The sequence below is a fragment of the Solenopsis invicta genome, chromosome 6, assembly GCF_016802725.1.
Source record: "Solenopsis invicta isolate M01_SB chromosome 6, UNIL_Sinv_3.0, whole genome shotgun sequence".
Classification (NCBI taxonomy): Eukaryota; Metazoa; Arthropoda; class Insecta; order Hymenoptera; family Formicidae; genus Solenopsis; species Solenopsis invicta.
The window spans coordinates 10,709,236-10,780,394 of NC_052669.1; the positions used below are offsets into that span (position 1 = coordinate 10,709,236).

The 71,159-nt window shown below is 36.8% G+C and overlaps 7 protein-coding genes across 21 annotated transcripts in view; 3 read left to right on the forward strand and 4 right to left on the reverse strand.

Moving 5' to 3' along the window:
- LOC105196733 (dual specificity mitogen-activated protein kinase kinase 3) overlaps positions 1–1,071 on the reverse strand; it is a 3,201-nt gene extending 2,130 nt beyond the window's left edge. The window contains exons 1-2 of one of the 3 annotated variants that reach the window (XM_011162809.3): positions 688–1,071; positions 214–394 (exon numbers count right to left, since the gene is read on the reverse strand). In XM_011162809.3, the coding sequence (XP_011161111.1) occupies positions 214–278 (65 nt within the window). In that variant the 5' untranslated portion in view covers positions 279–394; positions 688–1,071. Of the gene's footprint in view, positions 1–213; positions 590–687 lie in introns of those variants that run through there. The other 2 variants (XM_011162811.3, XM_011162813.3) reach the window with 2 other exon arrangements.
- A 10,305-nt stretch (positions 1,072–11,376) lies between these two features.
- On the forward strand, positions 11,377–14,882 carry LOC105196429. Of its 5 annotated transcripts, none has more exons than XM_039450305.1 (10): positions 11,377–11,687; positions 11,803–11,963; positions 12,119–12,189; positions 12,299–12,435; positions 12,623–12,725; positions 12,830–12,885; positions 12,958–13,241; positions 13,397–13,665; positions 13,768–13,887; positions 14,011–14,882. In XM_039450305.1, the coding sequence occupies exons 2-10, from the start codon at positions 11,901–11,903 to the stop codon at positions 14,456–14,458; spliced, it is 1,551 nt and encodes a 516-aa protein (XP_039306239.1). In that variant the 5' UTR covers positions 11,377–11,687; positions 11,803–11,900; the 3' UTR covers positions 14,459–14,882. The 5 variants fall into 5 exon arrangements, with proteins under 5 accessions (XP_039306239.1, XP_039306238.1, XP_039306240.1 ...); XM_039450307.1 differs by having other exon boundaries at positions 11,381–11,851; positions 11,941–11,963; XM_039450304.1 differs by having other exon boundaries at positions 11,377–11,963.
- Positions 14,883–15,035: 153 nt separating this feature from the next.
- Positions 15,036–20,740, reverse strand: LOC105196428 (ferritin subunit). The gene is made up of 5 exons (XM_011162365.3): positions 20,202–20,740; positions 16,706–16,827; positions 15,970–16,131; positions 15,575–15,727; positions 15,036–15,493 (listed from the first exon to the last, which is right to left on the reverse strand). Exons 1-5 carry the CDS (start codon positions 20,272–20,274, stop codon positions 15,338–15,340), a joined length of 666 nt encoding a protein of 221 aa, XP_011160667.1. The 5' UTR covers positions 20,275–20,740; the 3' UTR covers positions 15,036–15,337.
- A 159-nt stretch (positions 20,741–20,899) lies between these two features.
- On the forward strand, positions 20,900–23,082 carry LOC105196426 (ferritin heavy polypeptide-like 17). Of its 2 annotated transcripts, none has more exons than XM_011162362.3 (4): positions 20,900–21,138; positions 21,962–22,063; positions 22,264–22,547; positions 22,631–23,082. In XM_011162362.3, the coding sequence occupies exons 2-4, from the start codon at positions 21,967–21,969 to the stop codon at positions 22,937–22,939; spliced, it is 690 nt and encodes a 229-aa protein (XP_011160664.1). In that variant the 5' UTR covers positions 20,900–21,138; positions 21,962–21,966; the 3' UTR covers positions 22,940–23,082. The 2 variants fall into 2 exon arrangements, with proteins under 2 accessions (XP_011160664.1, XP_011160666.1); XM_011162364.3 differs by lacking the exon at positions 20,900–21,138 and adding an exon at positions 21,296–21,468.
- Positions 23,062–32,655, reverse strand: LOC105196430 (1-phosphatidylinositol 4,5-bisphosphate phosphodiesterase gamma-1). 7 transcript variants are annotated; one of them, XM_039450300.1, is made up of 20 exons: positions 32,410–32,655; positions 31,045–31,239; positions 30,682–30,831; positions 30,461–30,599; positions 30,127–30,289; positions 29,621–29,934; positions 29,209–29,415; positions 28,716–29,136; positions 28,222–28,533; positions 27,915–28,096; positions 27,588–27,765; positions 27,421–27,486; positions 26,781–26,972; positions 26,420–26,641; positions 26,111–26,317; positions 25,469–25,850; positions 25,255–25,394; positions 25,041–25,148; positions 24,852–24,944; positions 23,062–24,759 (listed from the first exon to the last, which is right to left on the reverse strand). In XM_039450300.1, exons 2-19 carry the CDS (start codon positions 31,217–31,219, stop codon positions 24,930–24,932), a joined length of 3,573 nt encoding a protein of 1,190 aa, XP_039306234.1. In that variant the 5' UTR covers positions 31,220–31,239; positions 32,410–32,655; the 3' UTR covers positions 23,062–24,759; positions 24,852–24,929. The 7 variants fall into 7 exon arrangements, with proteins under 7 accessions (XP_039306234.1, XP_039306232.1, XP_039306231.1 ...); XM_039450298.1 differs by having other exon boundaries at positions 31,045–31,236; positions 32,253–32,655; XM_039450297.1 differs by having other exon boundaries at positions 32,253–32,655.
- A 3,254-nt stretch (positions 32,656–35,909) lies between these two features.
- LOC120358020 lies at positions 35,910–41,165 on the forward strand. The gene has a single exon (XM_039450425.1). The coding sequence runs from the start codon at positions 35,910–35,912 to the stop codon at positions 41,163–41,165; it is 5,256 nt and encodes a 1,751-aa protein (XP_039306359.1).
- Positions 41,166–50,370: 9,205 nt separating this feature from the next.
- On the reverse strand, positions 50,371–51,961 carry LOC120358056. 2 transcript variants are annotated; one of them, XM_039450613.1, is made up of 5 exons: positions 51,577–51,956; positions 51,169–51,416; positions 50,982–51,068; positions 50,784–50,882; positions 50,371–50,682 (listed from the first exon to the last, which is right to left on the reverse strand). In XM_039450613.1, the coding sequence occupies exons 1-5, from the start codon at positions 51,639–51,641 to the stop codon at positions 50,399–50,401; spliced, it is 783 nt and encodes a 260-aa protein (XP_039306547.1). In that variant the 5' UTR covers positions 51,642–51,956; the 3' UTR covers positions 50,371–50,398. The 2 variants fall into 2 exon arrangements, with proteins under 2 accessions (XP_039306547.1, XP_039306548.1); XM_039450614.1 differs by lacking the exon at positions 50,982–51,068 and having other exon boundaries at positions 50,374–50,682; positions 51,577–51,961.
- Between the last annotated feature and the right edge of the window lie 19,198 nt (positions 51,962–71,159).

The window sequence follows — 71,159 nt, forward strand, 5'->3', positions numbered from 1 at the left end:
GTAGAGAGAAAGAGAACAAATGTATATGTAATACTTTTATCACAAAACAGGATATGTTACATGGTAGTGAAATTTTAAAAACATTTCTTTAAATTTAGCTCATCTACATTTTTTCTTCAATTTTTTCACATATGATTTATGCATATACAAAAATCAATAGATATAATACTAATTACAAATTCTCAAGAGACTGTACGTTGATATTTTACATACACTGGTGCAGGCGTTTCGTCGGAGACTTGCAATTTCAGATTACGTTTTCCACGACGTAGAGCCATGACATGAACTACGATCGACGAAAAGTTGCGCAGTTTGCGCAAATTCGGCAATATTCCAGAGCAAGTTAATGAGAACTCATGATTAATGATGTTACAGAATGCAAGTCATATGTAATCTGGAAAAGCAAGAGGAAATGCTAAATTGTACAAAAGATATTTCGAAACGAACGAACGAACGAACGATCGGACAAACGGACGGACGTTTAGGTTTAGGTTTGGGTTGAGGTTATTCCGCGAAAGAGGCTCAAGTCGCGTCGTGGCGCGCGCGCGCGCACGCACGCACGCACATGCACGCACGCAGTGTGCATCGCGAAATATATCACATTCTACGTGTTCCCAACGCAACGAATCTATTCAGCGTCGTTATACTGTCTGAAAAATTAACTTTACGCCGTCTTGGTAAAATTACCGCATAAGAAATGGATCTTCAAATCTCCATATAGACCTGAATCTTCTTCGTTCTATTGCCCATGATGATATATGAAAGCCTAGACAAACTTAAATTGCATCGCTTGAAGTTAGTTGCGCGATGTTTTGCACAAGTCTCAACAACTGTCATCTATTGCATTTAAAACTTGTATGTTAATAAAAATTGCAATTATACGAGAGAGAGAGCATTTTTTCTAATACCCTTTTATTCAAGATTTCATCAAACATTCGGAAGCGATTTAAACAATTTTTAGGGACAGAATAACAATGTTCAAAGAGCGCGGAAAAATAAAAATTATCTTCTTGTAAAATTGAAAAATTGGGATAGATTAAACCTAGGAAATTTTTTCGTATATACTGTTTGTTTTCTGTTCCTGGGGGTCGATTGTGGCTGTATTCCGATATTAACTGCCAGTACTGAAAATGTATAGTATATGTGACGTGAACTATAAATTTTCAGTACTGCCAGTAAAAACGGAACACAGCCTGTGTATCATGTAACTAGAGTGAAAATTACAAAAGTGAGCGAATTCACTAGGTATTGACCAATAAAATAATAAATACTCTAGTAAATTTGTTCACTTTTGTCATTTTCACTCTAGTTACATGATACACAATCGACCCCCTGAACTCCCTAATAGCGTTTTCGATTGGGATGCACTGGTTGCACTCATAGCGTTTTTCATTGAGAAAACTAGTGCGCACTGAATGTGCACTTGCTGCAGGTAATTGGGTGTTTCCGTTGGCACCGTCATCGCGCGAACCGAAACGTCCAATTGCCAGCGGCGAGTGCACACTCAGTGCGCACTAGTTTTCCCAATGAAAAACGCTATCAGTGTCAGGTGCGTGTTCGATTGGCAGTGCCAATGCGCACTTGGCTAGTGTCATGTGTTCGTTTGAACGCACGACACTAGCATAGGCCTAGTTTACACCGAGCACTTGATACGCGTACTAACTCGTAACTTTCTATTAATTTATCTTACTGTCGACAATGCGTGTATACATAATACATATATTTAATTATCTTGATTCATATTGTACCAACTTAATATACTATTTCTTAAATTTATTGCCGAAATTAAGATAATTTAATAGAAAATTACTAGTTAGTACGCGTATCAAGTGCTCGGTGTAAACAAGGTCATAGTGCGCACTCAGTGCGCACTAAGTGGCACGAGATATTTTGACCGTGCCAGTTCAGTGCATTGGATGCATGCAAGCATCAGTGCATTATTGTAAGCAATAACGAACGAAGTTTCAAATTTGAAAAAATGAGCAATCCGGATTTAGATCTTTTTAATATTTTGGAGACATTTTTGAAATCTTCTTCTAGTTTAAGCGAGGAAGAAGAAATAATTGCAATCTTCCGAACTAGAAGAATGATTCCAAAAACTGTAAATTATGTAGCACGTGTGAAAAAAATGGATAATGACACCGTAAGTGTTATATCTTTTATACAAATACATTGATTTTATACCTTTTTTAAAATATAATTAATTACTTGATGTAATATAATAGCATTGTTTTAATGATTATATACTATTTAATTACATATAGTAAAAATCATTACTTACTGAGCACGAGATTACTTTTTCAAGGTTACTTTTTTCTTTTTTTGCGTAATTTATTATAATTAACTCAAGTGACACTTTCACTGAAAATTTGGGCGTGTTCTTTTGCATTTGCACCATTCAGTGCAACTCATGGAACTTGTCCAGTGTTGGCGTGAACTGAGTGCGCACTGGTGCGCACTGGTGCGCACTAACTTTTTCCCAATCAAAAACGCTATTACATAGTTATATATGCGTAAACGGCGTTGCAGTTGCAGATCGTCTTCTGCCAATGTGTATAGTGTTCGTGTTGTTGATTTGTTCTTGCTCTGTTTTTGAATTACGCTTTGTTATTAAAAAGCTCTTTCGCGACTTGGTTAGAGGGCGCATGAGTGAATGGACGGAGAAGCGTGAGCGTGTGATTTAACATAAAGCAATTAGTAGAATAAGCGTGAGGGGAAAGGTAGGGGAGTGAGTACGTGGAGAGGTGAATAGAAGGAGGAAGGGAAATTGGAGGGAGAGTGGAGAAGTATAGTTTAGAGGAGATACAGCGAATTGTAGGAAGGCTCAGAGTTGAGGTTATGGCACCGGGAAAGGCGGGAGCTGGAAATGAGGCCGGTAAGGTAGGAAGTAAGGACTTAAGACAAAGAAAGTTAGTGACGGAGGATAAATCGAGCGGTAAGAAGGTTACTTTTAAGATGACGGGGGCAGAGGAGGCGAAGAGCGATTGGAAAGAATTTAAAGGAGTATGGCTAAAGCTGCGAATTCATGCAGCGATAAATCGCTGGCGACTTGGAAGAAGTGGGGGAAAAGTAACGCTAGCGTCAAGTGTCTGTCGCTTTTCTCCCAGTACATATTCATGTGGCGACAAATCGCTAGCGACTAAAAATACAATAAATATAAAAAAAAGTATTAAAAAAGTATATAATAAAATAAGTATTGTTTTTATTAAAAATTATTGAAAAATACTTATTAATCTGTAATTATTAACTAATAATTTACTGAGTTGATTGCAAAAGGCGCAATAGGCGTTTAGTGTCAATAGGCGCAATCAACTCAGTAAATTATTAGTTAATAATTACAGAGTAATAAGTATTATTTTTAATAGAAATTGAAGAGTGAAGAAAAATGAAAGTGACAATACGTTCAAATAAGGTGTATTCTGCTGAATGCGCAAATATTTTGGGAACAGCAGTAGCAAGAGCAATTAAAAAGCGACGAATAGTGATTACAAGTGCTATAATGTTGGAATTGCAAAAAACACAAGAGAAACGGCATTACAAAAAGAAACAGTATTGGGTAGCTCCATACTTAAAAGACCGTCAGGATCATAGCTTTTTTCACGTATCCGTTCCTAAACTGGTATTTGAAGATTCCATACTGCTCACAATTGTGTCGACTTGTCGCTGAAGTTCAACCAAGTTGAACTTCTGACGATTTGTCGACGGATTCCAACGGATTCGGCACAAATATGTGTAGAAGGGGAAAGTCGCCAGCGATTTATCGCTGCATGAATTCGCACCTTAAGAGAGGTTAAAGAATTAAAGGAAGCGGTGAAGAAATTACGTGAGTCGGTGGAAAGAGCTAGAGTTAGAGAAAGGGAATGGGAAGAAAGGTTTAAGAATATGAAGGAAAGATTAGATAGCGTAGAGAGACAGACGGCAAATATAAAGGAGTCGATGAATGAAGGGGAGTTGAACGGTTCGAGGAGCGGGGAAGGGGAGGAGGGAAGTTCTAGGAGCGGAGGAAGCTGGAGGACGCGGGGAAGCGAATGTAGTAGGCTAAGCGAAAGAGAGGTTAGTAAAGTAAGGAAATGGGTGACTGAGAAGGAGAGAGAGGAAAGGCGGAATAACTTCGTAATTAAAGGTTTAGGAGATAAGATAAAAGAGGTGGAGGGGAACAAGGTAACATGGGTGGAAAAGTTTATAGAGAAAGAACTAGGAATAGAGTGTAAGATAAAGATGTGTAGAATTAACAAGGCAGTAGTAATAGCAAAGGTAGAGGGGGAGGATAAAAAGTGGGAAATTATGGCAAATAAGAGTAAGCTAAGAGGAGGAAAGATATATATAGAAAATGATTTATCGTGGGAAGAGAGAAAGATACAGGAGAGAATACATAAATGGAAAAGGGAGCAAAGAGGGAAGGGGGTGGAGGTGAAGGTAGGAACGGGGAGAGTCAAAATAGGAAATACTTGGAGAAGCTGGGGTGAGATAGAGGAAGAGATAGATAAAGATAGGGTAGCGAGAGAGGAAGGGGGGAGGGAATGGGAGAGGAAAAATAGTACAAATTTCGAGTAAGCCAAGAAGGGGAAGGGGGGAAAGCAGAGAGGAATAAAAGGGATATCAAAAGTTTTATGTTTTGGAACATAGCAGGAATATGGAGGCAAGATATGGAATTTTGGAAATTTGTAGGGGATATGGAGTATGTCTGTTTAATTGAAACTTGAGTAGAAGAAAAGAGGTGGGAGAAAATTAAGGGAAAGTTACCGACGACGCACAGGTGGATGTGTAGTTACGCAAAAAGGGTAAAAAAGAAAGGTAGAGCAATGGGGGGATTTATTGTAGGGATAAGGAAAGACTGGAAAAAAGATAATTTAAATTTAGAATGGGAGGAGGAGAATGGGGTAATTGTAATAAAAATCAAGGGGGAGGAAGGTGAGAAAGATTATTTAATAGTAGCAGTTTATGTCACAAGAAATTGGGAAACGATAAGAAGGATAATAGAAAAAGTGGTAGAAGAGAATAAAGAGGAGTATATAGTGGTAGGAGGGGATTTTAACGCAAGGATTGGTTTAGAAGGAGGTAATGACGAAGAAGGATGGAATGTCGTAAGGAAAAGTAAAGATAAGGTAATTAAAAGCAGGGGCAGAGAACTAGTAGATTTAGTGGGGGAAATAGGTGGGCATATTATGAATGGGACAATGATAGGAGATAAGGAAGGCGAATACACTTATATAGGAGAAAAGGGCAGCTCTACGATTGATTATGTAATTGCGAACGATTATTGTATGGAAATTGTAAATAGTTTTAAGGTTGTAGGGCGGCCGGACTCGGATCACATGCCTCTGGTGTTGGAAATACTGGAAGACAGAGGAAAAGAGATGTATGAAGGAGGAGAAGAGAGGAGAGAAGAAGAGGAATGGAGCTACAGATGGAAGGAGGAGGACATAGTTTTATATAAGGAAAGGACAGAAGGAGAAGACGCAGAGGAGATAAATGAAAACACAATAGAAGAAAAATGGAAGGCGTTAAAAGATTTGGTAAAAAATGCAATGATAAGAGTAAGAAGAAGAAGAAGAAAGAGGAAATTAGGATACAAGGAATGGTGGGATAGGAGCTGCACGAGGAAGAAAAGGACAGTACACAGACTATACAAAGGCTGGAGATTAGGGAAGTCGAGTAGAGAAAGATTCTTGGAAGAGAGAAGGAGATTTAAGGAGCATATGGAGGAGAAGAAGAAGAAATGGAAGGAGAGAGAAGAAAAGGAGCTCAAGAAATTGAAAAATGAGGCTGAAGTGTGGAAGGTGATCAATAAGAAGAGAGGGAAGAGCAACTGGATGGAAAACACGATAAGTAAGGACAGCTGGAAGGAGCATTTCAAAGAACTGCTCGGAGGAGAAGAAGTAGAAGAGGAGAGGGAAAGCGAGGTGAGGAAGTTTGAGGAGATGGAACAAGCAGAACAGGGACTGAAGATAGAGGAGATAGAGAGAGCAGTAAAGAGATTGAAGAAAGGAAAGGCAGCAGGGTTCGACGGAATTCCAATGGAGGCGTGGAAATATGGAGGAAGAAAAGTGAAGAGAAGGTTAGCGGATTTGCTGACGTGTATATGGAAAGGCAGCGGAATTCCGGAGGACTGGAAGAAAAGTGTCATAGCAACGATATATAAGAAAGGAGACACTGAGAAAATGGAGAATTATATAGGAATATCGTTGCTATGTACGGCGTATAAGATTTACGCGGAAGTTCTGAGGAAAAGACTGGAGGAGGAGATTGAGCGTGGGACCTTAGTGCCTGAGAGCCAAGGTGGCTTTAGGAAGGGTAGAAGGACCACGGACAATATTTTTGTTCTCAGTCACCTGATCCAGAGAGAGAGAAAAGCAGGGGAAAAAGGGAAAAAGGTGTATGCCTTTTCGCCGATCTGAGCTCGGCTTTTGATAATGTGAACAGAAAGAAACTATGGGAAACTTTGGAGAAGAAAAACATCAATGGAGGGCTAATAGAGAGGTTGAAGGAAATTTATAGAGACACAAGAGCAGCAATTAGGACGAAGGAAGGATTATCGGAGGAGTTCAAGACAAAGAAAGGTGTAAGGCAAGGGTGTGTTCTGAGTCCGACGCTTTTTAATTTGTATATTGCGGATTTGGATGAATGGTTCGAGAAAAGAGGAATAGGGGGACTGAAGCTAGGGAAAGATAGAGTATGGATGTTGGCGTATGCGGACGATTTAGTATTATTAGCGAAAAATAGGGAGGCTATGAGTGACATGATGGGAACTTTAGGAGGGTTTTTAAAAGAGAGGAATTTAAAGCTGAATACAAATAAATCGAAAATGATGGTGTTCAATAAAGATGGAAGGGAAAAGAAAAGAAAATGGGAATGGGGAAAGAAAGAAATCGAGGAGGTGCAAACATTCAAATATCTTGGTTTCAATTTTAATAGGAGAGGAGATTATGATTATCATATAAAGGAATTAAGGAGAAAAGGAAGATTGGCAGCTAATATGGTATGGGGATTAGGAGAAAGGATCTGTAGGGAGGATTTCATAAGGAGATGGATGTTGTTTAAGTATTTGGTAGAGAGTGTAATGTCCTATGGGGTAGAATTATGGGGGTGGGAGGAAAGAAAGGAACTAGAGAAGATTTCACTAGATTATATAAGATGGATGTTCAAAATAGATTTCTGTACACCAAGATATTTGATTACGCGAGAATTAGGGTTGGACAAGCGAAAAGTAGAATGGGGTATTAGAGCGAGAAGATATGAAGAAAAGATTGAAGAGATGGGAGAGGAGAGATGGGTAAAAGTGTGCTGGTTGGAAAAAGACATTATTGATTTTTAACATATAAATTAATATTGATTAATGTATAATGTAGTTGAATAATTTCAAAGTTATGTTTACTAAGTTTATAATAAACAGGAATTCTACATGATATGCTTGAAATATTATATGCTTTAATATGTACCTAATAATTAACAATTGTTTTATTAATTTTGATTTGTTTCCGATATAACCACAAACTTTAGAATAGATTAATTAATTTTTACAAACAGAAATTTAAACGAAATCCAGTGTTTAGACAACAAAAATTACAATAAATCTAAATTCAAATCATTCTTTGTAACTTAATCTTTGATTTTTTGTGTTATTATTTAAAAAAATAAAAAGATTTATTTTTCAAGCATGCTTCTCGGTCTCCACGCTTTCGTCATCAATCGGATTACATTTGAGACAGCAATCGTCAATCCGATTAGCCTAGGGAAATTTTCTATACCTACGTTGAGTACCATTGTTTAATCCAATCCGAGATCCGATTAGTTATCGTAAACACCCTGGGTGACTGGGTAAATAGGCGGAGCTAATGAAAAGCTCCCTAGTGGTTTATGGAATCTGAACGCACTCTCAAACGTTGGGTGTGTTAGCAAATAACGCTGAGAAACAGTAACATAAATATCTCAGATTCAGAATAAATTACATAATAAATCAAGATAAACGATAAAGGTAATACATAAATATTTTACTATGAATATTTTTATCAATATAACTAAAGTAGATAAAAATTAAATGCTAGTAGAATAGGACGAATTAATTTAAACAATGAAAATAAATTTTTATTTTAACAAATTAGATGAAGATATATGTTGCGCATATCATCTATTATATGTATAGGCTTGTTTTCTATTCCTGCACTAGACTGCACCGGAACGTTCCTTCTTGTTTTCACTAACTTTCAAATATATATCTATTTCACTTTAAGTGTACACTAATACAGGGAGTTCAGGAACAGAAAACAAACAGTATATTTTATTAGTATCAGAAAATATTTAATAATACTAAAAATCTCTAACATACTAATCTCAAATATAAATATTTATATAACGGTTTTGTAAGACTGCAGACCAAGAAACCTTATATTAATAGAATAAAAGATTAATATTTATTAATCTGTAATTACATAAATTGAATAATAAACAAAACGTTTAAACTTTACTTTGTATTAATGTTTTTCTTGTATATATTTATACATTTTAATTTTTATTTACTATAATATTTTAAATTAAATTTATTTTCTTATTTCAAATTTGTTTTAAATATACGAGCTTTATCACAATAATGGCCTAGTTTACACCGAGCACTTGATACGCGTACTAACTCGTAACTTTCTATTAATTTATCTTACTGTCGACAATGCGTGTATACATAATACATATATTTAATTATCTTGATTTATATTGTACCAACTTAATATACTATTTTTTAAATTTATTGCCGAAATTAAGATAATTTAATAGAAAATTACTAGATAGTACGCGTATCAAGTGCTCGGTGTAAACAAGGTCTATATATAAATTTTTATAGCGATACATTTTGGAACGCACATTTACGTCACCCACCCGTTTCACCCGGCTCAAGGACCCATGTGGTTTTCCACTCTCTCGGAATAGACAGAGTGATAAAGTGAACGACCCACCTAATGTCCGGTAGGGGCACTCTAAAGTAGAGTCCTATATAAAGAGAGAAGCGACATTGATGTCCAAAGCTCTGATTGGTAATCTGATTGATACTTGATTGGCTAAGCGAGCAGCCATATTGTGACCACAGCTGTTTGCGGAATGATAAGAATGGTGTTTAATGACGTTGGAGTGGTCCCAAAATGGCGGTGGAGGACTCAATTGGATACTAAAGATTATGGTAGGGGTTCGATGTCGCTTCTCTCTTTATATAGCACTCTACTCTAAAGGAATCTGAACGCTCTTTAGGTGCCTGGGTGCACTTGGGTGGGGAATCTGAACGCAGCCTTGGAAGCTGCAGTAGTCACAGTGGCAATATGGCTACCATTCATGACGTCATTGATGTTACTAGATGCTGTCGCAGGCTGTGTTCCGTTTTTACTGGCAGTGCAGTAAATGTGACGTCATGACAGTACACTTTCACAACTGTTCCAATATTACTGCATTACTGCCAGCACTGCCATAGCATCGTATTTCGGAACAGCATAGTAGCCATATTGCACTGTAGCTGCCTCACCTTGGAAGCTGCAGTAGTCACAGTGGCAATATGGCTACCATTCATGACGTCATTGATGTTACTAGATGCTGTCGCAGTGCGCTGCGTACCAATAACGGAACGGATTTTTCACCACTGCCAGTACTGGCAGTTATATCGGAACACAGCCGCAGTGCGCTGCGTACCAATAATGGATGTTTCACCACTGCCAGTACTGGCAGTTAGAGTCCTGTATAAAGAGAGAAGCGACATCGAACCCCCACCACTAGAGTCCTATATAAAGAGAGAAGCGATATTGATGTCTAAAGCTCTGATTGGTAATCTGATTGATACTTGATTGGCTAAGCGAGCAGCCATATTGTGACCACAGCTGTTTGCAGAATGATACGAATGGTGTTTGATGACGTTAGAGCGGTCCCAAAATAGCGGTGTAGAACTCAATTGGATACTAAAGGTTGTGGTAGGGGTTCGATGTCGCTTCTCTCTTTATATAGGACTCTACCCACCACAACCTTCAGTATCTAATTGAGTCCTCCACCGCCATTTTGGGACCGCTCTAACGTCATCAAACACCATTCGTATCATTCTGCAACAGCTGTGTTCACAATATGGCTGCTCTCTTAGCCAACCAAGTATCAATCAGATTACCAATCAGAGCTTCGGACATCAATGTCGCTTCTCTCTTTATATAGGACTCTAGTGGCAGTTATATCGGAACACAGCCAGCGTAGTAAGTTACAGTGTTACCAGCATTATTTTTAAAGAAATATTTTCCATAGAACTTTCGGAATACACCCCTAGTCACCTCAATGAAGTTAGCCGGGCAACTTCAACGTATCGAACTTTAATTAATTGCATTCGTTTGGTGGTCGTTTGGTGGTCTTTGGTAGTCTAATCCGATCGTTTGGTGGTTAGTCGTTTTCCTGTAAAATAAAGAAGTAATTTTCGGTGTGAAGTTAGCCGGACAATTTTTATTTTTCAACCGATTTAACTCAAACAGGGCTCATTCGACGCGGAATAGTTTGGTGGTCACGAATATCGCGATGAAAACGTTTGGTGGTCAATCGTTTTCCCGGAAAATAGAAAAAACCGTACGCTCACGCCATGGGTTGCATGAAAACGTGACCTAAGCTGTGTAATTTGGTAGATAAATATTATTTTTCAACCGATTTAACTCAAACGGGGCTCATTCGACGCGGAATCATTTGGTGGTCACGAATATCGCGATGAAAACGTTTGGTGGTCAATCGTTTTCCCGGAAAATAGAAAAAACCGCACGCTCACGCCATGGGTTGCATGAAAACGTGACCTAGCTGTGTAATTTGGTGGATAAATATTATTTTTCAACCGATTTAACTCAAACAGGGCTCATTCGACGCGGAATCGTTTGGTGGTCAACTGTTTTGTTGAAAAATATATGTACAAAACCCATATGCCCACTTTTTTGTTCAAATCGTTTATGAACAAAAAAGTGGAGATATGCAACCCATGGCGTGAGCGTGCGGTTTTTTCTATTTTCCGGGAAAACGATTGACCATCAAACGTTTTCATCGCGATATTCGTGACCACCAAACGATTCCGCGTCGAATGAGCCCTGTTTGAGTTAAATCGGTTGAAAAATAATATTTATCCACCAAATTACACAGCTTAGGTCACGTTTTCATGCAACCCATGGCGTGAGCGTACGGTTTTTTCTATTTTCCGGGAAAACGATTGACCACCAAACGTTTTCATCGCGATATTCGTGACCATCAAACGATTCCGCGTCGAATGAGCCCTGTTTGAATTAAATCGGTTGAAAAATAAAAATTGTCCGGCTAACTTTACACCGAAAATTACTTCTTTATTTTACAGGAAAACGACTAACCACCAAACGATCGGACTAGATTACCAAAGACCACCAAACGACCACCAAACGAATGCAATTAATTAAAGTTCGATACGTTGAAGTTGCCCGGCTAACTTCACTGAGGTCCCCTAGTCAGCGTTATGTGTGTGACCTAGGAAATTTTTTTAAATCGAGTTGGTAGAAGGATTGCTTTGCTTTTCAAATTTTTCAATCGTAATTATAACGTCTCCGTATCTCTGTCTAACACTGTATAACTTTCAACCATATGTAAAAACTGAGTGACAGTTTTTCAAGAAATTTTATATTCTAAGCTATAATAATATTGGTTTATCTCTACGGCTCAACAGTATATAATAGGTATTTACGTCATGATGTTAGTTTTTCCTGCATAATACTGTACTAAGAGCACTGATATATTACATAAATAACTTAATTATCAATCAATTTGCCGTTCTAAGTTATTTTTCATGAGGTCGCATTTGTCTTTTGTATGACAATACAAGAATAGCGACCGATTGCAGGTATCTCTATAATATTTCTTAAAGCATTGCTAAAACTTAATCAATAATTATGAGTGAGCAATTTATAAACGAATATTATATTAATCTAGAATACAATAAGAGCAATAAAGAGGTGAGTTTATTATCATGTTTGTATTTGTAAGGTGAAGACACCTATATACTCTGTTAATAAATTATATGAGATATAATATTGATATTACAATATTACAAATAAAAATCTTACAATGTCAATAGAATATATTATATTAATTTTGTGCATATTTTTAGAAAGTATTGACTGAAATATCTAATTTGTCTAAAGGATTGAACATTAAGGATGTTAATAATTTTTCAGCAAGGTAAATAAACATTTAAGCTGAATATATCAATGGAACAAATATAATGCAATGGCAGTAAAAATGTGATGGTTTATATCTTGTCACTTGTAGTATGTTTTTTGTATTTCAGATTTCTCCTAGCAGCATCTAGCATAGAAAAAAATTTGTCTCTTTTTAAATCTGTATGTGAACACATAGATACAGTTACTATTATTCTTGAATACTTAACAAATTTTGGTGTAAAATTTATGTTTGATAATAACTTTGGTACGTATGATATTTTTGCATACTTGTACAATTATGATTAATTACATTATAATTTTTTAATTGTATCATTGTTACTTTGCTTATACATACAAGTAATAGTTGCATATACATATATAGTATAGAGATACATTGGATGATGATTTATATTGATGAAAAATTTATCTTGAATTTTTGTTTTGTTTCCTAGACAAAGAATATAATGAAGAAGAGACAATCTTATCAATAGTGCTTACAATCTTTAATATATGTAGAGAACCTAAAGTGCAATTGTTTCTGGAAAATGCTATTGTGTAACTATTTTTTTTAAAATATTTGTTTTATATCTATCTCAATTTATATTCTATTAGAGTTATCAAGCATTTAAACAGCAATTTTAAGAAATTTTTGGTTTTAGCAAAAATTCAATGTTATATAAAATCCAATACGATCGTTTGAAACAGGAGCTTTCAAGTAAGAATAACATAATTGTAATAAAAATTTTGTTTTTAAATTTATAATGATGACAATTTTTAAATTTCACAGATCAAATCAACGAAGTGATACTTTTAGAGGATTCAGACATATATGCAGTTCTCAACTATTTAAAGATAATAAAATGTTCTTATATAAATAAAATTTGGGTCCACATATCAATTAAACATAAATTTTTGTGGCTTCTAAAGAAATATCTTTGTCATAGAAACTTTACCATTCGTACATTTAAATCGTGGGAAACGTTTACACCCCGTATGTCATATAATATGCATATAATATCCATATGGTCGGAAAATATTGTAGGTGCAAAAAATTTAGCAACATTTTTAAATGTATGTGTGTGTGTGTGTGTATATAATATATATATATATATATATATATATATATATATATATGTATATATGTATATATAATTAAAATTACACAGTATTTTATCTTATAAATCTTGTTAAAGTAATTTTTGTTAAAATAATTTTGAATTATTTAGAGAGATGTTATATTTATAAATACGCATATGGATCTCTATGGTGGCGCCATGCTTTTGCCATATATAAAAGTATTTGATAAAATAAATAAAGGATTGAAATTTAGTTTCAACCATTTGATACAGCCAAGTATAAATGAAGTAAACTTATTGCATCTTACTCTCGAAGTTTCTGCACCAATGTTTAGTCTGTTTTATGATGGCAAATGGCAAGCACCTGTGGAAGGCACCTATTGGAAACATAATAATTATATTTGGGCAAATGCAACAAGGTACGAATGTACATTCTTGAATGCATATTCTTGAATCTTATTCTTTATTCTTGGATTTAATAAATCTCATAACATTCACACATTGATTTATTATAATTATAGTGAGGATGTTAAGATGTGTTTTGAATCAGCTATAAAAGGATTTCAAATTTGGAAAACTTGGTCAACTAATGATAGAAAGAATTTGTTATCTGAATTGATGACAACACTGAAGTACCATAGGTTAGAGTATTAACCAATATTAACACACTTGCATTATAATGTATAGCGTGCCTTTTATTCATTATATTTGTGATTCTTTATTCTTGATAACTGTTCAAGTATTTGTTTTATTTTTTTCTTTAGCAAATTATTGGAAGACATAGTATCAAGGTTGTATCTTCCATTCACTAAATTTGTATTACCTGATAAAATATCGTTGCTTTGTTCTGAAAATGATAGATTAGAAGTAATACAAGATCGTACTCCAAGAGGCATCATCATTCTTAAGGAGAAAACTGAAGAAATGTTGTTTCTTCGATTGATACAAATTTTACTATCCGGCAATTCTGTTATTGTGATAGCTGATGCAAATTCTTGCAGTTTGGCACCGTATTGTGATTTCTTTTCAATATGTAAGATACCACCAGGCGTTATAAATTTACTGTCAAATGAAAACATTAGCAATTTAGAGTTAAGTTTATGCACAAGAGATTACGCAAAGTATGAAACAAAAATTTTTACTTCACTAAACTATGAGGAGATGTACATAAACCTTACTTTACCCAAACCAATTGTACTCTCTCTCAAGTAATTTTATCAACATTGTAGAGCGTATAGTGAATGTGAGAGTTAATATATAACAAAGACAGAGGTACATAAAAGAGTGCCTTATAATATCTTGATGTATTTTTTAAATATTATTATTACATTATACAATTTCAGAAGAATTTTTTCTCATTACATGTTCATTAGTCAATTCTGTCAAAAACCTATAGTTATAATACAATGTATGATGTATCGAGATATTTTATGAAAGAGAATTTAGAATAATTTTTATGTTTTTATTATTTATGTATCTATAAGTAAATAAAAAATTTAATTGCACTTATGCTATCATGAAAATACTCAATGTTTTAAGAAATTGTTCATACTTCAAATTTTATATAATACGCAATATATTTTACGCATAACTGTATCAATCATTTAAGAAAAAATAAAAGAAATGGATACAAAAACTTTCTTTTTCGAAGTTCTTTTGTAAGCTACGTCGTACATCTTATTAATAATTATACCTTGTTACAGATCAATTTTGATAATTTTTAGTCAATAAAAAATTTGATAGATAGCACATAGTGATGTATAGGTGAAATAAAATTATTATCGAATAATGCAGCATCTCAAAATAATGTTTATTTATTTATTTGATCAAGGATAATAGTTATTATATGGATAACAAACATTGGAAACATTACGCTTTACATATTCCTATGATATTACAGGCCACATTTAGAAATATATATTTGGGGAACAGAAACTATTACATTTCATGTTTTACAGTACAATATAGACAAAGATGCGCGATCTAATAATTTTATAATCTCAATTATACAATGTATTCTAAATATGGCCATCATAATTTTATAAACATGTATTTATAGAAAAGAAAATTTCTCGAGCCGAGATGAAACATCTAGACCTCACCATGCAACAATTTCTTATCGAATAAGAATTCTCCCAAAGGTCCATGCGATTTCATCATTTTACCCAATGTTGAGATTTTGCCGGCGAGATCGCGTTGCCCTTTATATTGTTCATCCAAAAAATCGCTAGTGAGGTAGTCCACCAACTGCAAGCAATCACAATGGCACATGAATATAAAATGCAAGATCAATTGTTATCTTCTAATCAAATTTCAAACGATGCTCACATGGTAATCGTTGAAATTGATTCCTTTTGGAGTTTCGCAAGTTATGATTATCTCGCGAATACTCTGCGTAACTTGAGTCTCCAATTTCAAAGCTTCCTTGAGAGCAGCTTCTCCAGACATCGTATCTGAATGTGTCGAATTCGTCTTGTTGACCTTGCAAGATGCAAAAAAGTCACTGTCATTTATTTCTCATGAATTCTCTCATATGTATGTGTGTGTGCGTGTGTGTGTGCGCGCACGCGTGTGTGTGTGTATGTGTGTGTATATATATTTATTTATTTATTACATATATTTATTTCTCTTTAATTCTCTCTTTACGATTTCCACACTCTCGATATTCTACAACATTTGTATGAATACTATGTATGTTTACTCATAAAAAGTAGAATATTTACCAAGGGATACGTGAGAAGTTTGCTAAGTTCTTTTGTAAGTTGTCCACGCATTAGCAAATATTCGATGATCTTTATCGCGTGCTGTCTCTCTTCGCTTGCGCTTTCGAAAAAGAACTTGCTAAATCCTGGTCGATTTATAGTATCACGTGCAAAGTGGGCACCCTAACAAAAAATTTAAAATCTTGATGAAAAATCTTTTACTTGTGTGAAACGTAAGAAATTGTAGAGATTATGCATCGAATATACATATGTACGAAGAACTTGCTATAAAAATTAAACGAGTTTATTTTAAAAAAAATTTGGCACCAAATAAATTTCTTCATCAATAGTTAATAATAATAATAATAATAATATTAATGAAACTGAGGGGGCGGTCCTTATAGTTGAAGATCCGCCTGCGGCACGCAGACTGCAATCCATTGTGCCTTTCATCAATAGTTATATCGTGAACAATTCTGTTCTTGCGAGTAAAACGAAAAATGCGAAATATAAAATTTTCGCAAGAATCAAAGTCTAGAGATTTTATTTGTTTTTTTTTTTTTTTTTCTTTTAAACGAGAAATATTAAAGCTAATTTTATCCTTATACCCCTAACATGTCTAGAGAAAAATTATTATATTTATACAATGAACGGATTGAAGATGAAAAGTATTTTTTGTTTCCTGAAACAACTGTTAATCGTTTGATTTTGTAGAAAACTTTTCATATGACATAAAAGCAGGCTAGGATTTAGATACCATTGCAAGATATGTCATGGCTGCTTTCATCTCGGTTGTAACTTGTAACTTCATGAGTCTTATGCAGGGACCAGCCATGTCTTTCCATGCCTTTGGTATATCTTCAACAGGTTGAATCATACCTAAAGAGATATTACAAAATTATTAATTATATGTACAATCAAAAAATCGTATAATATAATTATTTATAATAGTTATTATCTACGATAAAATTTTTATGTATATTGTATAATAAGCCATATCGCTTAAACAGATAACAAGATAATACGTATTACTTTATAAATGTACGTATTATCAAAAAGATGGAGTGGATTTTATCGGTGCGTGACTGATCGCTCGTAACGTCGATACCATCTGTTTGCAGATAAAATGATTTGAGAACAATCTCTTCTCTTGTAAAGAGAAAGACATTCTTTTGTGTAACATTACTCTTTTCATTTGATACAAATCTATGCTATGAAAATGTGTAAGAATATTATGAAAAGTAACTGTAAAATTAATTGTTATTGTTAACGCTTGGAATTAGAAATTATTAATTTGTTACTCTTTTTTTTTGATATATGTGTATGTATAATTCAATTAAGGCACTGTATTATTAATATTGATATTACTCTAAATTGATATTATTCTAAATTGCGCGTTTGTATTACAATTAAATCTGTTTTAGAATATGCGAATCGAAGAATCATCATTTATCGTAATAGACTTGTATCACGTTCGTATTACATGTAAACTCCCCCGTGAATGAGTCACATGGACAGAAAGGGACTTTGGAATCGGTACATCATCGTAACTTATTATCAAAAGCTATCTTCGAACAAGCTATCTCCAAGCTAAGACAAAATAAGATGGTCACGGAGAAAATGAATTAATTTGCTGTAGATAGAAGAGATATACGTGATATATGCGTGCGATAAGTGTTAATTACATTTGATATATATGATTAATCTTTTGTGATTAGAATTAAACGAGTAGAAGAAAAATCTTTTCTTTTGCAATAAAACTAATTGAATTCTGTTTTCTTTATTTGTCTTTTATTTAACAAAAAAAAAAAAAAAATGTTACAGTTGGAAGAAATATTGTATTGGTAGCTCATTCATTTTCTTTATACACACACAACACAGAATAGATTATTATCCGTTCGTTTATTTAAACGAATACACATTGTTCCTGTTGTTTAAAAAAAAAAAAAAAAAAAGATTGAAAAGAATGAGAATGTTTCCTTTGCATCGCAAAAGCAAATGTTGGTCAAATGAATCAAGTCGCACATCCTCAACTTGTAAACTGAATGTGATATTTGAAATAATCATATACACATGCATATGATAAATAGATATCACGACGAGGGAACAAAACAGCTGAGACAACTGCGTACTCGAGTGACTATATAGTTGTCTTTATCGCTTTAACGTCGATAGCATGGTCATGTCGATTTCCCGCAACAGATTTTCTCTAGCTTTACTCTAGTTTTATATCCTTATTTATACTTTGTAAAGCGATAATACTGGAATCGGGTTATAAAAAATGAGATTTGATAAAATGGTGACATCTGTGCATAAAAATAATACAGATAGGAACAGAAAAATGCTTTGACGCATATACATGTGTCACAAAGATCAAATGCATTTACTTGTCTCCAACTTTTAAACCACACATACTGCAAGGCTACATAATTTATCCTATTTTGATTCTGTACTTGATTAAAATCCATCTGAAGTGATCAAATCGCATGTTAAAATCCTGTGTATTCGTATTTGTATTTTTGTTATATATGTGTGTGTGTGTGTGTGTGTGTGTGTGTGTGTGTGTGTGTTTACACACACCTACAGCGTACACGAAAAATAACTTGAAATATAAAGTTGCCAATCCAACGTATGATCGGTTGAAGCATACGTCCAAGTCATAGATATACGACATTTCATCATTTTCTTAATCAACTTTACAGACCTCGACGGAGAATGACGAATATCCAATACACGTACATGCATTGAGGAGAAACAAAGGCTATTCTTGAAACGATAATCGTCACGTTTCGTCTATCCTCATTCCCCCATTAACGAGAGGAAAGATGACTCGATATAACGATATGCGCTTAACAAAGCGATTTAAAATTGCAACATCAACATTTTATCGCTTAGCGCGCGCGCACGCACGCACGCACGCACGCACACACACACACACACGCACGCGCACACACACACACACACACACACAGAGTGATGAAATTAATTGTCCAGACACAGGATATACATACAAGAAAATGTAAATCTTTGCCAATGATGCATTTCTATCAAAAGTATGCTTTTGATTTGTAGCACATGAAATGAACTCCCGATATCTCGTGTTTGGACAATTGGTTTTGTGACTGCACTGTTAAAAATCGGTAGCAGAATTTAATGAAAAGTAATGGAAGCAAATTTCACGCAGGTAAAACGTTAAAAAACATTTAATGTAAATTTTATGTTGTCAAAGGCGCACTAATTTCATGCACAAGATTTTCACTTATCGATACATTAAATTTAATGTGCGACTTAAAAATACATTAAATTTCACGATGACATTTTTAACAGTGTGTATAAAAGATTATTATTCGTGTTAGGGTACATTAAAGTAAAAGCGATGCTTCTTATCAATTTAAAAGATTGGAAAATCCACGTATCACGAATGCGTACTCTTTTATGGATACGCACAGACCAGAGTGTTGCAAAACGGGTTTGTACGTAATAAGTACAGTGTGCTTCATATATTCTACATTTATTTCCAAGATTATATAGTATATCGTGAATTATGGCCAAGATGCATTTATCGGTAAAAGTAAATTGAGAATACGAGTCCAAATATGTTTCCAACGTTTCAAACGTTTCAATCGAGAAACATGAAATGATAATAATCATTTGCAAGAGGACAATCGTTTGTAAACATTTCAATCAGCCTTATTTTCCATGATAACTATATTTGTATAAAAGTAATGTTGTTTATGCGTGATCGCGATACAATAATAACATGAAATATTTACAAGGGCAATCATTTGTCCTTGCTGTATCGTACAACCGTTACTTTTATACAAATACAAAACCATTGTGAAAAGCGAGGCAACAATGAATCTCATGTCGAAAGCAAGCGCCGGCCAATTGAAAGAGCTTGGGCGATACGCCAAAGGTCCGATTGCTCAATCAAAATAAACTATTGCGTTCGAATATCTCTTTACGCAGTTACTCCACTTGTCACGAGGCGCGCGCGCGCGCGCGCAGAGGGAGGGGGGGACAGTGCTCCACCGAGTCAAATTTGCCTGTATTTCGATATAAATTTATAAAGGAGCGATGGAATGCCAATCGGGACGTCGATGGTCAACGTCTCGAAAACGCTTAGCGCTAGACGCATTGTCTCGCATTGATTCGCAAATTGACGCGAATTAGCGCGTAGCGCGTGTAGCGGCACGTCAGAATTGTCATCGGCTAGGCGATATAGATAAAAATTAGTAGGCATGTAAACTTACATTTGGATTTGTTTCCGAAAATGCCACTGATGCAGGCCAGGGTGATGAACAAAACGTAGAACAGCTTCGTCATCGTGATCTCGCGCGTGCAAAAGAGACACAGAAAGGAAGAGAAAGAGAGAGAGAGAAAGAGAGGGAGATATGTACACAAAGTTGGAAAGAGCGAGCGATGGGTGCAGGTGAATAGGTTAGGTTATGGGATCTCTCGAAGAAGAGAACGATAGAAGATGCGCAGCGTGATGTAGCGGATCGTTCACCTCGTGCAGAAGCAACCTTTATACGCACTGGTATAGAAGGCTGCTTTCGTCGGAGACGCTAGATAAGAGAAAGAGAGAGCGCGGTAACGGCAGCGGCGGCGACTAAACGCGTTTTACGGTCATCGATCACCTAACGACGACCACGACGACGACGACGACGACGACGATGATGATGACGACGACACGACGACGCAACGACAATCGTTCGACGACGGACGAACGCGCGACATTCGCTGATTCGCACTTTAACCACAGGCGGGAGGGGGATATAACAAGGGCGTTGAAATCCTCTGCCTCTCTTCCTACCGCCTACGTCTTTCGTTTCCCAGTTCCCACTTTCGGACTTCCCCTAGTTCCCCTCGTGTATGTGTACCAATGGTCACACACACCCCTCCCCCCCTCACTACACCCCGTCGGCTATTCACGGTATATTCACACCACTGTGACTTGTGTGGCCTACACATGCGCAGCGCCGCGCGCCGCCCCGTCAGCCCCGTCAGCTGACTATGACTAGTGTGTGACTGCGTGAAAACTTGCATCTCCGCAGTGGGCAACGTTCATTATTGGGGGAACGTCGAAGCGAGAGTATTCACGTTGCTTCCCATCGAACGTTAGCGCACCGTTCACGAGAGAGTGAGAGAGATCACTCGAGCTTGTTTCGATAATTCCTTTTCACACGGGTACGTAGATAAGAGATACTCTTAAAAGGACTGCTCCAGATTGCTCGCGTTTTTTCGAGGGGGCACCTTGTTTTCGCGTGGGGTACGAAACGTATTACGCATTTCGTTGTGTTCTTTGTTGCGTCATGCCGTCGTCGGTCGTCGCGCCGCGCCGCGAGTAACGTCACGATCGCGCGGTGCACGAGCCGCTTTTGAGAAAGGAAGAGAGATAACGTGCGTTGATCGTTATTTCGCGATTCGCAAACGATCGAGCGAGCTCGCGAGTTCAATCGTAATCTCGATAACTTCGAGTCGCTTCTTTCGTACCCGTTGCTCACTTGCTCACAATCGGTACGTAGTGAGTAGCTAATTATTGAGTGTTCTAAATACTGAAGATTCAATCTTTTATTTATTTATTTATTTTTAATTAGAAGATTCAAGTTTTACTTTTAATAAAATGTTATAGCAATAAATAGATTCCTTAAGAATTTAGTTAAAATAAAATACAATTATGTAATAATATATAATTTATGTATTCAAAAACGCAGTTAAAGTCAAATTTCTGGTATAACTTGGGACACTCGATGATTTGGCTATTATTTACTCATCTAGTCGTGGCATTGTTATTTGCCTCTCTGATTTCTTCGGAACGATATCGCATAGCCAAAAGCGTTGGTGTTATCATCAGATGGCACTGTTATAGACAATAAATGATTTTATAAACTGGTAGACTTGATTTATATATAAATATACATATACACACGCATTAACACATATACGCATCTTGGACATGTAGATATACACAATAGATATTTATGTATTCAACTTTTATCATCTATTTCAGCAAAGATGTTGTTCTTTGGAGTATTGTCCATTCTTTTCCTGACTGTTTCTGCGGAAAACTGTTACAACGACGTTGAGACTTTCTGCAGCACCAGCCCTAAAAGTACGTGGATAAAATAGTTGAAAAAATATTAACATTACCTTTCGGATGGCTATTTTTGCTCAATTATCATATCCAATTGTATCGTTTGTTTAATTTTCCAATCTCAATTTGCCATTTTTAATACATGTATGCAAATTTAATCGACTTTTTGATGAAAGCGCGAAATCTTGAAAAAAATGTATTTTAATCCTTTGTTTCAGGTAATGGATTAATACCACACTGTAATGCTAAATATGGACATATTGACGATCTTGAGATTAACTTACGAGAGTTTGCGATCGCTAATATTGAAAAAAGTTTTGAATTTCTTCTGATGTCTACGCATTTCGGAAACTATGAGGCTAATCGAGAAGGGTTTAAGGGATTGTACCGTCAACTCTCAGACAAATTGTGGCAAGATGCGATAGATTTGATCAAATATATCACACAGCGTGGTGGCTCGATGGACATAAATCAGCTTCCACATGAAAACGCTACGGAAACTGTGAGTACTGCACGTTTATTTCTCAGCCGGCCACATTCTCCTACAAAATCAAGTCACATTGATCAATGTTATTTTATTCGTAGGCAAAAGACAGTAGCAACGAGCGCGGCAAAGTAGTGGAACTGACTGAATTGAATAGTCTGGCTAAAGCACTCGAGAGTCAGAAGCAACTTGCCAACGAAGCGTTACGCATTCACTCGCTAACGCAGCATCACACCAAAAACGATGCGGCTGTTGCTCATTATATCGAGGAACATTTCATGGAATCGTTGTCCGAACGTGTGAGACAGCTAGCAGGTTATTCAAATGACCTTAAGAACATGCTAAAAGATACAGATGACGCATCTCTTTCTGTATTCCTGTTTGACGAATACCTTCAGAAAACCTTGTAATAAGCTATCCACAACAACTTGGAATACATACATATACGTTAATTATATTATTATTATTATTTTTGTCTTTATCTATCTTCAATCGATGTTACATCTTTTATATGTAAAATACAAGAAATAAATGCATATAGAAATTTATTATATTCTGTGACATGTAATGTATGTACGTAATACATTCAACATCCAACACATCTACATATACATACTTCTTTTCAATTCTCTTTATCGATTACAATATCCGTAGGCCTATTTTGTAAAACCTTTTTAATTCGATATGTTTAATCGCACTTGTAACAAAGCAAAATATATTATGTCGAATTTTCTATGGATCTGTTTTTTTTTTCACAGGCATGTCTCGTTGCGTATCGCTCTTGATACAAAGTACAGGCACAGCGGACGTACACTTTTCACAATTCTGATTTATAATTATACATATTTAAAAAATACAATGTTCAAAATTAGGTGACATTTTAATGTATGACACGATCCAAGTATATAAAAAAATTAATATAACGGCATCTCTATAGAACGTGCTACAATTGGGAAGACTGATGGATTGATTGTAAATAGCTATATAAAGCTAACGCGCACATGTGTATAATTATCGAGGAAGACTTTCCCTATCGAAGATGTCCACGATAGAATAATACTTTAAATAGTCGCTAACTACGTAATTGGAACAAATATTGATATCTGATTTAATTGAGCATTACTCATTGTTTCTACAATACAGATAGAATACCGCGATTGAACATACATTTAATAAAATCTTTCAATTAATGACGTCTGAATTTTTGACTAGAGAGGATAAAAGAATACAATTATTAATTTTCCATTGAGATAGAGATAGAGTGTGTGTGTGTGTGTGTGTGTGTAAGCGCGCACACAAATATAATTTCTTTGTGTACATAAATTTATGCTTCAATTTTAGATGTGATACATGCATGTACACGCTCGCGTGCGCGCACGTACGCATAGCTGTTGATTGTAAGCAACATATAACGTTACTTTGTTAACTATTATTGCCTGCTACATTTATTTTATCAACACAGAAGCAGGCATACTATAACCTGTATTATATATGTATATAACGCGGTAAGTTTGTCTTAAATGCGTTTCAAAGAAGGCTTATATGCTATACAGGGTGTTCATTAATGATTGTCCCCACGTTATAGGAACACGTATTTGTTATTTCTAATATAATAATATGTTAGAAATACATATCTGTCGGTAAATCATGCTCCTATGGTAAAAAGTGGGTTCAACCATTAATGAACACCCTGTACATCTTTTCTATAGTTTTTGTTAAATGCAATTACATCTGTGTAACGCACATGCCAATTATAAGGCCGGTATTCATAGTCGATTCTTATATTTAAGATCATCTTAAGTAACGTCTTAAGATGCTCGGCCATAGTATACTTTTGTGCTATTTATTAAATTTCTCTTGTTTTATTTATAGATATTTACTTCAATGCATACAAACTATTTTTTAAATTTAAAAAACTGTATTAACCATTTTTTAATTAATTATTCTAAATTTTAATTCTTCCCTTTTTCAGTCAGAGAATATTTATTTAAATTATTTATCTTTCTTTTATATTGCAATTATAGAAATACTTCCAATAAATTGTTGCAGCTATATATAATACAAATTGTTGCAATGTGTGTGTGTGTGTGTGTGTGTGTAATATATAATTTGTCAAAAATTAACATAAATATATACTTTTCTAACAATATGTAATCTGATCTATGTTACTTTTATGAAATTATGCACTATTGCAATACACGTTCCATTTAACTAATAACTTGTATATAATCTGAAATAAACAGATAACATTAGTATATTTGCATAAACGCAGAGATATATGTATATACATATACAACACAATTATCCAAGCTAAATACTTACTCTCCATCTCATACGCTAATTTTACTAGTTTACAATTTTAATATTCTATAACACAGATTTAATCTTTGTTGATTTATTTTATGCATTATGTACCTATATATAAAAAAAATTTTTATTAAAGTGAGACTACATTATAAAAATTTTAGATATCAATATAATGTGAATAATTTGAATGCAATTTCTCATTACCGATAAAGTTGTAACATTAATGTGTACTAATAAGGAAGCAAGCTCAAGATCTTCGCTATACATGTTTTTTAATGGAACACTCCTATATCCTGTTCTTAAACAGCGTACCTGCACAAAATGAGAATCAAATTAGAAACAGAGATCCTAAATAAGAGAAAATGTCCCCTAAATAATATTAAACATAAATGTTTTTAAGTAATGATTAAATACTCACTGGATAAGTAGCTTGTCCTATGAAATTGCTATCGCCAAACATATCTTCGTCTTGTACCAAAAATCGTATAAGAGCAAAATATGGATTGAATGTCTCAAATTCACAGGTTTCATTCCACATTGGATTAAATCCATTATCCTCTAATGTAAGAGTTGATATTTATAATGCTGTTTAATGAAATTGTAATTTTTGTAACTGTAATGTAGATACTTACGTATCGTCCTTGTTGTTAATTTTGTTCCAGAATCAAAATCTGCGCCTATAATTTCGATTTCGACAGATGGACTAACAGTGCCTCTTCCTGATCTCAATAAATGCCTCGCTCCAATAATTTTTAAGCTAATCTTGAGCGATTCAACTCCATACAATGTATTTTTGTCATATGGATTAAAGTCATGTCTGAACATGAATTCTGGTTTCAATAAATAGCCACAATTGCCATTCTCCTTAAATTTAGCCTGATTTAATTGCATTGATTTGTCTCCAGTCTGATAGTTCAAAGCTACCATTTGACAACCAGAATTCCACATTGGTACAGGATTATAATTAGATGAATCAATGCGTTGCCCTTTTGGATAAACTCTACTAAATTGAATCTATGAAGAAAAATGATTTGATAAACATTTATTCTGATTTATATTCTAATATATTCACATACAGATATGTGTGCGTGCGTGCGCTCGCGTAAATACATTAAAATGTTAAAATATACAAATACACAGAAAGAGAGAAAGGGGGGAGGGGAAGAAAAGGAAAGGGGGAAGAGAAAAGGAAAGGGGGAGGAAAAGGAAGGGGGAGGAGGGGAAGGGGGGGAGGAAAGGGGAGGGTCTCACTACTAAGGTACTTTGTACATTACCTGATGATATTTTATAAAAAATTTATTTTCTTGTTGACACATTAATTTTTCAGCCTTTGTTTCAGGAAAACTACTCATTTCATTGAACGTAAACCCCTTAGCTTTTATTCGTTCTATGTTAAATGCAACTGATCTACAATATACTATAAGATTAGACATTTCCTTGGCTATTCTCCATGCCCTTTCCATTTCCTTGTGTTGACTTTCCTAACAAAACAAGAAAAAAAAAAGAAAAAAAAACGCACAATTTGCTTTTTATATAAAATTAAACATTTAATTTTAAACATATAAAAGAAATTAAATATTTACCCTAACACTTGCATTTTGTGCAGTCTCTTTAATACTTGACATCCATTCTAATGCAGTATCTTTCGAAGGTGTTGCAATTTCAAATACTGAACACATACTAGGATTTTGTATTCTTAAAATCCATTCCAAACCTGGTCTTTCCCCAACTGTTAATTCTACTACAGCACCCATTATATCCAATGAACCTTTTTGCAAACTACCAAGCATCATAGAATCCGCTGACTAAAAAAATATTCTTTATTTAGATGTGATACATAATTTACTCGTAATAATTATAGAACACGCATACGCGTATGTTTTACAATTGTAACTTTTTTTGACTATTACTATCATATGTATAAATATAAAACTCAAAACTTACATCTCCTTGAGTTTCTTGTTGATCAATTTGTTCCACGTAATTAGCAGGAAACCAATGTTGTTTTTTACCACCATAATCCCCTCTCCACCATCCTCCACTTTGGGGATTAACGTTAGTAATTATAGCATGCTTGACTAATGTCAATTCGTCGTCTCTTCTAGCTTTATAATCATAAATAGCTTTAACGGTAACCTTTAAAGTAATTTGATAGATCAATACATCTATGGTTAATATATTTACTTAGTGTATGTATGTATGTGTGTACACGCACGCACGCACGCACGCACGCACGCACGCACGCACGCACGCACGCACGCACGCACGCACGCACGCACGCACGCACGCACGCACGCACGCACGCACGCACGCACGCACGCACGCACGCACGCACGCACGCACGCACGCACGCACGCACGCACGCACGCACGCACGCACGCACGCACGCACGCACGCACGCACGCACGCACGCACGCACGCACGCACGCACGCACGCACGCACGCACGCACGCACGCACGCACGCACGCACGCACGCACGCACGCACGCACGCACGCACACACAGCATTTCAACATATAAGTTATAAAAATGAGTTAATATGAATTTAATTGTTATATCTCTGCATGATCTCAAAAAAGCTTACTTTTGATGTAAAACTTGTAGGATCCATATAACCAGGGATGCCATAAACAGATCCATCATCATTATCCTAAATATAAAGGAAAAGAAAAAAAAGTATTCTTCTTCTAATTTTTAGATAATTACGTATTTTATATGAATTTGAAGAAAAATACAAAAGCAAATACATACCAACCCCATTCTTCTGATAATATCTTGATTAACAGGGTGACTTAATTTGATATTTTTGAATAACGGATGTCGTTCGTAATAATTGACTAATTCAACTAAACTCTCAAATTCTACAGTTCCAGTAGTATACAGCCTTCCTTCAAGTTTTATTTTACAGTGCTTTATCTTCTTTTCTGCTCTATGATAGAATACATAAATTTATATATATATATATATATATATATATATATATATATATATATATATATAATAAGAGATAAATTAAGTATTTGTTTATACAATCTATACAGAGAGCTATACTAAAAAAAAAACTTTAAAGAAACATACCTAAATGAAATCGCATAGCAATTACTTTCTCTTTCACTAGGTCTTACTAAAAATGCACCATTTGTAGGTATACGCTTTAACATCTCTTCTGCCGCGATTCGAGTACATTCGGGATGCCACCATTCTTTTTCTTCATGTTTGTTTGGTTGAGGCACTGGTTCTTGTAATGTGATTAAAAATTCCTGTACATCAAAGACATACAATTATATACTGTGGTATAATCTTGTTTCAAAAATATTTTTGCTGTATCTCTCGATTCAGGAAATATCAAATATTTTCTTACAACATAGTTTTTTTGTGTACTCACTTGGCTTCTAAGTGGATGATTACGATAATGAGTAATTAAACTGTACAGGCTGTCAAAACAATTGGTATCAATGAGATAATACTGTGTTTGACCCATTTCTTGTTTCAGTTTAATACGACAATGGTTCACCTTTCCTTTACGCCAAAACGATAAACAATAATCACCTACAAATGTAACACATTGTCGTACTAGAAAAGTACCATCTCCAAGATAGGAATAGTGTCGTAATAATTCTTCAGCCTCCACTCGTCCCCTTGCTAATTTTCCATGAAACCATTTCTCTCCAAAGTGTAACTCGTCGTTTGGCGCGCCCTTTTAAAATGACAATAAGTATTATTTAAATATAACGCGTTAAATAAAAAATGAACACACATAAATAACACATAATACATTTATATCTATCATAAATCATAATTGATTCATCATAAATTAACTGATTATTTTCTCTCTCTCTCTCGTATTAACATTGTACTTGGTATATAAAATGTGCATACATCCATTGATCTCCGAACGCCGCTTTCTTCATCTTCATCATGTTCGGTTTCCTGTGCTCTTGAAAATGTGTCTGTATAAAATAACTTTTGTTGTGTCAATACAAAAAAGTGAGGATTCCATTCTCTATCAATAGGATCTTCGAGATAAAGAATCCCATTTTTCACAGTATTTCTAAGGTCCATCTCTTGTCTGCTTTCGTCATTACGAACAAGAAATGAGGCTTCGTCAACACCCTCTGGAAGTTTCTTGTGTTTTAACAAAATTTTTCTACGTAATGCGTACGGCGAAGGTAGGCAAGTTTCATTCTTGTCAACAGGTTGGACTAACAACATGTCACCAAATACCTCTTGCATAGTCATTGCCATTTTACGTTGTTGAGGTAAAGTACAATTATCTTCGATAGATAAAATAACAGGATATCTAGGAGAGAATAAAGCATGTCATTAAAAAATAATATCTATGTAGACATAATCCGTTTGTTTTCAGACTTACTCAGATGTAGCAAAAGCATGCTCCTTGATAGTCTTGATAACGTCCAAAAATTTAATTTTAGTGGTAAGTGTGTGTCCATGAAATATAAATGGCATTCCATCTGGACCATCCCAACAATCGAGCTCTATACATCTGCATCCTGCTCTTAGTGCACGCACATACGCCTGACAGCTGCTTTCACTGCTAATCTGATCCCCCATCAAGTACCTAGAAAATTACGCCCTGTAGTCCAGGTTGTTACAGCATATGTGTCCATTTTTATTACTTTATAACACGGTTGTTCCATCTTTTGGTAAGCATCAAGTAAATTTAACTGTTAGGTAAACCTATGCATTTGCATAGGTTTACCTAACAGTTAAATTTACTTGATACTTATCAAAAGGTGGAACAACCGGGCCCAAGAATTACATACGTGTTATGCGATGACGATATCCAATAGTATGCAAGGGGCCGATTCATATCTTGAGAAACTTGATTAAATTTTTGATTCCATATGTCGTTGTGTTTAGAAAATAAAAAGTCTATAAATTCTGAGAAAGTCAAATATGGTTCTTGTATGTCCCTTTGAGAATCTTGTAAATAATCTCTAATGAAACGTGATACTTCTAATTCATTATTCCCCAAACTGTCTTGCTGCTCAGTTATTAAAAAATTCTGGAATTCTTGAAGCGTAACAGTCTGTCCATTTTTAGAATAATTTAACAATTTATGCCAATCTGCAAGATTCTATAAAAAAATACACCAATTATACATTAAGAAAACGAGCAAATGAGTTTAGCGCAATTTGTGCAGAGCGCAAAATATACGAAACTTTTATTCTTGTCAGAAGTGTATTTCCACATCAATTATAATTACAATTCATAGATAAATGCTGGCGGCACACAGAAAAAAATTTCTCATACGAGAATATTTACTTACATTTTGATCAAACATCAGTTTATGATATAAAATGACAAAATCATCAAAACCAAGTTCATTTCGATTTCTCGTGTCTACTTCCTGGAACAATTCTCTAAGTCTATTTGTAGCAATTTTGCAGTTAACCCGAGGCAAAAATGCTTTCACATCTTTCAACGTGACCCTGTCAGCCAATAATAAAAAATATGAAAATACTATAGGATATACGATTGATATAGAAATAACGTTACATAAATACATGATACACTTTGACTGATGTCAAACAAAAATTGCAATTATATTTTAGTATAGAGATATATAAAAGGTATAATAAATTGTTGAAAAAGAAACGTACGTTTCACGAGAATTTTCCATCGCATAAAATTCTTTTCTTAGCCATCTTTCAACTTGTAATGGATATGGTGCATTAATAGTATCTTGTACCAAGTGACGCAACCCTTTGACCCACAGTTCACATTCTTTTTCACTAAGAGCTAAGAGATAAATACCGAGTATGTAAGAAATCTGTAGAAACAATTACCAACACTTGATTCGATAGATTTGTATAACACTTACCAGATATGGAAAGAGTTTTCAGTCTAAATTCTGATCCATAGTATATCACAAAACATCTTAAATTTTCAATTCTTTTAGCATCTTCAGGCCATTTTTCAAAGTCTTTAGATTGTTTTCCTATCCTTACTTCTTTCACCTCTCTTATTTCCACTATAAATAAATATAATATCTAACATTAATATAATTCATATAATTAATGTAATTCAAATATGCACAAACAGCTGCAACTCCTGATACATTTTTAATTTATCGCACAATCAATCATATTATGCAGCTTTTACAAAGCAAAGTTACAGATACAATTGTATGGAGGGTACAAATTTGTATATCATGTACAAAATGGGATTGTAGGCAGGATCTTACCTGAACCATCGAAAGGTCTAGAAGTCGCACTCCTTGACCAAACGATCTGCCTAGTTTCCCTTCTTATCATAAGAGTTTTCTTTTCTGGTCGTTTTCTTGGAAAAAATTTTGTCACTACGGTACCTCTCTCAAGTTGACTAATAATCTGTTCCATTTCAGGAATAATTCCATTCATTTTGGAAGTTGTTTGCGCTGCTGCAATAAATAATATACAACATGAAATAAACCGATATAAACTTGGTTAAATCTCACTTGTAACTTTCAAATGATTTGTATCAAGTTGACAAATAAAAATGTGTTTGATAAAATACATTTTAGTTGAAAACAAAAATAATATCTGTGAAGGTATTTGCACTTAAAACAGGTATATATTAAATGACGGGATAACTTGTCACAGAATAAAGTACATAAGACTTAATTGTACAGAAAGTTGTGACGCAAATCGCACAGATCGTTATTAGTGATAGGAGGTAACATCTTTTGTCTTGTAAAATAATTACATAGGACAGCATCCGATTTATTATGAAACATTTTAATTCTTGTATGCACCTTATAAACTGGTATATCTATTTTGCGACTACATAAACGGAGTCGAGGTATACCGGTGTGCGGTGTGTTAATTTATAAATCTTGATTTATAATCCGACCGTTTTACGTTTACGTGCACGTCGCGCTACGACCTACGGATACGGGACCTACGTAGACCTACGTGCCTACGATGCTCGCGAGAAAAATGAAAAAAATCTTATATATTCGCATTTCCGATGAGTTTTTTGTCTTGTCGCGTCTCGCGTGACGCGTCGCGTCAGTCGAAATAACAGTTGGTAACCTAACCTCTATGAGAAAATAAACATAACCTAGCCGACGTATAAAGATTGTATTTTGCAATAGAACATGAACATATCCATGGCGTATAGTATAAACAAATGTTGGTTGTAACAACGTGGCGCGTGACGGCCCTAACAGCGAATACACATGCGTGCAGCGGTCAATTATTTGCGTGTATATATTTTCATCATTTTCAAATGTGCCTGATGCTCATTTCTTTCGCTTTTTCGAAAGTACCAGCTTTAAAGTTTTAAAACATTTATTGATAATGGTCTTTGTCAACAGCAAACATTGACAGTGGTTATCGCGCCATATTGTAAATTCTTTTCGATAACGTAACAATCGCGACAATTTCCATTCATCTTTATCACGATGCTTACGTGATACTTATCTATCTGCGAAACGACACCCTCTCTGTAGTTGATCAGTTGATCCGGTTGTGCGGTTGATCGCCGTGCGACAGCGATAACAATTATATATTGTACTGCTTTCACTTATCATATGTAGGTATATCGCGTTTCGGCAATTCGCGCTTACATGAATTGGAGACTTCCGATTATTCCCTGCGTGCGTGGGTGAAACACGACGGCGCGACGCGGCGTACTATTCGACGTACGAAATTACATTCAAGGATCAACCATCAACGTACGGATTGGTTAACGCATAAGGCGGCGCATCGTTGCCGCATTTGTCAATCTTCGATTCAGTGACTTCCCAATTGCAGTAGAATGTGCCCATTGAACTATACTCTAACTGGAATGAGCACTGCCATATAACGTCCGTAAGCGGAAAACGTGATAGAAATAGCATGATGCGAGGGGCCACCTCTCTTTTTCTAAGCGTTCTCTGCGCATGCGTTAGCATTTACCTTACATTCTTACTCAAAAGTTAAATTTCTTCTTTGTTTTCATGTTGATACAGCATGTAACGGAATTCGTGGAAACGAGGAAGAAATTAACTTTTACTTAAAAAGTTACTTAAATACTTAAAAAAATATAATACAATTTTGCTTTTGTTTTATTTATGTATGTCATTCAAGTCGCTCGTTTATCTATTCTCATGTGCCGGTACTGCAAAGCTATCTAACGTGACTGTAATGACAAAGAAAGGTGGCTCTTCGAAATGGCTCTCTCTCGTCACGTTTTCTGGCGGCTAGTGCCCATTCCAGTTAGAGTATAGTTCAATGAATGTGCCTCTCTGATCTTCTACTTCTTCTTTTAGTGGTCTATGGATATCTGACTTCTGCTAAAGTTCACAGTACCACGCATTACAATCGACATCATTGAACTATACTCTAACTGGAATGGGCACTAGCCGCCAGGGGGTCGATTTCTGTATCTTTGTCGACTTTTCTCACTTCTCGTATTTTCATCTCACATGAAAAAATACGCGCGATTGGCTATGAGCATAGTGAAAATGCGATATTCCTATGCTCACGTGAGTGAAAATCACAAATGCGAGTGCGAGCAATGCACAGTGGGACAGAATCCCGAAAAAGTGGCAGAAATTCCGTCTAAAGTTAATTTTGTTTGAAATTGTGAAATTATATACTAATATAAAGATTTTGGAGTCGCAGATTTCGCATTTGATATTACAATTTCGAAATTTCAAATGGCAGATCCAATATGGCAACATAAAATAATAATTATAATCTAACAACTCCTACCTTACCGAAAGTAGTGTATTGTCAGGAAAGAATAATCTAATATTGAATATTAAAATTGAATGCATTCCCTCCTCATCATATCCGGGCTTGGGACCGGCACGTCAGTAGTGGCTGAGTTACTTATGCTATGTACATTTATTTACAGTATTGCGCTAATATATATTTATGTACAACCTATCCTAATGGAACTTATTAAATTATTTTGTAAATTATTTGTATTTTTTTAATTATTACTGTTTTATTTTTATTTTTTCAATTAATTTTTATATTTGTTATTTTTTTGTTTTTTTAATTTTTTAATTATTACTTTTTTATTTTTACTTTTTGAACTATTATATTAATATTTTATTACTTTTATTAATTTTGTTAATATTAGAGTTTTACTCCTCAACTTGTTCATCCGACAACACAACTTCATCCAAGGATGAGAATATTTCTGGAAGTTCAGTTAAATTTTCTTCTTCCTCTTCGTCATATTCTGTATTTACATTTGTATTTATTTTGGGTACAATAAGTAAATCTCGGACTTCTGTGGGAAGTTGTAATATTTTATTTTTTCGAATTCGCAAATTAAGACTAGAAGAAGATACAATAGGATCCGATGTGTCCATTAATCTACAAAACATGTCATGTAAATTTACTGTACGATTGTTTTTTCTACAATGCTCATTCCTATATGCTTTGTAATGCTTATTTCGGGCTTCAGAAGCTTCCTCGCCAAGCATTCCCACTGGCAATATGCTATTTTCAATTATCTGAGCACCATAAATAAGAACTTTATGGAGAGATGATGGCATAGGATACCATGAGTAGTGAGATACGTAAATTTTAGCCGTATCAAGGCACAGTTTGTTAAAAAGAACGCTATTTATCGGAAACTTACAAGACAAGGCAATTAAAATATTTTTTAAATTAAAAACAAAAGTATAGTCTAGTCCAAGACATTCAGAAAACAGTTTTGGATCTTCAAATGCCCTGCGAGCAGTGTTACCATCATTGCTCGTACCACTTCCTCCTGCTTTTGGCTTATCTACTTTTAATCCTAATTTATTCCAAAGAATCGTTTGGATCTCTTTTTTTCGTCTCGCATATTCATCTTTAAGATCTTGTCCTCTCATCTGCCATACTTTAACGTTAAGTCTGTACGAAATATGCAGACAGCACTCTAAAAATCGAATCCAGCAATGCAAAGGACTAATTCCGTACTGCAGTGACTTTGGATTGGGTAGAAAGATTTCTGTTTCACATTTAATGTTTGCAAGATCATTAAATTGCTTTGGCGTTGCTTGACAAATGGAGCAAGATTGCATGGACTTCGTACCTGTTATTATATTGAAAACTTTACCATCTATTAAAGTTGTTCAAAAAGTACCGCTCCTTCGGAAGGTAACAGGATGGCAATAAAGTGCGCGCTAGGGCCAAGCGTCCCTACGCGCATCTCTTGGGCTATGTATTACTACGCGCGCGTGGCGCTGTTGTCACGAGGGCAGCAGCGTCTTGCGTCATTCGGTTTTTCGTCTACGATCGGGGGAGACGCACGTGCTTCTGGTCTGCTGAAAAAAGAGTGAGTTGCTGCGCAGCGGCTTTACGCGATTGTTCAAGTTAGAGTTTCTAATACAGTCGGGTGCTTTTAGCACATGTACGACCGAGGCACGGTTACCTAGAGAAAGTAAGAACTCGAGTAGACAGTCGGGTGCTGTTAGCACATTTGCAATCGTGGCTTCCTCTCTCTCTCTCTCTCTCTTTGAGACACGCACGTACTACGTACGCACAGAAAAATCTAGAGGCTGCTAGCCTGTCGGTTGGGGCTCTCAGCCTATTGCAAGGAACTGCAAATCTCTCCCTTATAGCAGCGTCAAGAGGATCACGGACGACGAGATAGAGTGAGGCGAACTTCCGACAACCGTGCAATCCGAAGATCTCACTGCGGCTTGCCGGAACTACCAATCCCTGCCCCCACCGAGTGCAACAGACCGTCCAACACAGCTAACTACTACCTCTTTTTTTTGATTCATTATATTCTCTTTAGTTGTCATATCATTTTAATAAGAGTTTATTACTGTCGTTACTTACTTACTAAAATACATTTAATGTGAAAGACACGTGATTCTCTCCCATCGCTTTGTTTGCCTTCCGCACTCTTTGTACAGTCCTGTTACCATAACCTTTCTTCCCCCCTCTGTTTCTTTCGCCCCCTCTTTCCCTATCCCTTTTCTCGAATAGTTTTCCGAGCAAAAATACCGTTCAGCGTATAATCAAAACATTTTGGTCCTTCGAGCCGGATATATTATTTCAGATTTATTATTTCGGACATATTAGCTTGGAGATTATTTCGGATATATTAATTCGGCGGTGAACGAAGGAGAGAATCATGAGGTTAACTCACGTCGAGCATCATGTTGAGCAGCAGCTCGTGCTTATGAAAACCATAGGGCAATCCTATGAAAATCTTGTGAAGAATGGCATGGAAAGTGTAACTTCTCAAAGAATCAACGTACGCCTCTCGGCGCTCAAGGATAATTGGGACAAGTTCTGTGTAAAACATGATGCCATTACATTGGCTGTTAAACAGTTGAATGACAACGATAGGGAGAGTATAATGAGGCATTCCTATTTTAAAGATAATTTATTTTCCGTCGTAAACGAAAGTTATTTAGAGTCTGTAGAACGGTTCAATTCTGCTTTGGATTCACAATCGGAATATGGAAGCATTCCGGGAACGTCCTCTTCAAGGCACGTTTCGGAATCAACTTCCGAGATCGTCGCGTTTATTAATCGATCGCAACTTCCCCGCTATGACATTCCCAAGTTTAATGGAAATCACGCGGACTGGCTCTATTTCAAAGATCTCTTTACTAGTTTAGTCATAAACAATTCCTCACTAACTAACATCGAAAGATTACAATACTTGAAGACTAGTTTAACAGGATCGGCATATAATCTATTGAAAAACACTATGCTTACGGGCGGTAATTTCTCTAACGATTGGAAAGCTCTCGTGTCGTTTTACGAAGACAAAAGGATGTTAGTCAATTCCGCGAGAACGTCATTATTCAGTCTAAAGCCGATGACGAAGTCGACAGCGGGAGAAATGGAGAAATTGTTTACTGGCGTTATGGAGACATATCGAACCTTAGACACGTTGGGAAGACCAATTCATCATTGGGATGATATTCTAATTTTTATGGTCATACAGCGACTCGACTCTGATACCGTAAACATGTGGGATCTACATCGGGGTCCCTCTAACGAACTTCCGACATGGAAACAGTTTGAAGAGTTCTTCCGAAATCGACTTATGAATCTGAAGGGTCATGAAACGCGAAAGGGAAAGTTCGTTTCTCAGTTAAATCCAAGTAGTGTCAAATCTCATTACCAAGGCAAAAACAAGACCGTTAAATCGTGTTCGTTCTGTTCCGAAAATCATTGGTCCGCCAGTTGCCCGCAATATGTCTCCAAAACTGTACAACAACGCGTAGTACTTGTCCAGAAACATAACCTATGCTTCAACTGTCTCGGCCCGCATCGGGCATCAGCATGTCGTATAACTACACGTTGTAGAAAGTGTGCTGGAAAGCATCACACCACGCTTCATCGTAGCAATTTGGAAAGCACAAAGTCTAATAGCAATTCGGCGAAATTGGCAACAGGAAAACCTAACGAACCGACTACAACTAAGCCTGACAACACGGAGACAACTACCGGCTCTCAGGTTTTACATTCTGCACTTGGAAATGAAGTCAAAACGCCATATGTTCTACTGGCAACCGCTCTGGTTACTATCACATCCGAACACGGAAATTCTTCACACGCACGAATTTTGATTGACCAAGGCTCGGAGGTGTCGTTAATTACGGAACGATTAGTACAGCGTCTACGGCTACCACGTACTCGTTCTCACATTCCACTGATTGGAATAGGAGGTGTCGCGTCTAACCGAACTAAAGGCATGACCTCCTTTAGCATAAAACCTCATTTTAAGTCTTCCTTCCAGTGTTCAATAGCCGCGCATATTTTACCAAAGCTCACGTCGACAATTCCATCGGTCTCCTTGAAGAATCACGGCTGGTCACATTTGGACGGGATCCAGTTGGCGGATCCGAATTATTTAGCACCCGGTTCAATTGATGTTATTCTAGGAGCCGACGTCTTCGGTCAAATCATTCAAAACGGTATACGAAAGGGATCGAATAACGCTCCAATGGCTCAGGCTACAAAACTTGGATGGATTATTTCCGGACCAACGAGTTCTCAATCAACACCTGGCGGTTCTCAAAGTTTTCACGTATCACTCGAAAGTGATCTATTCGGCCTAATGCGTAGATTCTGGGAACTTGATGAAATCGCTCCTTTCAAGACTTCATCTCGGTCCACCGACGAACAGGCTTGTGAAGAACATTTTAAGTCTACTCATTCTCGAACGGAACATGGTCGCTATGTAGTGAGATTACCCCTCAAGGAGCCTGTCAATAAACTGGGGGATTCCAAGGCCAAAGCCGTTCGATTGATCAAGAAGTTGTCATGCAAATTTTCTTCCAATTCCGAGTTTTCGCGGTTGTATGCAGATTTCATCGACGAGTACGAAAAACTGAATCACATGAAGATTGTTCCGAAAGATACGACTGACCCTCCGATAACTTACTATCTTCCTCATCACGGAGTTTTAAGGGAGCATAGTCTTACTACGCGATTACGTGTGGTTTTTAACGGATCGAGTCCAACAACATCCGGACATTCACTTAACGACTTATTACACACTGGAGCTAAACTTCAAACTGATCTGTTCGACGTGTTAATATGGTTTAGACTATTTCGCTATGTGTTTTCTACGGACATAGAGAAAATGTTCAGGCAGATTAACGTACAGGAGGATGACTGGGATCTCCAACGGATTCTCTGGATTGACAACGAAGGTCATTTACGCACATACCACCTCACTACCGTAACGTATGGCTTGGCTTGTGCTCCTTTCTTAGCCCTGCGTACCTTGCAACAGTTGATAGAAGATGAAGGGACAAAGTTCCCGCTTGCTGTTCCGTCGTTAAGCAAAGGAAGGTATGTCGATGACATCTTTGGAGGTGCGGATACTCTTGAACAAGCTCAAGAAATTGTAAGGCAATTAAATCAACTGTGCATGGCGGGCGGCTTCAAATTACAAAAATGGGTGAGCAATGATTCGAGCATGCTCTCTTCTGTCTCCACAGATAAACAAAATAACTCTAAATTCATAGAACATAAGGAGAACTTAGTCGTCTACACGTTGGGACTTGGCTGGCAACCATCCACAGATACCTTTATTTTTAAATATACTCTTCCAGCAGAAGGTGTGATCACGAAACGATCTACCTTGTCTACTATAGCAAAACTGTTTGACCCCCTAGGGTTTCTATCTCCGATCACCATTACTGGCAAACTCCTAATTCAAGAATTATGGACGATAAAATTAGGTTGGGATGACCCTTTGCCAGACCACGTTGCTAGTAAATGGATTACATTTATCGGATCTCTTCAGGATACGCCAAAATTCACGCTCCCACGATGGATAGGGTGTTCTAACGATCGCCAAGTTGAGATTCATGGGTTTTGTGATGCGTCACAGCAAGCCATGGCAGCTGTTGTGTACCTACGGACATCGTGCGAGGAAGAGGCAGTAAACATCAGATTTGTGGCCTCGAAAACCAAGGTCGCTCCATTAAAGCGATTGACAGTCCCCCGATTAGAGTTATCAGGTGCAGTCTTATTAACCAAACTGGTCTCCCATCTGTTACACGTATTGGAATGGAAGAATCTACGCATAATACTGTGGACCGACTCATCTATCACACATACGTGGCTGAACAGCCATCCCTCTCGATGGAAGGATTTTGTCTATAACAGAGTTTGTCACATCCAAGAAACAATACCTCAGGCCGAGTGGAGGTTTGTGCCAGGTACGGACAACCCGGCCGATTTTGCTACACGAGGTCTAACAACCTCACAGCTGTCGGAGCTTTCAAGTTGGTGGTGTGGGCCTTCATGGCTCTCCCAACCTTCGTCAGCCTGGCCAAGACTCCCTACGGAAAAGCCCATACGAGAAAACCTTGAAGAAAGACCTACGAAGGTTCTTTCAGTTAACACCAAGAATTATACGCCATGGGATCTAATCAATCGATATTCCAGCCTTGTGAAGTTGTACCGAATTACGGCCACTTGTCAACGAGCAGTCTCTCGTTTCAAAAGGTGTACCGCCATGTCAACTTTCGGTCCTCTAACTACGCAAGAGTTAGTGGACGCTAAATTCTACTGGGTCAAGGAAATCCAAAGGGCTTCATTTCAGGGTGATCTACAGCTGCTCTCCAAGGGGCGACCTATTTCAAAGTCAAGTCCGCTTGTCCGTCTCACACCATTTCTAGATGCCAAGGGACTTCTGCGAGTCGGAGGTCGTCTTCAATTCTCTTCTCTTTCTCAAGATGAAAAGCATCCCCTAATCTTACCAAGGGAATCAACTTTGACGTCACTCATTATTCGAGATGCTCACTTGAGGACCTTGCATGGAGGCACACAGATCACTTTATCTCTTTTACGAAGCGAGTATTGGATTATAGGAGGAAGAGCTCCTGTCCGATCTCTCATCATCAAATGTGTTAAGTGTGCCCGCTACAGACAGACAAGGGCAAAGCAGTTGATGGGTCAACTACCCGCTACCCGAGTCTCGCCCAATCGTCCTTTCGAACATACGGGCATTGACTATGCAGGACCATTCGTGACGAAAACGTGGAAAGGGAAGAACGCACGCACGTATAAATCTTACATCGCGGTATTTGTCTGCTTCTCGACTTCTGCAGTGCACTTAGAATTGGTTACGGATTACACTGCGGAGGCTTTCATCGCCGCGTATAAGCGTTTTACGTCAAGAAGAGGAATTTGCGTCACGCTTTCAAGCGATTGCGGCACTACGCTCAAAGGATCAGACGCGGAATTACGAAGATTATTCTCGCAATCCACGGAGGAGTCAACCAAACTCGCCACGCTACTTGCAAATGACGGGACGCAGTGGAAGTTTAACCCTCCTTCCGCTCCGCACTTCGGAGGGAAGTGGGAAGCGGGGGTTAAATCGGTCAAATACCACCTTCGTAGAGTTATAGGGGATACTCTCCTAACTTATGAAGAAATGACTACCCTACTTTCACAGGTGGAATCCGTTCTCAACTCCAGGCCTTTGTGCCCTCTCACTGACGACCCTGACGATCTAAACGCACTTACACCTGGGCACTTCTTGCTGGGTAGTGCTCCAGTTATTGTTCCGGAACCTTCCCTGGACACGGTTAAGTTAAGTCGATTATCGCGATGGCAACTAGTTCGGCAGAAGCTTGAGTCGTTTTGGTCACAATGGTCTAAGGAGTGTCTTCAACGCTATCTTTCGGTATACAAATGGAACAGAGTGAATAAATCCCTCGAGAAAGGGACTTTAGTTCTGGTAGTTTATGATCGGTACCCGCCTTCAAAATGGCCATTGGGGCGCATTATCCAAACACACCCGGGTAAGGACGGTCATACTCGAGTTGTCACGATACAAACTCAAACTTCAGTCCTAACACGACCCATTGCAAAAGTTTGTCCCCTTCCGATCGAGCAAGACACATTGTGACATATTCGTTAATGCTCATTAACGAAGGCGGGCGGTATGTTCAAAAAGTACCGCTCCTTCGGAAGGTAACAGGATGGCAATAAGGTGCGCGCTAGGGCCAAGCGTCCCTACGCGCATCTCTTGGGCTATGTATTACTACGCGCGCGTGGCGCTGTTGTCACGAGGGCAGCAGCGTCTTGCGTCATTCGGTTTTTTGTCTACGATCGGGGGAGACGCACGTGTTTCTGGTCTGCTGAAAAAAGAGTGAGTTGCTGCGCAGCGGCTTTACGCGATTGTTCAAGTTAGAGTTTCTAATACAGTTGGGTGCTTTTAGCACATGTACGACCGAGGCACGGTTACCTAGAGAAAGTAAGAACTCGAGTAGACAGTCGGGTGCTGTTAGCACATTTGCAATCGTGGCTTCCTCTCTCTCTCTCTCTCTTTTCGAGACACGCACGTACTACGTACGCACAGAAAAATCTAGAGGCTGCTAGCCTGTCGGTTGGGGCTCTCAGCCTATTGCAAGGAACTGCAAATCTCTCCCTTATAGCAGCGTCAAGAGGATCACGGACGACGAGATAGAGTGAGGCGAACTTCCGACAACCGTGCAATCCGAAGATCTCACTGCGGCTTGCCGGAACTACCAATCCCTGCCCCCACCGAGTGCAACAGACCGTCCAACACAGCTAACTACTACCTCTTTTTTTGATTCATTATATTCTCTTTAGTTGTCATATCATTTTAATAAGAGTTTATTACTGTCGTTACTTACTTACTAAAATACATTTAATGTGAAAGACACGTGATTCTCTCCCATCGCTTTGTTTGCCTTCCGCACTCTTTGTACAGTCCTGTTACCATAACCTTTCTTCCCCCCTCTGTTTCTTTCGCCCCCTCTTTCCCTATCCCTTTTCTCGAATAGTTTTCCGAGCAAAAATACCGTTCAGCGTATAATCAAAACAAAAGTCATGAACAATGAAAAATGAATTCTAATTTTTAAATTGTTTAACATGATTTCCAATGCTTCCAGTTTATCAATTTGATTTTCAATACATTGCTTTTGATTCAAGATAAGATCTTTTGATTCGGCGCAATATTGAATATTAATAGGGCGGCAAAATCTTGCAGATTGTGAAGCTCTATTATTCCACAATATAATGTTTGACGAAGTTGATAGGCGTAACGGTATAAGCGTAGTAGCGAAAAGATTTTCATCGTTAATATTGCTCATGCTCATATCTGAATACCGTTGTTTATACGCCGAATGCCCAGAACTTCCATCAAATCCCCATGAACAAATTAAAACAGCTTCAAGTTCTGTCGTCTTACTATTTTCCATGCTCTTAATGATTACATCTTGTTGTAGTTTTATAATTCTTTCTACCGTGTGGTTTAATAGAAGTTGCAAAGGAACTTCTGCCACAGTATCTGTGATTTTAAAAACTTCTATTGGCGGTCTACATTCCGCCTTTGCAGCTACAATTGCAGCATATGCTGGAAAAATATCCGCCCCTCTTGCTTTTACAGTTAAACGCATACTAATGTAATCGTCTTTGGACATATTTCGATCTAGTAAGTAGATCAATCCTTCTAGAGGAGTCATCTTAATGATTACTGGTCTTGGCTCACAAATTATTTGTTGTGCATTTTCAGGATTTTTCAAAACTTTATTTACTACTGCAACTATATTTTTTTGTCCTGAAATCCTTGCTGCATGACGGCATGCCATTATGAGTTTCAGTGGGTCGTTGTTATGTTTCTTACTAATAGTTGCCACTTCTAGCCTTCTTGATCGATCAGACTTCTCCTGAAATGGAATAGATGGCCGACCAGCAACTGTGTAAGAAGCAGCATTTTGCATTGAAATGTTAGGAATAATAAAACCAGAGTCCAGCCATTTTTTATGTTTTGACTCATACTTTGTTTTTATTCTCTTCACGCCATTCCATTTCTCCTTATGCTTGCTACTGAGTGCAGATACATATGTTCTCAATTGCCGCAGTTCATTATCCTTAATATTAGAAATATGCATTCCTAGCTTAGACAAAACGTAACTTACAGCCGCTGAAATCCTATCGTCAATACCAGGTTTCATGAAAAATTGTTCAATAATTTCTCGCTTGGTAAATAATAAAGTCGACATGGCTGATTATTAAATTGTGATTACTTTTAAAACCTGATATTCGAAAATAAATCCAATTCCAAATGTATATTCAATAAGATACGCTCACTCACGAAAATATATACATGTATATCGCGTGAATGTACAGTATTCCAAATGAAACAACACTTATATACAATTTTGCTGACATTTCTACTGCGAGAAAGTATTGCGCGCCTTAACCGCCTGGCGGTTGCTTGACGCACTGTCAAGCAAGCGCCAGGCGGCTTACAGTACGTTCGGTCGAGTAGAACAGTTATTTTGCCGAAGTAGCAAAAAGTAGCAGGTTTTTTTTGAAGGGACATAATATGAGAACGTACCGGTGTAAAGAAAATTCCATTAGGAAGCGGTATCTCCGATTATAATCAATCGATAGCAAGTTTTGACTTGCAAAAATGTAAAAATATTCAACTTAATCGATACAAAATTTTAATTTATATAATATTAAATGATTATTAATAATTAAAAACATTCATAAATATATACCAAAAAATAATAAATAATAAAACTTAAGAAATATGTTGTGAATTTTATAATTTATAGCATTTTAATAATATATGTTGTTCACTTAATTTAAGACTTATTCTTATATTCAAAACTCTGCCAAAATAAAAGTATTCGACCAAATGTTATAAAATTTAAATCCAGCATATTTCGATACATTGAGATGACAATGATAAATATATTTTACTGCAATTCTAAAATCGACTTTTTGCCACTTTTTCGGGATTCTGTCCCACTGTGCAATGGTAGAAAACTTCACATAACCTTTAAAAAACGGTGCGTCGCCTCTGAGTTAATCTCCAATAATCTCAAAGTCCCTCCTGTTGACGATTGACGACGCGTGTTCCGAGTAAGATATCAATTTAAAAAAAACGGTGCGTAAATATTGCATAATTGATTTACAATATATACTTATATTATTTATATCTTATTATTTATTTATTGTTATTTATTATTTATATACTTATATAATTATTAATTTATTTATATACTTTATACAATTTTACAATGTGTAACGTTACGCCTCTCCGCCGCCGAACGCAACGCGTAAGATCAAACACGTGCGCGCGTTCAGTTAAGCATGCCGCGATCACGCGCTACCATGCGTGCCGCGCGCCGCGCTCGGCAAGCGTCCCTACTTCGGCCGGCCCCACCGCGCGCGCTGATTAGTGCGTGCGACCGCGCGGACTGCTATATAAGCCGACAGCGAGCAGCCGAGATCAGATCGCTCCGAGCCACCGATCTCAAACCTACTCCGCTCCTGCGCCGGGTATTCTCGACGCTCCTTAGCTTGGGCATTCTCAAGCACTTCCCCGGAACGGGCATTCTCGTTCTAACTTTCTCGCGACGGGAATACTCGTCGGTCCTAATGGCTGGGAATACTCGGCCAATCCCATCCTCCGTCCGCGACGGGAATACTCGTCGTTTCCGCGGCTGGGTATTCTCGGCCAACAGGAACCGTCCGTCCCGCAATTCCGTTCTCGGGGATTCTCGAGACCAGCACCACCGTCGGGGATGCCCGACACCGTTCTAAGGCTCATTCCGCAAACCTGTTCCCTACGGGGTGACAACACTCCGCAGGAAAAGACCGCTTAGGTCTCTACCGTCGACCGCACTCGCGCATCGCGGAACCGTTCGCCGCACCACGTACTACCGATTCCGCGTATCGCGACCGTCCGTCGCGCGGGCCAATAACGGCCCGTTTACACGTAAGTTAAGTTAGCCGCTTCACGGCCACTCCGATCATTACTACCGAGCGCCTGGCGCATAATACCTGTCCGTTCGTTTCCGAAGCTTCTGGAATCCGCTCCGTTTAGATCGTAAGTACGCCGCGAATACATCGTGACCGTTCTCTTAGTTTCACGCGGGCCGACGACCGCGCAATTAAGCACTCCCGTGCCGTACTACTACTCGCGGAGTTCCTAAAATACGTTCTTCTAAGTGTTTTAGATATTAAGTGCACCGCGAATATATTGTGACCGATCTCTTGATTTCACGCGGGCCGACGACCGCGCAATTAAGTGCCGCAATACTATTCGAGGAGTACGGTGTTATCCGATAACAATATCGGGACTGTATGATTTCATTTTGTACTAAAGCATAGCCAAATATATTTAACCTCTTTCGTTTTCACTACCAAACTACGGCGTTATCATTTGATACGAACCCGGACATCCGGCGAGCACATCCGAGCATCCGATCCTGAACCTAAATCCCGTAACCGACACCGAGAAAGTACCAGCGTTACAAATGTATTATCTAGAATATATTATCTAGAATATCGAATGTATCCTGAGTATCTCTCAGTCTCTTTCTTAATAAATTTAAATTTCTTTTTCTAATTTTTTTTCTAATTCGCATTTTCCTCTTGCTCGATAAAAAGTAAAAGGTACTCCATTCTGAAACGATACAAGACTCCGCAAACTCTACCAAATTCGACACAGTTTGATTGAACTCGACATCAAAATACTTGCCGAGCAATGTCACGTGAGAAATGTCGCATTTCCACTATGGTGAAAAGTAGCCAATCGAGTAAGAGCTCACTTTTACCATTTTCACTAGGTTTTGGAATACGCAATCGACCCCCAGGGGGTCTATCATGTAACATTTTCCCTAAGGCGGAAACGTGAAAAGTGAAAAGTTTCACGTGAACTGCACGATCATGTATGATTTCCATATATGTAATACTCCTATATTGCTAGTTCCGTATCTTCACAATGAGCGGGACAAGCCCCGTAAAAAAAAGATGCACGAATTCCAAATATGGGCATGGACGGTCAAGTCTCATTATGCGCAGGCGCGTCTATTGAGTGAGTGTGAGCGAGAGACAAGGATTAGGAAATGAGACGGAAAGGACGCGAAACAGAAAAAACATTACCCGGTCGCGACCGAATGCTTATTTGCAACTTCTAACGGATAAATGTTAATTAACGAATAATAATATTTGAAGAGAATGACTGAAATTATAGGTGTAGGGTTTTTCATTTTAATGGACATTCTAAAATATCTCGAGAATAAGATATGGAATAGGAAAATGTAATCTTTTTAGATAAAAGCGTTTTTAATAGTTCAAGCAAGTCATTATTACTGTTTTAAATGGAACAATCTTAAGATTTAATTACTTCCTCAGAATATTTAGCGTAAAAAGTACGAGTAAAATAGAAAAAAATGGAATACAAAATATTTTATGCCTTAATCCGACGATTTTGGCATAAAATATCTCGTAAATATTTTTTCAAATTTCATGAAATAAAAATTTCATGAAATAAATGATCTCATCAGTAATCTTTCAGAAAAGAGAAATGGTGGTGCATAAGCAAATACATAAAAAAAACGTACATATTAGATCGGATCAAATTTTATGTGAAATTATAAGAAATACATTTTATTTGGATTTTTTTGAATTTGTGAAATGTAGGATAAACTAAAGATTGCGCTCATGTCCACAACAATTTCTTGTAATCGGTTACGTAATATGTATAATGTTACATTTCTATGAATAGTTTTACATAATTAGTCGTGATTAAATAATATTAATTTTGTGTATTTATTTCTAAGATAAACTTCCTTTTCAGATATTTTATGGGCTTCGTAAAATAATCGAATATTAAGATATAATTCTATAATATTTTTGCACAACTGAGTGCGATGATTATCTAAAATGTCTTGAGATAATACATGATTATCCATCACATCATTCGAAAACGGAATGCCAATGCGATTAAAAGTTTTATTAAGTAGCTCGCGCTTAATATTCTTTTTCATTAAACCATCGTTTTCTCGGATAATTTTTTCACACATGCGACAAATCGTGCAAACATCTGCAGATGGTGCAATATAGGGTCCTCTGTTTTTTATCGCCGACAGCAAAGGCATTTTTGATCCTACTACTTGAGCCCGACATATATCACAATGCAAGCTATCGCTAACGTGTTTGCTAACGTAACCTGCGATGTACAAAATTATATTTTCAACATATGGTGACAAGTCCCAATATGTTTTAATATAGTCGTGGCCGAAATCAATGGATTCGTGTAAAAAACTGGAATCACCAATTGGGCATTTTACATTTTTTACATTAGACGAGACGTGCAGTATGTCTATTCCGTCAAAAAGGCAATTACCATTCTCGAACTCTTTAACTTCGTGTCTAATTAACAATCGTTTATACGCACTTTTGAGTTGTTGGGCATTAGGGTTGTTATTGAACCCTCCTCGGCTTCTAATTGCGCTGAAAAATGTTTCCAGATAATCTTGGGTTAATTTGTATGTCAAAAGATAAGTTAGACCTACTAATTTTATTTTATCAAATAGGCTAAACATATTCCTGAGACATACAATTATTCCGAGAAAACCTGTTTTTCGGCTAGTCCTGAGAATGGGAGTGCCATTTTGATCGCACAGCGTGTTGATGTAAGTCTCAAAATCATCCGCGAAAGCTTTTAATTGCACATAATTATCGTCGGTTAGAGGCGTATTAAATGTTTCTTTTGAAAACCGATTTTTACAATTGAGCATATCAGCCATGTTGTTAAATTGGAGACAAAATTCAGCAGTTGGCATGCAGCCTTCAAATTTACTTTTCACCGAATTGTCATTTAACTGCATTAAAAAAACGAAAGCTTTATAGACGCTATTGCTAAGTGTTTGCATCGCTAATTTGACATTCATTCTACTATTTTGATAGTTAATATGTTTATTGGTTAACTTATTAGCTGCTCGTAAACCTTGTTCTTTTTGGAACTGATGAAGTTTAACAATAAAGTCCCACATAATTTTCTTATCGTCAATAGTCATAAGAATTTTTTTGTCTCCAAGAGTGTTTCGGACCAATTTAATGGCATGACACAGATCGAGAAAAACAAAACATTGCTCAGAGGTAGCTGGATTTATAAAATATGGCTTGAAATTAGGCCCGTATTGAAAATTAGCACCCAAAGCAGTACACATGCTGAGATTTGATGATGCGCCATCCATCGTTATCGAGTATACTTTGCACTTGTAATCTTCTAATGCTTGCAATGCTTGGGTGAGTAAATTTGCTCGTTCACTGCCATTTAACGATTTTATTAAAAAATACCCAATTGGTACTTTCCAGTTGTCATTTAAGGATACTGCCATAAACATTAGCGCGTTTTTTGCTGTAGGCACATTGTCATTGTCATTGTCACATTCGTCGGTGGTTCCGTAATCGATACCACCATGAAATCTATCTTTATCGTAGATGCACTGCTCACGAATAGCCATTTCGTCTATGACTAGATTAACGATAACCGGTTTTGGTCCTTCCGCTCGTAGTGCTATGGCATTTAATGCTTCTTTCGTGAAACCCGGGCCTCCATCAACGACTCGGTACCAATTTCGGATGGTAGAAGGGTTTGGCAGCAGGTTGTCCCACATTTTTCTTACGTAACCGTAAGCTTTTGGTGAATAGAAATGTAATGTGAGTGCGAAACTGCGAAGTTCAGGTGAGTAACGTCTATTGCCTTTCAGTTTTCTGTTTAACATGTGTTTCACCTTTTCAGGCATCATGGCCTATGAAAGAAAAAAAATTACTGCACATTTGTTTTGATTGGTATCAATAAAAAGAAAAAAATGTAGCACAAATATCATTTTACAATTTCTGTAAAAAGTTGATTTTTGTTTTTGCATGCTATAATATTCAATAAAATTCTGAATAAATTGTATAGACAATAAAATTATAAACAACTTATAATTCTTTTTTGTATATGTTAATAGTAATTTCAAAATTATGTTTTTCAAATTTAGTTTTCTCACCTGTTATTTAATACAGCTGACGAGATGTGTTCATATGCAGTGCAATATGACAAACGGCAATGAGTACCACGCGAATATAATAGGACTTATCCAATTGTAAATCAAAATATAAATATTTTGAATTTCAATTGCATTAACGTCATTGTGTGAACAACCCTTTAAAGTTTGCGCGAAATATTAGTAGAAAACATTAAGTGACCAGAGACAGTTTATCCCATTTTATTTCATTGTCGGTATTTTAGCATGATGTTACTTGTCTCTGTGGCTAATTCATGACCAAAGGAATTTAATTATTTAATATAAATCTATTTTAAACGTTTCGGTTCAAATCTGGACACTCTTAAGAAAAATTAAAATTACAATTTTAAAATTTATGTTGCTTCTTCTCTCTCGTTCGATGACAGCAAATTTTAACACTTCAGTTTTTTTAAGTTTATACTTAGGAATATCAAAATATAAAAGAGATATTTTTCAACTTCAGAAGGTGGACTACATTTGAAGCAGCTTTAACAAGATTAAACCTCAAGCAATCTGCGCAAACTGCGGGTCTGATTAGATTTTGAACCAATTTTGATGCCTGATAGCTCATTCTCTTCATAAAATGATCCATAAATGTAAATATAAAAAAAATATTTTCATAAATAAACAGTAAATAATAAAAAAGTCCGAAAAGTTACTTTGTTTGTCTCATCTTTCTTTATATCTGAAAATATTTGCTCAATCTTTAAAAAATTATCATAGCACAGTCTTATCAGTCCTATAAATAAATGACAAATAAAATTTGCACTAAACATAAGTTTTTCATTTTTTTTAGAACAGTTAAATGTTATTTTATTATGTTCACGATCATTACGAAACCTTATTTGCATACTTGTATATGACTTGTATATGACTTTTTTTATTTACATTATCACCTTAAGAAGAAAATGTGTTATCAGACATGAAAGTCAGTTCATTGGTCAAACCTTCATTAGCTGCGTTCGGCATTCCAAATCAGAGACATCCGTTTGCTCTTTTACCTAAAAGATCTATACGTATACGTGATAAATACTATAAATTTTCGAGGTGGAAGAGCAAACGGATGCCTCTGATTTATAATGCTGAACGCAGCTATTGACAATACGAGCAAACTGGGGCTCTATTCTTGAAAACATGCAAATAACTTACGTATACGAAAGTGACGAAATAGCCAATGGAAGAATACAATCGAATAATTTCATTGATTATTCTGTTACTTTCGTAAACGAAAGTTATTCGCATGTTTTCAAGAATAGAGTCCCAGATTCAACCTTTGTCGTTATTTCGATAGATACTATACCATTAAAGCGTCACTACCTTCCTCTGATATTAATGCTTCTTTACGCAAATGCGTTACCATTTCTTCTAAAGTGGTAATGCGTTTACACAGCTCTCGATTTTTTTTCTGCAGATTGTGGATCAAATTACGTTTTTTATTATGGATTTTGTTCACCATAGCAATGACTCTTCGAGTCCTTTTCGCTGTTGAAAAATCGGAGCTTACAATGTCTGATATGAACTGAGGTTCTGCAAATCTCCGTTTCTTCGGAGGAGTATGCAGCTGTTCATTCTCGTGACCTGTTATTAATAAATCAACATGGATTACGTTCAACTAAAGCTATAACAACTCCTTTCAGTATTTAGTACCCTCAAGAAAAATAGTTTAGTTTTAAATTTACGTGTCTCATCCATCACATTCTTGGATGTTGAAAATTCCAGTTCTCCTACATTTGAAACTGATGTGAAATCTGGAGGAACATCAATAGAAGGCACTGATTCTATAAAACAATATAAATAATGTTGAACCATAGCTGTAACAATACTCTTGTCAGTATTTCCTACCCTCAATAAAAAAAATTTTTATGTTTCAATCTTACGTGTCTCGTCCATTGTATAATCAGATGTTAACTGGAACTGCAGTTCGGCAGCTGAAGGATTTGGAACATCAATAGAAGGCTCTAATCCTATAAAATAATATGAATAATGTTGAACCATAGCTGTAACAATTCTGTTGTCAGTATTTACTACCCTCAATAAAAAAAATTTGTATGTTTTCAATCTTACGTGTCTCGTCCATTATAATCTCAGATGTTGACTGAAACTGCAATTCGGCAGCTGGAGGATTTGGCACATTAACGGAAGGCACTGCTCCTGGTTTCAATAACCACTTTCTGCTACACAGTCCTATGCTATTTTTATAATCACTTGGTACAAAGTGATCGGAGCAAATGTGTACATGTATCACATTGTCCTTGTCAGATAATTTGCAGGCATGTAACCACTGTGCCCGAATGCTCACCTCTTTTGGAAATCTACAAATAATTATTATTTATTCCATCATGCTGTTAACTGCTTGATAATCCAATCATGTGTTACAGTAAATCTAGTGTAATAATGCTATGCAAATAAGTTGAATTAGAGAAAATAAGTATAACGTTTTATAAATACACATTTTACATGTAAGATATTTACTTGTGCATTGCAAAATTTCCATCCTTTGCTGCCTTTTTCTGACACAAAAAACAAATTCGCACCATTGTAAATTTTTTCTTTGGTTTGTCTCACTTGGGACGCTTATAATATGCGTTGTTTACCGTCGCACACACGCACAAATCACGAAAACAGGTTATGTGAAAATCGCGCCTAATGGTGTTTTAAAAAATGTAACCGCATGCGCACAAATCAGCTGGGCCGTTCGCGAGAGAGAGGCTATTATACCTGTACGTCTGCACCGTAATGTTTGGGCTGACGGTCAACACTCTTCTAGCAATATAGGAGTATTACATATATGATGATTCCACGGAATCATGTAACTCACTCATGAGCGGAAATATGAACTTTTTCACGTGAACTTTTTCGCCATCAGCCGTGATGGCGAAAAGATGAAAATTTAGGGAATTAATAAATTGTATGTATTTTGAAATAAGAATGAAAGTGTGGTAACAGTGTTGTAACAGTTTGAATAGGTTTTTTTTTTGAATTTACGTCTTGAACCCTCACAGAGATAGGTTATATGACGTGTGGTAAGTGTGACTTTACTCGCTCTCGAGCCTCGGTCATGATAGCGCTCGGTCACGCAACGCTACACGATTCTACCCGTCTTCTTCACAAAATCGAACAGTATTCCAATTTTTTTCCAATTCTCCTGTTGAATCAGTTCTACCACGCTCTCCACTCCATCCATGTTCTCACGGTGCAATATCTCGCCCATTTCCATTCTTTGTTCATCGTAGCGACTGCAGCGCCATATTAAGTGATCAATATCCTCGAATGCATAGCCGCATTCGCATCTACTGTTTTCGATATATCCTTTCCTTGCCAAAGAGGCATTCAAATTATAATGATTAGCCCTTACTCTATTTATAAATGTAATGAAATATCTTTCTGCCCTTAACTCATGGAACCACGGTTTTTTTTCCTCTATCCTATAAAAGTTTTCGAAATAATGGACTCCTTTTGTTTGAAAAAGTCGATTGTTAGTAATAATGGTATTTTCCCACTCTTCTTTTTTCGTATATGTTCTGGAGGTCGATCATGAAACTTTTTCCTTAAGGCGGAAACGTGAAAAGTGAAAAATTTCTCCATTAACTTCAATGGTAAAGATTTTCACTTTTCACGTTTCCGCTCTAGGGAAAAAGTTTCATGATCGACCCCCTGAGATCGTAAATAGGGACCTCTACTTCTTCGTTAGGTATTTCCTCTGCGCCCAGTTTTGCCAAATGATCCGCCAATTCGTTTCCGGTAATCCCACGATGTGAAGGAATCCATACATATTTTACGCTTTTTCCTATAGTTGTTTTAAATCTACAGTGCCATTTTTTAATTTCTAAGATGTATTTATTCTGATAGACATACATTTTATTATTACTAATAGCCTGTAGTACCGACTTACAATCTGCTAGTATCACGTAGTCTTTGTACCTATTTCTTTTTTCGTAAGCTATTTCTAACGCTGTTTTTATTGCTAAAGCTTCCGCCGTAAAGATAGAACATTTCTTGGGGAGACTAACGTAAAACCCCTCATCTTGATTTTCCATTACTATACCCACCCCGGTAGCCATTGATTCCTCTGACCTTGATCCATCTGTGTAAATGAATAATGTTTCTTTTTCCAGATTGTGTTTGTGTTTTATGTCGTTAATTATCTTTTTATCTATATTGTTGTAACCTTTGACCTTTTGGATATCAAAATTGTTATTTTTTGGTAGCAACTTTAAGTTCTCTCCCATTCCATGTTCTATCTCTATTTTTTCGCTTATTGTGTCATAATCCATTTCCCAAATATTGTATTTTCTTTTGCTTTCTCCTATCATATTGCGATGTCTACGTACATATTCCCACGCCCGACTAAGTATGCTAATATTGAAAGCGGGATTTCTATATCTCCTGTATCTTTCGACTCTCAACAATCCGTCCAAGCTACTGCCTATTTCCTCACTTCCATATTTATAGACCTTAAAGCAGAAATTTTTTGCTAATATTAATGATCTATCCATCAAATATGTCAATTTCGCCTCAGCAATGACTACATTGTTGGGAGTCGAATTTCTATATCCTAAAGCAGTACGCACTCCCAAAAACTGACCTCTCTCAATCCTTAATTGTGCACTGCAAGTACGAGGAGCATATATGAAACATCCATAGTCCACCGTGGATCGCACCAGACTCTTATATAACATAAGCGCCGTATTAACTTCTATCCCCCTCTTGACACTACTTAAATATTTAAGGATCGAATTGGCTCGGCTAACTTTTCCTCTTACTTCTTGTATTTGTTTATTAAAATTAAGGTCATTATCTAACCATATTCCTAAAAATTTTGCTGAGTTGTGATTCTGCACTTTTTCATTATTTACTCTAATAAATGGTCCTCTATCGTAGTATCCTGTTTTAGAGAATTCTACAAGTTGTGTCTTTCTCGGCTCCAGTGAGAGACCCAACTCCGATAAATTCTCTCCGATTACATTTACCGCTGCTTCTAAACTAACTCTATTGCTTGCTCTATTGTTGCTACATTTATACATTGCAATGTCATCTGCAAATTGCAATACGTGGATATCCTTTGTAATGTTCTCTGTAATATTGTTAGTGTACAGCGCATATAATATCGGGCTAAGCACTGCTTCCTGAGGCAATCCCTTATTTACATTTCTCCAAACTGTCCTGTTACCATTGATCACAAACTCTGTTTGTCTTGTTTGCAACCAATTAACAACAAAATTGGCAATCCTTTTTGGACAATCTTCTAGTCGCAACTTACCATACATCACCTCAAAATTCACATTATCATAAGCGGCTGATACGTCCAAGAACGCACCCAATGCATACTCTCCCTTCAAAATCGTGTTCCCTATGTCAGCCGAAATTTTAGCCAAGTTCTCTGTGCAGGATTTACCTCTTCTGAACCCGTTTTGTAATTCATTTAATTTGTTGTTTTTTTCTATCCACCAAATAAATCTTTCGTTAACCATGCGTTCCATGACTTTGCCCACGCAGGAGGACAGAGCTAAAGGTCTGACCTTCTCTTTGCCTACTTTATCTGTAAAAAACACCTGGTATTTTTGCCAATCCTTTGGAATAGTCGCCCTAGTCCAAATGAAATTATATATTTTTAATAGTACTTTTTTAGCTGATTCCAGAAGTGTAGCAATCATCGGATAACTAATACCATCAATTCTCGGGGCTGAATTTTTTTTGGCCATGCTGAGAGCGCGCTCAAGTTCTTGCATACTAAACAAATTATCCATTGATGACTCCTCGTTTTCATTAAAATCCAAGTACCGCGCATTTTCATTTGGTACCCATGCCGGGGCCATATCATCAATGGTTTTAATTATTTCTTTTTCCCTATCCTTCGTAGCCCATCCTGTCCAATTTATTTTACTTCTGACCTTTTTAAAAACTCTCATCGTATTCCAAACGTAACTGAGACTAGTAAATCTATTAATGTTATTACAGAACCTGTTAAAATTTTCCTTTTTCTTTTTGTTGAATGTCTTTCTAGAAAGAGCTCTTACTCTTTTGTATTCGATATAATCTACCATATCCCGAGAATGAGTCCATTTATTTAATTTACTTTTTCTTAATTTAAGTATCTCCTCGCATTCTTTATCCCACCACCTGACCTGCTGTTTCTGTTTTCTTTTTACTTGGTGTCTCGTTAAATTGTCCTTGCCCCGATTGTTATCATTCAGTTGTTTCCCTGAAGCTATTTTGGCCGCTTTTATCATAGTATTAATTAAATTTTCATATTCTTGTTCCATCTTCTCTACATTCTGTATACAATCTAGAGCCCGCTCCCAGTTTGCCTCTTCTATTAAAGTTTCATATTGTGTCCAACTTATTTTTTTGTTTGTAACTCTGTTCGAATGTTTAATATACTTTTGTACTTCTACTTTTAAAAAAAATTCGATTGGAAAATGGTCCGAGCCCCATAGATCCTCCAGCTGTTTATAGTTAATATTGTCTGATAAATTTCCTTTCACAAAAATCAAGTCCAAATTAGAGGCTCGTTGGTTATCATAGTTTATTCTCGATTTAGTATCTATATTAATACATATATAATCCTTGTTCATCATTGCGTCAAAACACCCTTCTCCGTTGTTATCTATTTGTTCACAGTTCCACAGTGTGTGGTGAGCATTGAAATCACCAACAATTATGCTATTTTCCAAGATTTCTTCAAACTTCAATAAATCACCCCACACTGCGGGTCTGTCTGTACCTCCCGGTCTCCTATACACCCCTATCAGGTTGTATTTTATATCTGTATTATTAATTCTAATACCGACCACGTCAAAGTTGTCTGATCTCACTTTCCACGTTTTTATAATCAAGAATTCAATATCATTCCTAACTAAGATTGCCACACCTCCGGAACCCTCACGCTTGTTGTACTTAACCGTTTTAAATCCTGCAAAGTAGAGTGGTTTATTGCTTGACCATTTGGTTTCCGTTAATACAATAATATCATATGTCTGAATTAGGACCAAAATTTCGGCTTTTTTGCTTTTAATACCTCTTGCATTCCACACTAGTATCTTAGATATTATTACTTTCCCTGTTAGAGAACAAACATTTAATTAAATAAATACATACAATTATCACATAAATACAATTAAATAAATACAATTATCATATATCTGGGTCTGGGCACAAATAAATAAATACTCAAATCCATAAACAGTTACATGTACCGCCACATACATAACCAAGTGTGTATTGTATATAAATACATTTATAAATATATATATATATATATATATATATATATTTCAATAATTAAATAATTTCTTAAATGTATAAATAAATACTTCCGTAAACACAGAAGTATGTACATACAAATAAACAAATGCCCTATCGAGCCAGTAAATAACTTAATGTTATAGATAAACTTATAAATATGCACATAAATAGTTAAATAGTTTCTTAAATAAATAGATCTAACAAGCATAAATAAATGGATTAATAAAAAATAAATATACATATGCAAAAAAAAAAAAATACATAACCCGGTGTATATTTAGATAATTCTTATATATGTTTATTGTTACGTCCAGAATTCCCGAAATAAGTCTCTCGGGTCGGTTGGCAGGTAGAGACTTAGGGAAATAATTCGAGCGAGGTAGGAAGGACGGAACAGGCCTAATCTCTCGCACACATGTCTCCGGGCGAGTGCGACGAGTCGAATGCGTCAGGTGAGTCAGAATGTAGGTCAGGTGTCGAGAATGACGACCTATGACTCTCATTCAGACTCTTGCATTCGTGTAGTCCTTATTTTGCGTAAACGAATTGAATCGCTTTTACGCGGGATCGGACTAAGTGCAATTTTATCGGAGCGGGAATTAGAGGTGATTGAAATAAAGAAAAATGACTGAAATTAAGAATTACAATTTATTTTAACATAATAAAAGAAATAACCAATTACAATGATAGGTGATGACTAAAATAATAATTATTAATTTACAAATAACATTTTTGTTAGTAGAAAACATGTATAATAAAAAGAAGAAAAATCTTATGATCTTAATAAAAAAATGTAATTATAACTTAAATTTTAATTGGTTACATTTGTGCTTAACGAGATATAAATGTGCATGTGTGGGTGTACATTGTGATCAGGTGATTCTTAGCTATACAGGTAGGCTTTGAAGCGAGTCGAAGATTTCTTTCAATTCATTGACTACTCTTCGATTTGTTTCGAAATTTTCGTTTACTATATTCTCTATTTGTTCGGGAGTAAATAATGAGTAGGAATGCGGGTTTTCTTGAGGAGACTCTAACGCGGGGGAGTATGGATCTTCCGGGGGTCTTCGAACAGGTGAATCGAGATTACGATGAAAAAAATCGGGGGAAGGTGTAGGAGGAAAGTCGGTGGCAGAAAAAGTTGAATCCCGAGGAGATGCTAAGGGCTCTGCAAAGGGATCGAAGGTAGAAGAAGGTGACCCTGGTGATTGTTTAGAATCTGTTTCTACAGTAGATCCAGGGGAGTAAGAGGGGGAGGGATAACGACAGGGGGAAAGAGACAATGATTCGGGAGACGGATTTGAGACTGGTGGAGATGAATCGGTCGGTTCGTCGGAAGTTCTTAAATTAATTAGAGCGCTAGGCAAAACAGAATTTTCTGCTCGCAGATGGTTCAATTTTCCGTAGAGCGATAACGATGCGCCAAGCTTCCGGAGCTTCTTATTTCGACGACTCCGACAGTTCTTAATAGCTTTTTGCGTTTTCCGCTCAGGGACACGATTACGCACTAGAATGAATTTAAAAATTAAGGCTACGTTCTCTCTTTCTGGTAAAAGGAAATAAAATCTAGATCGTATCTACTCAAAAGAAAGGAAAAGAAAGAGTTTTAATTATGAAAAGAAGAGAATTCTTTGTTCCTGATGGAGGTGAAGAGAGTTGCGGATTCAATCGAAAGAAAATTCGATTGTATCCTGCGGAAGGAAAAGAGAGTTGCGAATTCAATCGAAAGAGCATTCGATTGTATCCTGCAGGAAGTAAAAGAATTGCGGATTCAATCGAAAGAGAATTCGATTGTATCCTGCGGAAAGTAAAGAATTACGGATTCAATCGAAAAAGAATTCGACTGTATCCTGCAGCAAGTAAAAGAATTGCGAATTCAATCGAAAGAGAATTCGATTGTATCCTGCAGGAAGAAAAGAGAGTTGCGGATTTAATCGAAGGAGAATTCGATTGTATCCTGCAGGAAGAAAAAGGATTGCGGATTCAATCGAAAGAGAATTCGATTGTATCCTGCAGGAAGTAAAAGAATTGCGGATTCAATCGGAAGAGAATTCGATTGTATCCCGCAGGAAGTAAAAGAATTGCGGATTCAATCGAAGGAGAATTCGATTGTATCCTGCAGGAAGTAAAAGAATTGCGGATTCAATCGAAAGAGAATTCGATTGTATCCTGCGGAAAGTAAAGAATTGCGGATTCAATCGAAAAAGAATTCGATTGTATCCTGCAGGAAGTAAAAGAATTGCAGATTCAATCGAAGGAGAATTCGATTATATCCTGCAGGAAGTAAGAGAATTGCGGATTCAATCGAAAGAGAATTCGATTGTATCCTGCAGGAAGTAAAAGAATTGCGGATTCAATCGAAAGAGAATTCGATTGTATCCTGCGGAAAGTAAAGAATTGCGGATTCAATCGAAAAAGAATTCGATTGTATCCTGCAGGAAGTAAAAGAATTGCGGATTCAATCGAAGGAGAATTCGATTGTATCCTGCAGGAAGTAAAAGAATTGCGGATTCAATCGAAAGAGAATTCGATTGTATCCTGCAGGAAGAAAAGAGAGTTGCGGATTCAATCGAAGGAGAATTCGATTGTATCCTGCAGGAAGAAAAAGGATTGCGGATTCAATCGAAAGAGAATTCGATTGTATCCTGCAGGAAGTAAAAGAATTGCGGATTCAATCGAAAGAAAATTTGATTGTATCCTGCAGAAAGAAAAGAGAGTTGCGGATTCAATCGAAAGAGCATTCGATTGTATCCTGGGGAAAGTAAAGAGAGTGAGAGTAATAGAGGGAGGAAAGGAAGTGTGGTGCAATAATACTGAGTATATGAGTGTTTTGAAAAATATAATAAATATCTTATTAGAGAGAGAAGGTAGTCTTATAAAAATATAATAATAATGGACGGCTGAGACTTACTGTTGAGTGAAGTTTTGAAGGTGCGAACGATTTGGTAGTTGGCGGAGCGGATTCAGCTTACAACGGCGGACGGTTGGTCGACGGTTGGCACTCAGAGTGTTCGGATCTCACAATGCCGCGTCAAATTTAAGTACGATAAATACGAATCCGAACGTCACAAACTCGGACATATAATGTCACGGAATGTGCGCCGGATCGAACTAGAGTGAATCGCGAACGAAAAATGAGCGATTGATCAGAATGAAAAAGGTGCGGTATGTGCTCGTAAGTGACTGTAAATGACTGTAAGTAAGTAAGTGCTCGCGAGCTCCGAAGCTCCTTCCTTTTATACCTGATTCTGCCTATGGTTCCTATGGGATTTTAATCCGCAGGTGTACCGTCTCTTATTATTGCCCACGCCCTACCTATTAATTGCGCGACAAGTGTTTCGAGTCGGTGGGGTCAATCATCCGCGTTTCAACGCTTGCTTCCCCCCAAAATCGGCACGTGTCAAGGGTAGACCAACCGTATTGACTCGACCGGACAATTTTAGCGTATCCGCGCGGTTAAGATAGGCCATCTTTTCGCAATTTTTCGGTTGCTTGGCTGCATCGATTTCGAAAGAAAAGAATTGTTACTCCGCAGGACGTAACATTATAAATGATTAAATAATTTCTTAAATAGATAGATCTAAAATATATAAATAATTGAATTTGTGAACACATATATACATACATGAATAAATAAGTACGAGGTGTGTTCAAAAAGTATCGCGAATTTTGTGTTTTTTCAAAAATTATTTATTTATTCATGAATATCTATTTTGTCCCCTTCAAAGTAATCCCCATGAGATATTATACACTTGTGCCAACGGTTTTTCCAATCTTCGAAGCACTTCTAAAAATCATTTTTTTTTATCTTGTTCAGCTCCTCCTTCGATGCCGTCTTTATCTCGTCAAGCGTAGCGTAACGTCGTCCTTTCATGGGCCTCTTCAGTTTAGGGAACAAGAAAAAGTCACAGGGGGCCAGATCTGGGGAATACGGTGGCTGCGGCATCATTAGTGTGTTGTTTTTGGCCAAAAAGTCGCGCACAAGCAACGATGTGTGAGCAGGGGCGTTATCGTGGTGCAAAAGCCAATTTTTGTTCTTCCACAAATCCGGGCGTTTCTGGCGGATTGCTTCGCGCAAATTGCGCATAACTTGCAGGTAATATTCCTTATTGACCGTTCTACCCTGTGGCAAGAACTCATGATGCACCACGCCCCTGCAATCGAAGAAAACTGTCAGCAAAACTTTCACATTCGACCGAACTTGGCGCGCTTTTTTCGGTCTTGGTTCGTGCGGCAGCTTCCATTGAGATGATTGAGCTTTGGTTTCCACGTCATAACCATAAACCCACGATTCGTCACCAGTTATGACCCTCTGGAGCAAATTTGGGTCGTCGCGGACAGAGTCCAACATCTCATTAGCAATGTTCATGCGATGCTGTTTTTGGTCGCAATTGAGCAATTTTGGTACGAATTTCGCGGCGACCCGTCTCATGCCCAAATCATTGATAAAAATCGAATGGCACGAGCCAATCGATATGTTTAGGTCCTCAGCAATTTCTCTAACGGTGATTCGACGATTGGCCAATACCATTTTCTCCACTTCATTAATTTTTTCGTCTGTTGTTGAAGTGCTCGGGCGTCCGGCACGCTCTTCGTCGTTCACATCTTCTCGGCCTTCTGAGAACATTTTGTACCACCGATAAACGTTGCTTCGGTCCAAGGTAGCTTCTCCGTATGCCACAGTCAACATTCGGAATGCATCCGCGCACTTAATTTCGTTTTTCACACAAAATTTGATACAGGTTCTTTGATCCATTTTTTTGAATAGGTAAAAATCGAAGACGATCCAAAACACGTGCAAGCAAAGCAGCTGTCAACAATTAAGTGAACATTCAAAATGGCCGAGCTTGTCGGCATAAGTGAGAGACATGAGTACCAACATAACGCCACAAAAAGATCGAAATTCGAATATACGTAACCCGCGAAAATTCAAAATTCGCGATACTTTTTGAACACACCTCGTATATCGCCAAACCTGAAAAAGACAAAAATAAAAAACAAAAGAAAACCTGAAAAAAAAACAAAAATATAAAACACAAAAAAACATAACAGAAACTTCACAAAAAGAATTGTAATTAACTAGACGAATACTGTATACAGTCACTTTTTTGAATTAATTAGTTAGTAAACCTCTCAATTAACTATCTGATTTCTGTAGACACTACCAGATGTACTACTGTGTCCAAAAAGTAAGGTGACATTGCATTTATTTCGAAAATTCTTTATTTATTCTTGCAAATCAATTTCGTCCCCTTCAAAGTAATCCCCCCCTGATATAATACACTTATTCCAACGGATTTTCCAATCTTCGAAACAGTTGTAATAATCGATTTCAGGAATGGCCTTTAGCTCCTTCTTCGCAGCGGCTTGAATCTCTTCTATCGACTCGAAACGGTGTCCCCGGAGCGGCCGCTTGAGTTTGCTGAATAGCCAGAAGTCGCATGGAGCCAAATCAGATGAATACGGTGGTTGTGGAACGATATTAGTCGAGTTTTTGGTTAAAAAATCACGAATAATCAGCGCAAACAAACAAATGTAGACATGGCAAAAAACGAGAAATTCACTTTTAGCAGCTCACAAAACAATGCGTTTCTCAAACACTAATGGATATTTTGACGTGTTACTTCTCTTGGATGTCAAAGACAGTCCTACCAACCTAAAAAAAATTTTATTCCTCCAAATCCGTGCGCGCGGGAGATTTAAAATGCAATGTCACATTACTTTTTGGACACAGTAGTATCACTTGCATTTAATTCTTATATTACAATCAATCCCTATCTTGCCAAAAACTCTTTCTATTATTAACTAGATATTCTCTATTCCTTCTTGTTTCCTCCAACTGTCTATCCAGAGAAGAACGTTTCTTTACTAAATTATCTGCTCTATCCCTTATATCTTGTTGATCCTGAATATTTTCTTCTCTTGTGTATTGGTATATCCATTCTAAAATATTATTTCTGAATTTTTCTGAGGAACCAAAAATTGTACGAAAGTTATCTAGCATGTTATTTTCCTCCTCCCTTGGTTCTACCTCTTGTGAAAAAATGGATGTACTACTACCAAAAATATTATTATTATTTATAGCTATGCCTCTTTTCTCCTTTGTGATTTCCATTTCCCTATTATTAAAATCCTTATAGTAATTTTGATATGTCATCTTTCTTCTTCTCAATTCGCTCCGTTCTCTTATTTCCGCTAAATTTGGTTTGTTTACTAATATTGGACGGTTAACTCTCCAATTCCTATTCAAATTTTCTACCTGTGTTTTTGTTCTGTCACTATACAGTTCTTTATTTGCCCTAACGTTGTCCTGTTCACTGTCTATATCTTTGTTTACCACTAATGTTGGCCATGCTCTGGGGTTCTTAAATCTATCGTACTCACTTTTATTGTTCTTTCCATAAATCATTCTTTTTGCCTCACTATAGGAGAGATTATTGTAACCCATTGCTACCTTAATCTCTTTATTGATTTTGTAGACTGGGCACCTTTTATTAGTGGATTTATGTCCCTCTGCACAATTTCCGCATTTTACCGCCCTATCGCACATCCTATTATCTCCGTGAGCTGCTTCGCTACATATAATACATCTGGTAGTATTTCTACACCTGGCCTTGATATGATCATAACGAAAACAATTATAACACTGTACCACAGACTCTACATACGGGCGTATTCGTAAATTAAATTTCAGATTATCAAACACTGTTAAACTATCTTTAATTGTATTGCCCTTCATTGCGACAATAAAGTTGTTTGTAAACCTATGTTCCGCTTTCTTAAGTTCGTTATTCCAAACTCTTTTTCTCATATTCTCTATACTTAAAATATCGTTCTTTTCAACTATATTATGCCACAATTCGGGAATACTGTAAGGCCAATCCGAAATTACTCCCTTGCAAAAAGCAGTTTTCTTATCTATATATCCCACGAATTTTTCTTCTTTAGTGTCTTTTAGTTTATCCAAAAACGAATTTGCCTCTTTTGCCTGATAAAAAGTAATGATAGCTAAATTGAATTTTATCATTGTAACATTTTCAACCGTAATCTTATTTTTGTTACACCAATTTAAAATTATGCAACAGTTTTTACCTTTACTTGACATCATGTTTGCCTCTGAGAACTTACAAAAAACTTTATAAATACCTTTACCTGATTCTATAAATCTGTCACTATTAAATTCTTTCACCTCTTTCCATAAATCTGTGCGTATTGTCTCTCACCAAATTGTCGTTTATAACATAATATATTTCTCGTCCTTGATTACTAACTCTTGCAATCTCTCCTGTATTTGTTTCCCTTGCTCTCTCCCTCGAACTGTGTGGCTCCGCCTCCACCGGCGTCGAATCGCGCTGCTTACTTACGTCTTGATACTCATTATTACTTTCTGATTCTTTTATATTTTCTGCCACTATTTCTACATCATCGAACGTGCCCACCTCCATGGCCATTTTATCCAATAATTCCTCTTCCTCCATTGAATCTTTCTGGAGTCCTTCCTTTAGTGTATTTGCTCTCTTTGTTCTAGTCAGCGAAGGGCTCCATTTAGCCCTTTTTCCCGATACTTTTAGCTCTACACTTTTTGCTCTGGCTGTTGTTACATTCATGCTACTCTTGTTCCCCCTTCCGAGCGGGGGAACTGGAGACATTTTACTCTACTTAAATTAGTTAAAAACACCAGTGTCTTTCTTTGCGTTTTCGTATATGATATATTCTTCTCAATATTCAAGAACTATCACGAGACTCGAGACTGCGCCACACTCACACGTCCGATCGCTCCGGCGACTCGAACGTGACTCCCAGTTTGAAGAGGTATTATTGAAGAGGTTAACCTTTTTGGTATTGCATTGCGTTGATAGGATAAAGTAATACATACATAAATAAAAATAATGCTTTTGTGATGTAATTAGGTTTGATATTTATATTTGACAAATTGATATTTTGATAATTATATAGAATGAGGTTTCATCAAATGCAAATTTAGATAATAATATACTTTAAACGCGTTTTGATACATAATGATACAAGAAAGGTGCGCCTTGTGAAATAGAATATTAATTAATCATGTAAGTGTTTATAACTTATAAATTTGGAAAATACATGTGTGAGCCGTGAATTCAGTTTTGATCAAGGTCCGTATTCTAAATTATTCAATATTTTTTAATTAAACAAAGTTAAATTTAATGACTAATGAAATTAATTTACTTTAAAATTTGCACACATAAAAAACTAATTAAAATTAATTTTGAAAAACAATGCTTGAATTAAATTACAATGTAATTTTGAGTATTAGATTATTACATAATAAAATAGTTGTTACAATATATGGATCATTAAAAATAAATGTAATATATATTATATTTGTAAATTAAGTTTATGCAATATAACTAAGAAATATTGCTATTTATTTATGAATATTTTTTTTATAATTTTTTTTATATAATAAAATTTTTACAGTAAAAGTTATACTGTAAAAGCAGGTAGAAACCTTTTTCACGATCGCTTGATAGTTGCAATGACAGAACCTCTAATGGTGAATTTCGGAACGCAAACATGAACTTCCGCGCATTATTCATACATAATCGTTGTGCGTGAAAGGATTCACGTGAACTCTCTATGAGTGAAAAATGAAAAATGAAAAGTGAAAAGTGAAACGTGAAAAGTGAAACGTGAAAAGTTTCACGTGAAATTACATGATTGACCCCCAGAAAACGTGACGAGAGAGAGCCATTTCGAAGGGCCACCTCTCTTTATCAGTACAGTCACGTTAGAAAGTTTTGCAGTACCGGCACATAAGAATAGATAAAGCGAGCGACTTGAGTGACATACATAAATAAAACAAAAGCAAAATTGTATTGTATTTTTTTAAGTATTTAAGTATTTAAGTAACTTGTTGTAATAAATAGTTTAAAATCAGTTCTTATATGTATTATGTCTATGGTCGAGTCACTCTTGATTTCTCATATTGGTATCACTGTTCCCTCTCTATAATACCTTTTTACTTCGAGTCTTTCTCTCTTTCATTCGTTCGGTCATCACACACATATCTCTGTACTAAAACCACATTGTTGTTCTTTAATAAATCGTCTTCTATCAAGCATATTGATGTACCACAATTTTCCACACAAATCAATATGGTAGCAGAGCGTGGTTCGTGAATGGATTGAAGACTTCGCGTGTAATAAGTAAGGAAAGAAGTTAAACGTGAACGTACTCTCTCGAATTTGATACTTGCTGGAAATTTTACACGAGCAACATGGAATTCCATGGAATTGAGAAGCTGCGTGGTGCCGAAAATTGGAACACTTGGAAATTCACAGTGAGAAATCTGCTGCGAGGAACTGAAGATGCGTATGAGGTATGCATCGGTGAGATTGAAAAACCGAAATCGCTGGAAGCTACCGCTAGTGCAGAACAGCGAGTGATGTATCAAACTAACCTAAAAATCTGGGATAAGGCGGATCGTGCAGCGAGCCAGATTATTGTCAAGACTCTGGAAACCAAGGTAACGACATTGTTGGTTATGTGTGAGTGTGCAAGAGATATGTGGCTCAAGCTACATGCAGTTTTCGAACAGCAGACGAAGCAAGCTGCTCACACGGTTCAGTCAGAATTTTTCGGTTTTAATAAGAATCAATCCGATGATATGGTATCGCATATTGCAAAATTTGAAAATTTGGTTTTACGTATGCAGCAGTTGAATGTGAGGCCAGATGAATCATCTGTGATGGTTAAACTATTAGATTCTTTGCCAGATGATTATGAGAGTCTCCGACAGGCCTGGTGGGCAAGACCAGAGGAACAACAGACGCTTACAAATTTGATAGAAATACTGACATCCGATGACAAACGACGACAACAACGAATGGATAAGCAGGAAGAGATGGTCGCTCTGGTAGCCAAGGTTCAAGGGAAAAATGAATGTGACAAGATGCAGCGCGACGGAAAGAAACGTCAGTCGAAGAAACCTGTTGAATCTACAGTTGTAAAAGGTAAAAATAAATTTACACAGTATAAATGCCATAACTGTGGTGGAATAGGCCACTTTCGTAAGAACTGTCCAAGCAAGAAGCAGAAACAGAAGGATGACGACGAGGCATTTGTATGTGAAATATTGAATACTGAACTTGACGATAGCTGGATTGTTGATTCTGGTGCGACGGATCATATAACACACCGTGGTGAGTGGTTTTCGACTTTTGAATATTTTAAAACTGCTGAAATTATTCACATTGGTAACAAGTCAACAATGGATGCACTTGGCAAAGGAACTATCAAGTTTGAAGCTCTGGTTAGTGGAAAATGGTTATCTTGTCGTATGGAAAATGTTTTGTATGTACCAGATGCTCGTAGAAATCTGTTTTCAGTGACGTCAGCACTTGATAGAGGTATGGCATTCAAGTCATCTAAGAATGGATGTGAATTTACAAAAAATGGCATTGTTAAAGCGCAAGGCGTTCGAGTTGGTCAGCTGTTTAAAATGGAAATTCGTATCAAGCCACCAAAAACATCATGTGTCAAGGAAGTAAATTTATCGTCGAGGGATTCATTGCGCATTTGGCATGAACGATTAGGCCATCAGAACATGTATCATGTGAAGAAGATTTTAAGGAAGCATGACATTGAATTTAAGGATGATGGTCAGTTTTGTGGAGCCTGCGTCGAGGGGAAGCAGCATCGTAACACTTTTAAGGAACGTCAACAACGAGCAAACGAACCAGGAGAGATCATTCATGCAGATCTCTGTGGTCCGATGGAATGTACATCTCTGGGAGGAGCAAAATATTTTGTATGCTTTACATGCGACTATTCTAGATTACGCATAGTTTATTTCCTTAAAGAGAAATCAGAAACTGCTGGTAAAATTGCAGAAGTATTACAAATTATCAAAACTAATTTTGGACGTCCCATGAAAACTCTGCTATGTGATGGCGGTACAGAATTTAAAAACAGTAAAGTACAAGAACTTCTGTCATCAAATGGTGTAACTCTTGTTGTTTCTAATCCGCATACACCTCAGCAAAATGGCTGTGCTGAGCGTACGAATAGAACAGTAGTGGATATTGCTCGAACAATGCTCCTGGCGAAGAACTTACCTAAACATTTATGGGCGGAAGCAGTAAATTCAGCCGTTTATATTCTTAATCGAACTGGACCTAGTAGACTCGATGGAAAAACGCCATATGAATTGTTTACCGGAAAAAGCGTGCATCTCAACAAATTTCACACTTTTGGTACAGGATGTTTTGTGCATGTGCCAAAGGTTCAACGTAAGAAATGGGATGCAAAAGGACAACACGGTATACTTGTTGGTTACTCAGATAACATTGATGGTTTCCGCATATGGCTAAAGTCTAGGAGCAAGATTATTCGGAGCAGAGATGTAGTGTTTGAGCCAGAAACAACGGAGGACTTATTAGCTTTATTTCCTGTTGATACAAACATTGAGCCGGAGGCTAACGATCAGAAGAAATGTATTGAAGACGTTAACATTGACTCATCCGACTCATCGAGTAATTCATCAAATGATTCAGCGGAGGATTCAGCGTTGGATCCGAAGGAAAATTTAATACCGGAAACTCCAAAACGAGATCTGCGAGATAGGAATAAGTTGAATCCACCAAAACGATTGATTGAAATCATGCTGGCTGAAATGGACGAACCTCGGAATTACACTGAAGCGACTAAATCAGAAGAATGTCATCACTGGAAAGCAGCGATGGAAGATGAATTAGCATCGTTGGAGGAAAATTCGGCTTGGTCTTTGGTCGAGTTACCAACTGGTTGCAGATCTATTTCAAATCGCTGGGTTTATCGCATTAAACGTGACGCTGAAGGAAAAGTCAGCCGTTATAAAGCTCGATTAGTTGCTCGAGGTTTTAGTCAGCGCGAAGGAATTGACTATAATGATACATTCAGCCCTGTTGCTAGATTTGATACAATTCGAGCAATATTAAGTATTGCTGCGAATGAGCAACTTGAAATTGCACAGTTTGATGTTAAAACTGCCTTTCTAAATGGCATAGTTAAAGAAGATATCTTTATGGATCAACCACAAGGCTACGAGGATGGCACCAATCGTGTCTGTAAACTCCATAAAAGTTTGTATGGTTTGAAACAGTCTCCTAGATGCTTCAAAAATGTGTCAACTAACTTTGGATTGCAGGAAAGCTCAGCAGATCCATGTCTATTTTATCGGATAATCGGTAATGAGAAGTTAATAGTCGTATTATATGTTGACGACGGTCTTGTTGTTGCTACAAAACAAACAGATATTCAAAAGTTTTTAATCAGACTTAAAAGTGAATTTAAAATAACCGTTGAAACAGTCGGTTGTTTTTTGAATGTGCTCATCAATCGTTTTGAAGATGGTTCGATTTCTATTTCCCAAAAGACCTATGCAGAAAGTATTCTGCGAAGATTTAATATGGAAGAAGCTCGTTTTGTATCAACTCCAATGGAAAAATGTCATCAAGCAGAGGAAGTTATTGACACGAAGATCACGAGTGCTCCCTATCGTGAAGCAGTGGGGTGCTTGATGTATTTAGCCATCTGTACACGACCGGATATCACTTACGCAGTGAATTACGTCTCACAGTTTTTGGAAAAACCAGAAGAAAGACATTGGACAATGGTCAAGCGGATCATGAGGTATATCAAAGGTTCGCTAACGTTAGGCGTCTACTATGATGCACATGCCAAGGGTGGCAAATTAAAAATCTACAGCGATGCAGACTATGCGAGTGATTCAAATACTCGACGTTCAGTCAGTGGAATAGCTTGTAACTACAGTGGTGGAGTCATTCTCTGGGCAAGCCGACGTCAACAGAGCGTTTCCTTATCAACGACTGAAGCCGAGTATGTTGCCGCTTCAGAAGCGGCTAAGGATGCTGTATGGTTAAATCAACTATACAAGGAAATATCTCCTTTAGAGACTGCTCCAGTACTCTACGTGGATAATGTTAGCGCCATCAAGCTAACAAAGAATCCTAGTTTCCACAAGCGCAGCAAGCACATAGATGTGCGCTTTCACTATGTACGCGAACGAGTACAAGAAGGACAACTGAAGATTGAATATGTTCCAAGCAAAGAGCAAGCAGCGGACATCCTGACGAAGGTCATTCCGCGTATACAGTTTGAAAGACTACGTAAAATGTTGGGAATGACTAATATTGATCGTTAAATTGTTTTCTTTAGTTCTTTTGATTTTGAACATTTAGGGGAAGTGTTGTAATAAATAGTTTAAAATCAGTTCTTATATGTATTATGTCTATGGTCGAGTCACTCTTGATTTCTCATATTGGTATCACTGTTCCCTCTCTATAATACCTTTTTACTTCGAGTCTTTCTCTCTTTCATTCGTTCGGTCATCACACACATATCTCTGTACTAAAACCACATTGTTGTTCTTTAATAAATCGTCTTCTATCAAGCATATTGATGTACCACAATTTTCCACACAAATCAATATAACTTTTTAAGTAAAAGTTAATTTCTTCCTCGTTTCCACGAATTCCGTTACATGCTGTATCAACATGAAAACAAAGAAGAAATTTAACTTTTGAGTAGAAATGTAAGGTAAATGCTGACGCATGCGCAGAGGACGCTTAGAAAAAGAGAGGTGGCCCCTCGCATCATGCTATTTCTATCACGTTTTCCGCTTACGGATGTTATATGGCAGTGCCCATTCCAGTTAGAGTATAGTTCAATGATCGACATCAATAATCTATTGGCCCAGCTCTCTGATCATCTAATGTGATCTGATGGCTTCGCTCGTGCCGCTCGTACACCCACGGAATTTGATTCTGTCCATGGGGAAATTTTCCAAACTAAGAAGTCGCTATCTTTCTACATACGAGTACTTACAGTTTATGATTAATGTAACGACCAATAAGCTCTAGTCGTTACATTAATCATAAACTGCGAGTACGTAGAAATTGGTGATTTCTCAGTTTAGAAAATTTCCCCCCATGGACAGAATCAAATTCCATAGGTGTACACCCAAAGGACTTTGATTCTGTCCATGGGGAAATTTTCCAAACTAAGAAGTCACCACTTTCTACATATTTGCAGTTCATGATTCATGAAATGACTAGAGCTTATTGGTCGTTACGTTAATCATGAACTTTAAGTATGTAGAGAGATAGCGACTTTTCAGTTTGGAAAATTTCCCCATGGACAGAATCAAAGTCCTTGGGTGTACATACGTATATATACCTTTTAACGTATTCAATTTGATTTGCTGATTCGACTCGATAATCTGTATTTTTTCATTCACTTTTTTAACTACAAAAGAAGAGATAAACTGCAACGAATGCAGTTAAAAAGAACAGACTATTGATCACAATCATGCAGAGTCGGCCGGCTAGAGAGTCAGGCTGAAGTCCCATGAATTGCTATTTTTCGCGTAACGCGTATCGCGTAACCAATCAACTTTATAAAAAGGCTCAACAAAAAACGCAAAACGCTTCTGATTGGCTACGCATTACGCGTTACGCGGAAAATATCAGTCCATGGGGTCAATCATGTAATTTCACGTGGAACTTTTCACCTTTCACTTTTCACTTTTCACGTTTCACTTTTCACTTTTCATTTTTCATTTTTCACTCATAGAGAGTTCACGTGAATCTTTTCACGCACAGCGAATATGTATGAATAATGCGCAGAAGTTTAGTTTACGTTCCGAAATTCACCATTAGAGGCTCTGTCATTGCAACTATCAAGCGATCGTGAAAAAGGTTTCTACCTGCTTTTACAGTATAACTTTTACTGTAAAAATTTTATTATATAAAAAAAATTATAAAAAAAAT

Excerpts from the sequence above, each read along its gene's own strand:
- LOC105196429 (XM_039450304.1), top strand. The coding sequence starts at position 11,901 with ATGAGTGAGCAATTTATAAACGAATATTATATTAATCTAGAATACAAT. Across the intron at positions 12,726-12,829 it reads TTTCTGGAAAATGCTATTGT|CAAAAATTCAATGTTATATA; the intron begins GTAACTATTTTT and ends TTTTGGTTTTAG. Across the intron at positions 13,242-13,396 it reads ATTTAGCAACATTTTTAAAT|AGAGATGTTATATTTATAAA; the intron begins GTATGTGTGTGT and ends TGAATTATTTAG.
- LOC105196426 (XM_011162362.3), top strand. The coding sequence starts at position 21,967 with ATGTTGTTCTTTGGAGTATTGTCCATTCTTTTCCTGACTGTTTCTGCG. Across the intron at positions 22,064-22,263 it reads CTGCAGCACCAGCCCTAAAA|GTAATGGATTAATACCACAC; the intron begins GTACGTGGATAA and ends CCTTTGTTTCAG. Across the intron at positions 22,548-22,630 it reads ATGAAAACGCTACGGAAACT|GCAAAAGACAGTAGCAACGA; the intron begins GTGAGTACTGCA and ends TTTTATTCGTAG.
- LOC105196428 (XM_011162365.3), bottom strand. The coding sequence starts at position 20,274 with ATGACGAAGCTGTTCTACGTTTTGTTCATCACCCTGGCCTGCATCAGT. Across the intron at positions 15,728-15,969 it reads AACTTCTCACGTATCCCTTG|GTCAACAAGACGAATTCGAC; the intron begins GTAAATATTCTA and ends GCATCTTGCAAG. Across the intron at positions 15,494-15,574 it reads TCAATTTCAACGATTACCAT|TTGGTGGACTACCTCACTAG; the intron begins GTGAGCATCGTT and ends GATTGCTTGCAG.
- LOC105196430 (XM_039450300.1), bottom strand. The coding sequence starts at position 31,219 with ATGAATGGAATTATTCCTGAAATGGAACAGATTATTAGTCAACTTGAG. Across the intron at positions 29,137-29,208 it reads CATGCTTTTGCTACATCTGA|ATATCCTGTTATTTTATCTA; the intron begins GTAAGTCTGAAA and ends ATTCTCTCCTAG. Across the intron at positions 26,318-26,419 it reads CACAAAATGCAAGTGTTAGG|GAAAGTCAACACAAGGAAAT; the intron begins GTAAATATTTAA and ends TTGTTTTGTTAG.
- LOC120358056 (XM_039450613.1), bottom strand. The coding sequence starts at position 51,641 with ATGGTGCGAATTTGTTTTTTGTGTCAGAAAAAGGCAGCAAAGGATGGA. Across the intron at positions 51,417-51,576 it reads GGAAATTTTGCAATGCACAA|ATTTCCAAAAGAGGTGAGCA; the intron begins GTAAATATCTTA and ends AATTATTTGTAG. Across the intron at positions 50,883-50,981 it reads TTATACAATGGACGAGACAC|AATCAGTGCCTTCTATTGAT; the intron begins GTAAGATTGAAA and ends ATTGTTTTATAG.
- LOC120358020 (XM_039450425.1), top strand. The coding sequence starts at position 35,910 with ATGAGGTTAACTCACGTCGAGCATCATGTTGAGCAGCAGCTCGTGCTT.